General features: G+C 35.7%; 4 protein-coding genes and 2 long non-coding RNA genes across 12 annotated transcripts; 5 read left to right on the top strand and 1 right to left on the bottom strand.

The window, feature by feature from the left end:
- Positions 1-1,735: 1,735 nt before the first annotated feature.
- LOC140834548 (putative glucose-6-phosphate 1-epimerase) lies at positions 1,736-4,144 on the top strand. The gene is made up of 8 exons (XM_073199511.1): positions 1,736-2,261; positions 2,385-2,459; positions 2,627-2,683; positions 2,814-2,977; positions 3,132-3,266; positions 3,366-3,468; positions 3,578-3,677; positions 3,754-4,144. Exons 1-8 carry the CDS (start codon positions 2,151-2,153, stop codon positions 3,921-3,923), a joined length of 915 nt encoding a protein of 304 aa, XP_073055612.1. The 5' UTR covers positions 1,736-2,150; the 3' UTR covers positions 3,924-4,144.
- A 13,609-nt stretch (positions 4,145-17,753) lies between these two features.
- LOC140834547 (ethylene-responsive transcription factor CRF2-like) lies at positions 17,754-19,592 on the top strand. Its single transcript, XM_073199510.1, is given in 2 exon segments — positions 17,754-19,169; positions 19,171-19,592. Coding segments are annotated over 2 exon segments (1,017 nt in total). The 5' UTR covers positions 17,754-18,353; the 3' UTR covers positions 19,372-19,592.
- Positions 19,593-26,614: 7,022 nt separating this feature from the next.
- On the top strand, positions 26,615-27,726 carry LOC140833520 (uncharacterized). Its single transcript, XR_012118496.1, has 3 exons — positions 26,615-26,827; positions 27,325-27,674; positions 27,712-27,726. It is a non-coding gene; the product is annotated as an uncharacterized lncRNA (long non-coding RNA).
- Positions 27,727-29,124: 1,398 nt separating this feature from the next.
- LOC140834546 (uncharacterized) lies at positions 29,125-33,303 on the top strand. Of its 6 annotated transcripts, none has more exons than XM_073199505.1 (7): positions 29,125-29,189; positions 31,080-31,208; positions 31,819-32,157; positions 32,236-32,282; positions 32,522-32,581; positions 32,849-32,981; positions 33,090-33,303. In XM_073199505.1, the coding sequence occupies exons 2-7, from the start codon at positions 31,094-31,096 to the stop codon at positions 33,104-33,106; spliced, it is 711 nt and encodes a 236-aa protein (XP_073055606.1). In that variant the 5' UTR covers positions 29,125-29,189; positions 31,080-31,093; the 3' UTR covers positions 33,107-33,303. The 6 variants fall into 6 exon arrangements, with proteins under 6 accessions (XP_073055606.1, XP_073055604.1, XP_073055607.1 ...); XM_073199503.1 differs by lacking the exon at positions 29,125-29,189 and adding an exon at positions 29,217-29,386; XM_073199506.1 differs by lacking the exon at positions 29,125-29,189 and adding an exon at positions 29,217-29,399.
- Positions 33,304-34,590: 1,287 nt separating this feature from the next.
- Positions 34,591-38,297, top strand: LOC140834544 (uncharacterized). Of its 2 annotated transcripts, none has more exons than XM_073199502.1 (3): positions 34,591-35,014; positions 35,408-37,962; positions 38,065-38,297. In XM_073199502.1, exons 2-3 carry the CDS (start codon positions 35,451-35,453, stop codon positions 38,205-38,207), a joined length of 2,655 nt encoding a protein of 884 aa, XP_073055603.1. In that variant the 5' UTR covers positions 34,591-35,014; positions 35,408-35,450; the 3' UTR covers positions 38,208-38,297. The 2 variants fall into 2 exon arrangements, with proteins under 2 accessions (XP_073055603.1, XP_073055602.1); XM_073199501.1 differs by having other exon boundaries at positions 35,267-37,962.
- LOC140834545 (uncharacterized) lies at positions 36,939-39,418 on the bottom strand. Its single transcript, XR_012118733.1, has 7 exons — positions 39,147-39,418; positions 38,146-38,881; positions 37,693-37,790; positions 37,597-37,614; positions 37,339-37,446; positions 37,191-37,238; positions 36,939-37,071 (listed from the first exon to the last, which is right to left on the bottom strand). It is a non-coding gene; the product is annotated as an uncharacterized lncRNA (long non-coding RNA).
- Between the last annotated feature and the right edge of the window lie 14,129 nt (positions 39,419-53,547).

Below are 53,547 nucleotides of genomic sequence, written 5' to 3'. Positions count from 1 at the left end.
TTAATTTCAAAAATTCATATGCTGGAGAAATGGACAAGTACTACTGATGGACACAAAAAAAAAAAAGGATGAGTAGAAGTTGAGTACAGGTAATTCTGGTGGTCGTTTTGGGCTAGAAACTGAGGCGTTGCTGAGTCAAGACAATTTAATTTGTTTGAACAAGTATCTAATTTTAGTCAGTCTTCAGCAAAATTAAGGGATTCACTTAAAGATACGACTTTCACATTTTGAATATGAATGTTAAATAAATAAATACATTTTACACTCTTGCCTACTTAACTTTCTTTAATTTTTCCTTCTTCAGTTATATTTAATGCACTTCTTTCCATATTACACTACATTTTCAATATTTTACAAATTTTTCATTGTTTTAAATTTATTTATTTATTATTATTATTAATGTAATTTACGTAATAATAATGTGATTATATGTGGTGTTCTAATGGAGGCGGCCGTGTAGATAGCTTCTATACGATGTTCTTTCCTCAATTATTTATTTTTATTTATCTCCATATTTCTTCAATAATTAATCTATATTAGATTCAAACTCAAAATCAATAGTATATTTATCCTCTTTATCTAATATAAATTGATTGAAAAATATGTCGAAAATCTTTTTTAAAATTTAAACTCTTTTAAAAAATTAAAAATTTATATATTAAATTAAGATGCGGATTGATTTTTTAAACAACATCAAGAGAAATTTTCTTTCTAAAAATCAAGATGGTGAGCGCCACCCAACGCTAGCTGGTCCTAAAAGGCACATAACATTGATTAACATTGTGTCAGCTTGACAACTAAATTTATGCGTTTAAAATTATAAATTTTTTAAATCGATTTATATCATTTTTTTAAAAAAAAAACTGAATAATTGTTGAAATTATAAATTGAAGTAAGTAAATTGGCATAATTGACGGTAAAAAGAAAGGATTAACTGTATACAAAACATATAGTTTGAGAAGTTAATATTGTTAGATTAAAAGTATGATGGATTAAGGTAATATTTATATAAAAAAAGATAAAAATTTGTGTGAGACGGTCTCACGGGTCGTATTTGTGAGACGGATCTCTTATTTGGGTTACCCATGAAAAAGTATTACTTTTTATGCTAAGAATATTACTTTTTATTCTGAATATAGGTAGAGTTGACCCGTCTCACGGATTATGACCCGTGAGACTGACTCATAAAAAAAATTGATTGTGGATTTTTATCTGTACAAAGTTGCAAAATTTTATAAAAAGGAAATCAATAATCACCGATTTTTACGTTTGCAAAAACTTCCAAAATAAATCTAGAAAAAATGTCAAAAGTTGATGAAAAAGTCTTTATCCAAACATGGACCATCACACCCTGAAAAAGATTTCTTCACAAACTTTTATAAAACTTTTGCTTTATTTCTTTGATGAGGTCAAACAACTCACTTTCGTTTCGTGTCTTATTTTACTTTTCTTTTCCCAAACAGACCAAAAAGATGTTAAATTACATTTCGAACCCTTAATTCAAAAAATCGAGAACTAATGGTTATAATTTTTTTTTAAAAAAAGTATATATATATTGAAAATTTATAATTCACAGCAATTCCATGTTATATTTTAGTGAAATTCTAGTAAGAAAATATGACTTTATAATTTCACCATTTTCTTCTAGTGTTTTTTATTATAATTTAATTTGTCAAAAGTGTGGATGCAGATGCAATTTGCGCTGCCAAATGCTACGTGATTTGAACCTTTTTCTCGTTGGCTGTCATTCCTTTGTATTTGTCTGCTCTGCATAAACTTTCATCAATCTCTGTCTATTTATATACTCGTTAGATTATATTTGTGCTTGGGGTTGAGAGCCATATTCTCTTTTTATCGAAAATTAAAGAATATCATATGTAACAAATTCAGAAGTTGATCATTGTTATCCATTCCAATTGAATACCAGCAGTTGTTGAATAACACTTCGGAAGTTTGGTAGTTAGAAATTTTGTTAGGATTCACAAGAAACCAGCTCTTTCTGTCACGAGAAAACATCTCCAGACAAAGAAACCTCTGATACTCAACCCCTTCCATGACTTTCCCTTCTAGAATTTGAACCATTCGTATAAATTATCGTTGAAAGAGGATTTGAGCTGTTAATCAGTTCATGCTCAATTTGTGCTCTTGAGATGGATCATTCTGCAGCAGATGGTAATCAAAGAAGAGGAGTTGAAGTAATCAAAGATAAAAATGGAGTCTCTCAGGTTTTGCTTCGGAGCCCTCGTGGAGCATCGGCACGGGTTAGATCTTGTTGAAATTTCTAGCGTTTCTTGTGTAAATTTGATTTCAGTATTTTAAATGATAAGGGCTCTGCTTAGATTGGTTATCGAGCTGATGTCTCGTCAATATTTCATCATTCTTAGGTTAGCCTGCATGGTGGACAGATTCTTTCATGGAAAAATGAAGGGGGTGAGGAGCTGCTGTTTACAAGTAGTAAGGTAAGATCATAATATCTATGACTTCACTCAGTATCAATCGATAAATTTCTTTCTGATCATCAAATGAAATTGACCAGAACAAAACTTGCGAAAACCACTCGAATTATTTCGTTTTGTGATGCAAAACTTACGGTGTTTTGGGATTGTGCTTCGTTATTCCTCAACAGGCCATTTTGAAGCCACCTGCAGTTGTTAGGGGAGGGATTCCTGTGTGTTTTCCACAGGTATTCTGATCTTATCATCTGCAACTATTATATTTTTACGATCTAGGAAAGTTCAACTTTTTTATTATTATTCTTTGGTTGTTTTTGTTGACTTGAATAAATAATGCGTTCTGTAAATTAATGGACCAAGTTTGGGAGCCGTGGTTCTCTGGAGCAACATGGCTTCGCCAGGAACAAAATGTGGACCATAGATGACAATCCTCCACCTCTACAGTCCATTGATTCGAATGGCAAAACGTTTATCGACTTGCTTCTTAAACCATCAGATGATGATCTCAAGATTTGGCCTCACAGGTATACATCGGATCCACTTCTTGGAAGTCAGCCTATCATAATTTTAAATATCTATTCTTAGAGTGGAGAAAAAAAATGTCTTTGAAAATTTCACTTTGTTCTCGGGCATTTGAGTTGAAACTTGAAACAGTGTTCTGTTACCATTTTTTTTCAGTTTTGAACTCCGTCTGAGGGTGCTCCTCTCTGCTGAAGGATATCTGACCTTGGTATCGCGGATTAGGAACGTTAATTGCAAGCCCTTTAGCTTCTCCTTCGCCTACCACACATATTTCTCTGTCTCAGATATCAGGTGAAGATTTGAAATTTATGCAGGATCTTATAAAATTTTGTATCTTTTATACTGCAAAACTCGTGGAATGTTATACCTAAAAGTGCATTAAAATATCAGTGAAGTAAGAGTAGAGGGACTTGAGACTCTTGACTACCTCGACAATCTGTGTAACAGAGAGCGCTTTACAGAACAAGGAGACGCCTTAACTTTCGAATCCGAGGTATAACTTTGAATTCACCAACTTTCTCTAAGAAAAGGCAGATTACCATTCTTTAAAACGTTTATTATATGTTCATGAATAATTAATGTTGATGTTCATTCTGTTAAAGGTGGATCGAATTTATCTTAGCTCTTCAGACGCAGTTGCTGTGTTTGATCACGAAAAGAAGAGGACTTTTGTGATCAGAAAGGATGGTCTCCCTGATATTGGTAAAGCACAATTGAATTGATCAAGTATTATCATGTTTCTTTTGAGAAAACTAAGTTATATGATTGGCAACCACAGTGGTTTGGAATCCATGGGAGAAGAAATCTAAAGCCATTACAGATTTTGGAGACGAAGAGTACAAGGTCATGCTATGTGTGGATGCATCTGTGATGGAGAAGCAGGTTACTTTGAAGCCAGGGGAGGAATGGAGGGGACGACTCGACTTATCTGTAATGGCATCCACATAAGAAAGGGTCGGGACAATCCGACAAGAAGATGATGCATGATACTAATGTAACTTGCTGCATATTTGTTATTTCGTGTGACCTTATTTATGTGTCACAGTAAACAGTTGCAAGGCCATTTTGCCATGTTTGGTGAAAGATAGCGAGGAATCTCGTTGTAATAACTGCAAATGACTTGTGAATTTACTTACAGTCTAATGAAACAAGTAATTGCTTTGCGGTAACGTTTGTGCATTCCTGAATATCTTCAAGATTTACTTCCAACTTTTTAAACTTAAATGGCCTGATTTAAAATTTCAGATAATAATTTTTTGAGTCAGAATTGTTATAATTGAGTTTTAAACTTAGATCATCTCGTCTCAAAATTAGGACTTTAATAACGGATGAATTATAAGTTGTTTGACTGGTTTAAGATGATAATAGATATGGATGTATAGCATAAGTCGTTAAACTCCCATATGATTCTAAAATCGGTTATTTATTATTTATACTATAAAAGCTTCATCCAATTTGTAAATATGGTGTCGGCCTATGACATTAATGTAATATTTGTAAAGTACGGATTTGATGTTTTTATTAGTTATACCAGTTTTTGCTTTCTTTTTTATTTTTTGTCATAATTTTACACCGCTGAAGTATTTTATAACACTTTTTTTAGGTTAAAAATACGATAAAACCGAGATGTTCTATATATAAATATAAATAAAATGAAAATATTACTAAAAGTATCATTAAAAAATTGAAAAGTACAAACCTAAAATTAAAATTAAACAACATAGAAAATTAAGGACCAAAAGCACAAATTGAAGAAACTAAAATCGAAGTTTTTACATCTAGAAAGTATGCGAGCTTATAAGAAACATTAATTTTCTTCAAAAAGTTAGGTGGTTTGTATATTTGTATGAAGAACATTTCTTGAATTATCATTTCTTCTAATCACTTGAAGGTGAAAATTTATTATTGATCATTTTTTTAAAATCCTTTAACATGTCACAACCGCGAGATGAAAGTATTATCCTAACGTAAAATGTTTTGAGAGACAGTCTCACGAGTCAATTTTGTAAAAAAAAAAATATATCCTATTTAGATCATTCATGAAAAAATATTATTTTCTATGTCAAAAATATTACTTATTTATGTAAATATGAGTAGAGTTAACATGACTCGCGGATAAAGATCTTTGAGACCGTCTTATAATAGACCTGCTATTATTTTAAATGATTATTTCGATTTTTTGATTGTATTATCTGATTATATTATAAATATTATATACTAAATTTGACTTTACACTTCACATAGTTTCAAAAAACTTTCATTAATATATATATATATATATATATATATATATATATATATTTTAAATGTGACCGTTCGTTTGGGGGACCCAAGTTATTAAGTTCGACCCAAGCTGATCTTCTCCATTTGGGAATGAAATTTACAACTCTCTCTCTTTTTTGAGCAAATAAAAATGTATTCTTATTGATCCCACCAATAGCTAGCCTACGTTGCAAGCGTTTAAAGACGACTTTCTTCCCAAAAAGACCGATGGACCGATGTCAGGCCTAAGGATCTTGTTAAAGGCCTAATTACTCCATTTGGGTTTTTCTCGAGTCCAACTGCAAGAGTTTCCAGCTTCTGCCACAACTAGGCCCATATGCATTTAACTTGCTTCCAAGAATCCTCTCCGTTACTGTAAATGAAATTCTATTTCTCTTACATAATGAAATTAAGGTTGGATTGAATACGTGAAGAAATTAATCTACATGTCTTTTTGTTATCAAGACGGCAGTATCGTTATATTGTATTCATTTATGTATATGGATAATATTTTCGATGGAATAAAGAAATATTGTCATTTTTTTAATATCACATTCAATATAATGAAATGTGTCTTATTAATCTGATTTATTGATTATTTCCTACATTTAAATGAATAATATTATGTCTCATGTGCAACGATCTCACGAATCTATATCTATGTCTACATTATTCATACATGTGATGAAAATAATACTTTTAATAACATTCTTTCAATCAAATCAACATATATAACATAATATAATTTTGATTAAAATTGATTTTTTTACTCAAATTAGCATATGTTACACAATATTTCTTCATAATATTACTAATAAAAATTATTATGTTTGGAGTGAAATATAATATTTTGGAAATAAAAAATTATATTTTTTTTGTGAGACTAATATTTTTCATGCAAATTAACATCTATTACAAAATATTTATTCATAACATAACTAACAAATTAAAATATGATGGTGGCAATGAAAAATAATCATTTATGGGAATGAATAATGATAGATAGATTTTGGAACACATGCAGAAATGGAGAATAGGCTAGGCAAACCCTTATAAACAAAGAAATGAAACAAGTGTAGAGTTACATATAAACCCAAATTAATGGATTACTAATTATAAAACAGAGACTACTAAATGCAGACTAGCGTAGGTCAGCTGATAATATCCGATTTCAATGCATAATCTAAGAGCACGAGTTTCCCAAATATATATGACTTAACCCTAACTTCAGTATAATACTAGGTATGGAACGAGATCGCGAAATCCGACTAAATAATCGTATCGATCTCGAACTTGTGATTTGTTCTATAATACACAAACTGTCGTTAAAATTTAAATTAACTGAATTTCGGATAGAAATGACGATGCTGACTTCTTTTTAATATGGAAACTGATAATTTTCTGAAATACTTCTTAATTCCATAGATCATTTTAATTGTTATAAAGCGTCGATAAATGCAAGAAAACTTTGAATGTTAAATGCAATACAATGAACTTGTACCGTATAAAAATTCAGACACAACACATTCCATGCATTTATGTGTTGTCGTTCCCCGTGAAATATAAAATAAAGGAGCGACAAGTGAATAAAGATTAGTTGTATCTTCTTTTAATTGCTGCTTTTTCATAGGACTCTGTGACCCATGTCTTGTGATGTCCCTGCACTCTTCTATTTGGAATACTTGTTCCACTCCATTAATTTTGAATTTAAAAATCATTTAATGGACATATATATTGACTTTAGAACAGTTGATTTCTTGATCTGAAAATGGCACGTGCAAACCCCATTGCCAATTGTTTATAGTTAGATAGATAATCCACTTAGCCAACAATTAATCGTGTGCACGAGTGGCGTAGAAACCTGGCTCGATCGTGTGTATAATTAGGGAATTTGAAGTATATCAGAGGCTAACAGTAATGATAAAAATAAATAAAAAAAATTATTATCCAATTTGACTTCGTTAAAATAAATGCGCAATCACAGACGACTAAAATAAATTAACTAAGAACAACTAAGACTAATTCGTTATTTTCATAAAATATTTTAATCAAGAGACTGTGTGACTTGCAAAACTCTTACTATTGAACAGTGTAATGAAGCACTAGTTTAATTTAAACCAGTTTGGCCTTCGATGATGGCGAGAGTCGTGTCCCAAAACAAAATATTTTTATTAATCACGATCAATTTTCTTTTGAATTTCTTTAAGTACGGTGGTGTTTGGTTAATTTTGTTAAAATCGTGACTTTGCAAAACACAGAATGTTAAATAAATCACTTATTACTTTTTTAAATGACGTTGGAGCCCGTAACAACTATTCTTCTGCGTGCAGACTAATTAAGTAATTTCAAACTGATGCAGTAGTCAACAAATCATGTTAGTAAAATAAATTACATTAGGTAAAATAAATCGAATTCTTGACTATTGGTCAAACACTCACGCACTCCACCAACTACGCCACCCTTTTTCATTGCTTTCTTAATGACGTGGGAACAAAAATCATTACCATCTAGTTCGTACTGATTAACCTCCAAAGTAACCTATAAATTATGATAATCAATTAAATCACAGTGGTAATTCATGGGTCATAAGGTAGCATAATTACCGTGTATTTATGTATACATTTATTTACTTTTGCGTAGGAGCCACGTTGACATCACGTGGTGGCACACGTGTAACGTCAATGACCGTGAATGCACGTAGGGGGTGACGGAGTATTCAAAAGGAGTAATGGGCCCGAAAGGCCCAAATACGGATCCAATTTAATTTGTCCTCAACTTTCCAGACATGGCCCGTACTCTCCGCTTGTTCTTTGCGTGAGCCGCACCTGCAAAATTAAATAGTGCCCTAATATGTTTTTTTTACTGAGTTTGTCTGTAGTTTGTTCATTGAGACTCCAGGATTACATTTTTAAATAATACTGTAAAATTCATGATATTATTTATGTGAAAAACCTTTCACGCTGACTTTTTTCTTTTTAAAAAAATTCCCATAAAAAAATTTGCCTACATATACTTGCATGAAACAGTGAATTTTTTTTTTTAGATAGTGCCCAAGATGTTGCCTGCACGTAGGGAAAGGGAATAAAATCAACTGCTGAATTTAAATTTAAATCAATTTAAAGAAGCGAATTATTCATAGATATTATAGTAATCAGCAAGGGCTGATGCAGAGAAATGAATTGAATTCCGCAAGCCCGAGGGGGCACCATGTGATTTCACCGTCACAGTCCACATTTCCCAAGTTCCGTGTGCTGCAGAAATACTCAGAATATTTAATTCGATTTCCCCTAACTAAATTTTAAATTAAAGGGCGTGGTTAACAGTTAACTACACATTAATCAATATATATCCGTTAATTAATTATCTTCGACAAGCGTCCTTTTAATTGCTATCTGTATATCGTAGTGGCAAAATATTTGGAGGATTATAGATTTATAATATGAGGGTCACTCGTTTAAATCGTAGTGTCAATGTATTTGGATGAACAATGTAATGAAAACTGAATAAGAATCAATCCAAAAATATAGATATTGTAATTGTATCCAGTTTTATCTTTGAGATCGACAAACCATGAAAAATACTGTCTCTGTCGTAATTAAGAAAACAAGCATTCTTTCATGTTCATAAAAATGTCATTCATGCAATACTATCAAAACATATATAGTTTATAACTGATTTAGGTTTCTCTATTATTAGTTGGTCGAATATTCTAGGGTGATGCAGCTACGTAAGGTCCTTTAGTCCAAGTAATCTGTAATACAGATATTTTTCGAGTATATCTACTTCTTGTGACAACTAATTCAAATTTTAACTTGGAATAATAATTAAAAGCAAAAACTTGTGTGAGACGATCTCACGGGTCGTATTTGTGAGACGAATCTCTTATTTGGGTCATCCATGAAAAATTATTATTTATTATACTAAGAGTATTACTTTTAATTGTGAATATGAGTAGGGTTGACTCGTCTCACATATATAATTAAATTAAATATAATTAATTACTAGTGCCATTATTTACATATTTCCTCCCTTGTAAATATTTTCTTACAACCTATATAAAAAGGCAAAAACTTAAATGAGACGGTCTAACGAGTCGTATTTTGTGAGACAAATATCTTATTTGGATCATCCATTAAAAAAGTATTACTTTTATGGTAAGAGTATTATTTTTGTTGTGAATATTGGTATGGTTGACCCGTCTCACAGATAAAGATTTGAGAGACAATCTCACAAAAGACCTACTCATATAAAAAAACCTCGTGCGTGGAATCATAATATTTCTGCCAAAACTAAATGAAAAAGGACCTTTAATTAATTTGAACCACAAACTAATAAATCAGTAAGTTTTTATGAAACAATCTCACGGGTTGAGACGAATTGATACGATCTATAATTATCATGAATATTAATTATTTTGACATAAAAATGATATTTTTTTATAAGACGGGTATAATCGAAAATTATTCTTACAAAAATGATTTATGTGATAATAAATATAGAGAACGAGATTAATTTTATTGTTAATTTCGTGGCTCAAAGTAGTAGTCAATCATTAGTTAGTCAATACAACCTAGCCATCTCGGGGTTGATGCTCATTGACTTGTAGTAACATCACCACTTGGAGGTTTAAATTATAAAAGTATTATACAATTCGTCAACTAGTAAGTGCAGAAAATTAAACAATTAAACTGAATTTGGCTTTTTTTCCTTAGTCCAAACAAAGCCCAATGCATACGATAGGAGAATTTGTCGATTCTATTGTACTTAGGTTTCTTGTCTTTAAGTCTATGAAGCGTTTATCTTGTCCACAATTATGATCCCCCATTCCTTGCTTCTTTCACTCCTTGATTGATATGCTTTATTTAAGATTTAATCGGTGTATTATAATTCCTTCTACCAAGTAATAATGACTGAATATTTTTGTAATCTTCCACATGAGTTTATTTCATCCTACCAATATGTGCATTGCCCTCACGATAGGATGTATGGTCAAGATTTGCCCATGAATATATATGACCCACTTTTTTTTTTGAAATTGTATCTGTGTCAAGATCTTATCTGTTGAAATGAAGTGAGGGTAGTGCCCACATAGATAGGACATGATATTTTTATTTTGAATTAAACGACAGGTACTATGTTATAACTTGATCTCAAACTTGAGAAATCGTCCCAAATTTGTGACATTTTTTATGTTACATGACAAAAAATATCGATATATTGAATGTTCTGAATGTGTAAATCTATAGGTTAAATAAAGGGTTTTTGTTTGTGGATGCTTGACAAGTTGTGAAGCGAATGTACACAAAATCACTGCAGTCTTTCTGGGCTAAATGCCAATTTAGAGTTCATTGCCACTGTTATGAACGGCTTAGCAAGTTAATAAAGCATTCACTAAGATTGTCTTAAATGACAACAGAATAGGCAATTTTAAGTTTAAAAATCAAAGTAATTTATAACTACATGCATCGGTCTCGAATTACATTATTATATCTTAGATAATCCATCAGTTTGGAAAAATTAAATATAATTATAATAAAATTTGCTATACATTCCAAGATGCCCAATGGTCAAGAAATCATAGTGGCGAAAAAAACTGCCTAATTAGCCGTATTATGGACACAACAAGAAAGCATTTCCAAACACAAACGGGTGAAGTTGTACTCCAAACCAGTTAAAAAAAACAAATAGGCACAAATGATTGAGAAATTTCACTATTTTATGGAACATTTTTTTAAGATCGCATAAATTCATATGATGATGAGAGGCCAACAACTAATCATTCATCGACACCTAATAAGGCTTTAGCATTACGACGTGCCAGGTAGACCAGCCACTTGTTACATAATATATGCAACGATAAAGTACATAAAATTTTCGTAAAAAACCAGTGAACAATATGAGAAGAAAATAAAATAGACCAAAGCTAAAATAAACTAAACCGTGACCTGTACGAAGTACAATGTTTTCAAAATAGATTCATCCCCTGCAATATGTGCTTCAAGAATGAACTTGAACGTCTGTTTCACATGATACAATGTGCAGACTCACAGTAGCACAAATCACTACTCTGACGAACGAAAAAGTACCTGAACTTTTATCGGCGAAAATGCGCAAGAGAAGAATCAATTTTCGCAGGAGAGAAACAGGAGACAGAAATGCAAGAGAAGTGGATCTCTGCAGGTGTGTATTCTGACCTTGATACATCCTCTTTTTATACATGCTGATAGCATCCATACGAAAAAGTCAACAGTTACACCACTTGCGTCGACGTGCACGAGAAAAAGCCTTTTGACCAATATTTCTTACCATTCTACAAAGTGTAACACAATATAAATTCACTTATACCACTTTATTTTTTTGACGTATGGCAAACTCATCTTCTCAAATTTCCATTAACTAAGTACATGCTAAATTCATTAACACACGCAACTCAATATATATTATATATACATTGCTCCAAAGGTGAAATCGCTAACCGTAGGCGTCCCTCACCCCCTGCCTGACAGGAATGTGAGAGGAGGTAAATTATGGTGACTCAGCCAACCAGCAGCAGCTAGACCTTATGTTACGCCGCGCACAAGGAGCTCCCCTCATTTGAAGGAATTTAACTCTCATACTGCTTGCGAGACTCGATCTCTGGTCATTGCTCCAAAATTTACTGTGGACCAACACTACCAACATAACACGCAACGTTGCTTGATCGTACCAGGTCAATGTGGTTTAGAAAATGTTCCAACAAATTTTATGTTACACCAATAATTGATTATCATATATATCAAATTTCATCTGATTTTTTTTACTGTACCATTACTTGTATCAAGAAAAATTCTATGAGTGACAATCTGATAAGAAATGTTATTCGAAAAGTTGTAGATAATTATATTTTTTCCACGAATTTTATCAAATTTAAGAAGCTTTTATGTTAATTAAGTTTGGTTTGATGGATATGATCTGGAAGGAATAATTTGATAAGGGAAAGGCTTTGAGAATTAAGAATGTTTTTGAAATTTTTCATTAAAATTCATCATAATTATTAATTATTATTGAAAAACGTCATTAAAATCCACCTTAATTATAAAGTAGTTTTGAAATTCATTTGAATTTTTTTAAGAGATGCAAAATTAACTGTTCCAAGAAAAACCTTTATTTTATGAAAATTTAAAAATAGGTCATCCTTGAATCACTGTACATGTTATCCGGATATACCATATATACACTCCGATAGTTAGTATTTAATTAAGAGTGGGTCTCATGTGAGACCGTCTCACGGATCATAATCTGTGAGACGGGTCAACCTATCCATATTCACAATAAAAAGTAATACTCTTAGCATATAACGTAATGACCCAAATAAAAGATCTGTCTCACAAATACGACCCATGAGACCGTCTCACAAAATTTTTTGCCTTTAATTAATTATATATGTAAGTATTTTGCATAATTCTTTAATATACTTATGTTTTAGCGAAACTAAATTTGAATATGCGGTGCAATATATGTCCGAAAATTAAGGCCTAAATAAATTCTATGTAGGATGATGGAGGGTGAAGAGATTATTAAACATAGAATTTTCTTATTTTTTTTCCTCAATCATTAAATTGATTATTCTCAGTCTGCCAACTGTTGGATGCACACCTTTATGCTTGATTCTTGCTAATTTGCTGCAACATAAACTTTTTTTTTTTTTTTCAGTGGAGAATATGTAATCGTTATTCGTATGTCTGCCTCGGATAAATCTTCGTACTGAACACAATATGTAAACCACATTATACTTAAGTTATATAGTTTAAAATATTTGGATTACATACGTACTGTTACTACTAATTATAGTTTTTGGTAAAACAGTAAGAACCCGATATTACGCACCTCTCCTAATTTTTATCAACCATTATATAGCAATATAATCATCAAGACTTGTGTAGATCAACCACCATAATTTTGAAAAAAACAGATTAACTAAAATTTTGCTGGTGAATCAATTAATTATAATTAATGAAAAAAATTAACGCCCAATTTTTAATGTATTCCAATAATTATTTTAACGTCACCTTTCTAATTTTAGAAATATATTATGTATATAGTAGTTGCCAACTATTACTACAATTAATTATATTTAATGCAATCAATGATAAATTTATTAATAACCGGAACTTATCAAGTCGGCTTCTTTTGTTTGATTCGTTGGTGGGAGATACTTGGACCTCTTTGGAATTCAGGTGGCCCAATAATCTCAGGCCGGCCCAGTCTCATTCCAGTTGGAGTAGTTACTGTTTTACCCCTCGTGTTTTCTTTCTGTTTCTTTTGCCGTGCTCCTTGTTTTGGAAACATGTTTGGCCTTGGAATTAAGGTTTAAATATTGCCAACTCGTGCATTTGGATGGGAGGAATTCAAAGCCGATGTATAAGGTTATCTCACTTGTGTTGAGTATGCTTGAAATCCACACATTTTAAAATCTAATAGAGTGGATTTCAAATTCGGAAAAAAATATGTTGCACTTGGATTCAAGGATTCAAGTTTCAAAAAATTTGAGCGATTATTATTATAATTAATATACATGTTAAAAATTGATCGAAGGTATTTGAAATACCTAATAATTAATATTATGCATGTGTATACAAATATTTTACGCACAAATTGGATAGTTCGCTTATTTCAATTTTAATGCATTTTACTTTAATGTGATGTCTTTAATATTTAATGGATATAATTAATCATACTACAATCATACTGTATGATGTAGCTAGAAGGCTGGAAAACCTTTTAAGATATTGTATTTTATTTTATTCTGACTATATATTTTGTCATTCATACTCTAATTATTATAAATAAATAAAATTTAGTCCATCATTTGGGGAGTACGAATAATAGCACTTTAATGATAATATTTTAGTTTTTCGAAAAATTATAAAAAAACTACTTTTTAAAGAAGAGAAATATATATTTTGTATATGATCAGAATTAGCTGATAAGAGTTTGGAGCTACGTTTATATACAGACTCATGTATCGTTGAACTTCGTTCTATAATCATAAAATAGGAAAAATTTACTTTTAGTTTGGTAATTTTAATTTTTTTTAATCTTGTTAACAATGAATTTATATTTTTTAATCATATAATTTTTATATTTTTTAGATTTTTGGTTTTGTCATGATAACTTTTCATTTTTATTATTCTTATAAAATGCATGTAATTTGACTCAAATCCTCGCTATTACGGGAAGATACCGGCACAGTTTAATTGAAGAATCACTATAACCATTAATTGCGAATCCCCCCTAATCGCTAAGTGGCATGGTAATAATTCCGTAGATATATTTAATAAATTCACCAAATTTTTTTGACTTATGAAATATTGATTATGTAAAAATTTAATAAAGTTGTTGCTACAATATAAGTTGAAAGCGAGAGGCTGGCTCATAATCAAACGACACAAGTATGGCACACATTGATTTGTCAAAGAGAGAACAAATATCACACTATTGGGTGGTTAAAAAATGAGCCTGACCACCACGGTTAAACGTTGTGTTTCTTATATTAATGGCATCAAATCCTAGGTTCCCTGCCACGTTTTCCCTGATGTCCACCTGTAAAAAATTAAATTTCATAAAAATAATTAGATCCATGAGTAGATTTGTTGTGAGATAATCTCATGTATATTTATTTTGAAACGAGTCAATCATAAATATATTTATAATAAAAAATTATAATTTTAACAAGTAACTCAAATAGAGAATATGTCTATGAAATTATAATCACGCTTATATTATATTTAGAATTACATGATATTTTCTCTGATTAGTACAAATGGAACATCTTTTTAGTCAAAGGTCGACTGAAAAATTAGCATTCGTTGGTTTCGAATTTAACGGAAGAGTCCCCTCCGATAGTCACGTGACCTGAATCGCAGTTCGCAAATTCCCAGGAAAAATTAATTTAATTTAGTTTAATAACACCTCTGTGCAGATGAATTCTCTAATCTACCCCTACCTAAGAATACTGGCGTGTTGTTACACGTGTCAATATCCTAGGTCCCCATCGGATGTGGCGGTTCGTCGAAAATATCTCGCCGCAGGGATTATAATCAACAACACTGTGAATGCATATTTTGAGAATAATTAATTATATATTTTAATAGTCTTATAAATTACACTGATATTTATGTAGTATTAATTTTTATATTAGAATTGTGAAATAGTCAGTGCATTAAATTAGTTAAATTTATATGATATCATAGTTTAATTGTGTGTGAAAATTATATAACATTCGAAAACTTTTCGATGTGTACCAATTTTTTATCACGTGCTCATTTATATCTTTTTCTCACGTATTTATGTCTCCGCTCTCACGGATCTTATGAAACTTCTCAAAGACGTATATTATAATTGCTTAAAAGTCAGGCATGCTTTATTTTATAGTTTTTATGTGATGAACTATTAAGAAAATACAAATTGATTATATGATTAGTATCTATAAAATCTTTTATTCTATGTTATCAAGTCATTGATGAAGTTTCCATCCTTCAAGTATCAATAAATCATATTATATACCACGTATATATCGTCTCAAGTATCAAACGAATGTTGAAAAATAGGTTTATATATACGTCTGTTACTTGGCGCACACGATATACATTTGAACTGACATACAACAAATGTGTAACTTTTATTATGTTATCGATAGATTATTTAACAATTGATAATACAATTACGTTTAAATATATTAATGAGATAGCATGTGAAATGACTTTTAAATATATTATGAATAATATATAAACAAATCAAATTAAGAGATAATTTTAGAATAGACAGTGATATATTTTTTAGATGAATAAAAAATGTAGTTTGCCTAAAATAATAACCTTTTTATATTTTAAAATAAAAATTCAATCTCTTATAAAATTATTGTTTTATTTTAATATATATTTAATTTTTTTCAAACTTCGTTAACTGTTTATACAATTTAAATACGTAATTTTTTTAATAAAATGAAGCATTTCATAATATATATTGATTTAAAATTCAGTTTTTATGATATTAAAAAATTTGCATAAAAATATAATATTATTGCCTGCATAATGTGTCCTAATACTAATATTCAAATTATGATCAGTTTGCATTTAAAAGTCATGACTTTAAAAAATTATATAAAGCTAGGCTTTAGATACGAATTTATTGACGACATGTTTTCTTACAAAAAATTTTTTCCCTCAAAAACATTTCTTTTGAAATCTTTTGATTTTTTATCTATATTTTTAAATTCCATCATTCTATTCTTTTATATATATATATTTTAAAAAATTTAGATGATTATATCACTTTTAATAAAAAAAATATGAAAACAATTTTTAATTTGAAAATAACAAAAATCATATTTAGATAATTATTCTAACTATTGAGTGCAAAAAAATACTAGTATAAATTATGTTTGGATCGATAAATTTTAGATAATTATAGACAAATTTCATTTAATATCAAATTATATAATTTCAATAATAATTATAATATATTTCAAATTATAATAAAAATAATTTTGAATCATATCTCAAAAATTTATCAAGTCAAATGTCCCTTAAAACCAAATCATCAGCTCAAGCTCAAAAGCTTTTTTTGTTGTACTTCTCAATAAGTACTCTCATTTGGTGTTAGCTAATATACAAATTCTCTTATGTTTTAATTTCCTCCCTACTTTTTAAAAAACATAATTTCCTCCCTACCGCAGATTCACAAATTTTTCCACCACTTATTGCTTTTAAATCTTCACTTATAATGCAAGTTCTTGCTAGTTACTAGAGCAGTATAAATGTTTCACCCCATTGAATTAGAATAATACGCGTATTATTAGGCCATCCACAATAACAAGGATATTTCCTACAAATATTTGTGGACCCCCTACTCCACGTCATCAATCAAATATTTCTCTACTCAAATATTTCATATTTCACAATCAAATATCTCACACCAACCAAATATTTATGGGTCCCACTATCAATTTAATTAATATTTTATTTTGATTTAAATAAAATCATTTCACCACTTTAATTATTTTTATCTATTATTTAATATTATATTTTTTTATTGAAATGTAAAATTAAAAGTTTAATAATTATATATAATTAAATAAATATTAAATAAAAGTGAAAAAAAATAAAAAATAAAAAACTACCCTACTCGACCCAAGCTCTTCACAGTGAAGAGCTTGGGTCGAGCAAACTCTTCACTAAGTTTGGGTCTCGCTTTTGTGCTTGGGTCGTGATTGGGTCGTGCTAGGCAAAAAAAAAAACACGACACTCGACCCATCTCGACCCACCACGACCCAAAAAATAAAATTTAAAAAAAATAGCAATACCCGGTTACAAATTTGTAACCGGATATTGTCGTGGCACACCATTCAATGCTGTGCAGTGGTGAATATTTAGATGGAACGACTATTTGGATGACGTGGATTGGATTATATCCACCATTGTGGATGCTCTTAAGAGAAAAAGAGTAATATATATATATATATATATATATATATATATATATTCGGAATAATTAAAGCTACAGTAGTACTACTACTGCCAATTCCAGCTATGAGATCCTATAAATGACTGGCTTCGGCTCACATTTTTCGGTCTACACCGTAACTGACGAAGAAGAAGCACATTCAAACATACACTCTTTTATCTCTCTTTCTCAAGCTCCTCATAAAGCACTCCCTCTACTCCGCAAGGGAAGAAGACTTGGTTTCCTATACTTTCTTGAAGAAATCCTCAATAAGAAAAGCGAGGAATCCAAGTTCCCATCTACGTTTTACTCTAAATAACCACCCAAAAGTCACTGCCTTCGTGAAAGGAATTAATCAGCAGTCTCCATTTGATTCCCTTCATCATATATTCCTTCTTCCCTTTCCCTCCTAAAACTTTCCTTGATTATTTCACCACTTTTTCGGTCTGTAGTGTGTGGTGGTTGTCTAAAGCTGTCCTTTCTTCTGGTCGGGCTACGCTTTAGCGTTGCTCTTTCTCTTTTTTCCCCAAGAATCTCTCGGTGCAGACTGCTTTTTCAACCCATCGCGCTCCCAACCCCTTTCGCTTTCGATACGAATCTGCTAAAACTTTCGAGCAAAACAATCTCAGCATAATGATGCCTCAGGAAGGAAAAACTATGCTGGCTAGTAGAGCTAAATACAGTGAACACATAAACCAGACGACAGTTGTCATCAGTCTGGATTATTCCATTCCCGGAAGAAGTAAGCCGGAGACGACCACCGCCACCATTTGCCCCAGAACCATAAGAGTTTCAGTCACAGACCCCGATGCAACTGACTCCTCCAGTGATGAAGAGGAGGGATTTTTTTCCAAACGCAGAAGAGTCAGAAAATTCATCAACGAGGTGAGAATCCAGCCTTGTCCCAGAGACAACGAAAGTGAAAATGTCAAGGTTACACGCCCGTCGGTTGCCGTGATGAAGCGAAAGAAGAACAGTGGCCGGAAAATCGAGAGCCGAGCGCAGGAGGTAGGAAATGTACGGAAGTTTCGCGGTGTCCGGCAGAGGCCATGGGGTAAATGGGCGGCGGAGATCAGAGACCCCTCGAGGCGAGTACGACTTTGGCTGGGCACCTACGACACTGCAGAAGAGGCTGCCATGGTGTACGACCACGCGGCTATCCAGCTGCGTGGACCAGACGCGCTCACAAACTTCTCGACGCCACCTGCCGTTGACGAAAAAACCGGCTCAGGGTACAACTCCGGCGAGGATTCAAACAACAACGCCAAGTCCCCGAAATCCGTCCTCCGGTACGCCTCCGCAGCTGACTCCCAAGCCGAGGCTGAAGCCGAGTCGTGCTCCGGAAACAATGCGTTGTCAACGAAAGAGGTGGAGGATGAGAATTTCTCGGATTTTCTGATATTTCCGCCGAGAGACGACAACATATTTCGCGAGTTTGAAAAGCCCACTACCTCCACCCGACTTGTTTGAGAAAACTGGTATCACTGATAATATATTCGGATCGGACTTTGATCGCTGCAGTGATATGCTTATCGGGTCAACTCTCGATCTGGGTTTTGATTTCGGATTTGGGTCATCGAGTTGGCCAGTGGACGACTACTTTCAGGACTTCGGGGACATATTCGGGTCGGATCCTCTGATAGCACTCTGAGCATTATTCTATATATAAATAAAATTGTAGCTTCAAAATCAGCAAATTTGTTTTGTTGATTTTTCGGCAGTTTTGAGAATGATCGAGTTTTTTTGTTTAATCTTCAGTTTTGTTAATTTGTATTTTACTAGTTAATTATTGTCATTAAAATAAATTCTACAGGAATTGAGTTCATGTTATTGTTGTGTTTGGTGCTGTATTTACGTATTATGACACTTTATCTTCCTCCGCCCCGCCCCGCCAGGCACGTGTGAGATCACGTGACTCTTGATGTTTTGAATTAGGTGGAACAATGAAATGGAATGAATTCCCCATTAAAATCCCTACACACACTTCGGTGAAAACAATTTGTTAGCCCTCAAATTTGTCAGCTTTGAATCTACATGATTGCTTACTGAACTTTCAGTTTCATTCGTTTGGATTATAATTAAATGTACTCAAGGTTTAGTACTTTGTTTTATATTTGTTTTTCGTGAGAATTACAAACGATATACTTCGATGTGCATTGAATAAATATTCAAAATAACGCAATAGTCGCAAATTGTGTTAGTCAAATAAATTATACTGGACGAGTTTGTCATACATAACTTATGACAAACTCGTCCAATAAAATGTTGATAGAGAAAATTAAATTTTTGATCATTAGACGTCTCAGATACTCTATCAATTCGAACATCGGGACTTTGTTAACCGTGTGTATTTACAGGTGTTGTTTGGTTTCGCCTTGTGTTTGTGTAAGTATTCAAAATGATACGACATATTCATAAAGAAATTTAGCAACCATACTTGTTGTTTTTTACTACATTTTTTCATTGGGACACACAAAATCATAAATCATCAATGTATGGGGAGTGCTCAGTGTTTTCCCTGGTGGGATGATGCTTATTGGGACCCCTGTTCTTTCTTTTGTCACTTGCCCAAATTTAGAAATTACAGCCCCAAACACTCCAAATTTATCTTCAATCCTCCGTTATTTGGCCGGTAATGTCAGATGAAAAAGTGAAACTTTCTTCGCAGACTCAAGGGAGAAGGCTGGGGGTTTAATAGCCCAACCGGGTGGTCCAAACAAGTTTAATTTCCATAATCATTTACTATATTTTGATTAAAACTTTGAACAAATTATTGCTGCTAAAAATTTCAAATATGTGCGTAAGTTGAATCAATCTTATGTCACGAATTCAAGAGAAATACCCAAATCTTATAATCCATAAGCATCGACCTGAATCCAACCTTAACTTTTCCTCAAAATATCAAGCTTAGCACGAATCAGTATTCTCAAAACACACATACAAAAAGAGCCGTATGTCTATGTGTCTCCGATCACTGCATGCAGACACAATTGACAAGACAGACAGCAGAAGTACTGATTGTGGTCCTAGGATGAGCTAGCTGGGAGTTGGACATGACATAGATTTGGACAAACAACTGGGGTTTATTGAACAATTGCAGCACCAGAAAATCTTGAACCTTTTATGTACTTACGCCAATGTATTTGACCTTTTTACTTCTTATATAAGTCAAGAATCATTTAATTGTGCTTGTCTTTGCGCAATATCTCCCTGCATCCCCCATAGTCACAAAATTAATTGTCATTGGACTGGAATGCTACATCATTTGCATTATTAACTTCACATGTATCTTTTAAGGGTAAATTTATTTGGGAGCAGTAGCACCCCTGCAGAAAAGTTGAGCCGATTGGTCCCTGATTTTGAACCAACTTAAACAAAATAAATTTATTATTTACGCTATAAATAATAAAATAATAATTTTTATTTTGTTATTTATGAAAGAGAAACAGAATATATAATCATAAAATCCACGTTTTATAACTTATCATATTTTTTAGTGTTTCTTCAAGTATATGTAGTTTGTAGTCTAAGTTTACATACGAAACCCTGGATTAGTTCGTGCATCTTATGTACCCAATTTCTAAGCGAGCAGCTCAAGGAACATTTAAATTTTAAAGCCAACTTGGAAGCCACGCTTCGTAATTGGACCTAATAAACCAAAACCAGCCCTTTCACGTTTGCTGTGTCTGTCTCGGCTACCAATATTTCATGTTGTTTTAGGCTGATCAGGACAATTTAGAGATTTTAAAAGACACGTTCTCAGATTTCGGGGCAGCCTTTTTGTGGCAATGGAGATTTACTTTTGACCATTTGAGAGATGATTTTGTTGCATCTGAACTGATCGTATCTGCTAGGAATCCTCTCACAAACAAAGTTGCCACATAAGTCACCCTAGCTAGGTATTTTTGTCTTTAGAATTCTAGTGTATGTATGGGGTGGGTCCTTCAAATTAATACCTCTAGGCAACGTGGTGTAACTGTTTCTTGTTTTAATGGAGATACTCTCCGGTCCGGTTGTTTTCGATTCAATTTGGATTTCTTAGGGCTGGTTTTGGATTCTTTATGTAATGGGGTGCATCGAATCTGGGACAATACATCGATACGAGTCATATTACTATTTGTTTTTCAATAATAATCGTCGTGGATTATAACAAATAATTACACAAAGCTAAAAAATAAATGGTAAGAATTGTTTTTTTTAATGTCGATTTTATCAACTCAAAGAAATTTCACAACGTTGCTTTAATATCAGTTATTATATTATGGGATATAACATTTACGCTTGCTGAATATAGTTACTATCGCAAAATATAAGGTGACAGTAGTTTGTGGATATTACACCGCCACATAGAGGCATACGTCATTCAATAGGCCATGAAATTTAATCTGTCTTTATGATAAATTATAATTGTAGTAAATTTAGTTGGGGGAGTAATAAAGGTCATTTATTTTTACTGTTTGTCTAATTAAAAAGGTGGATGGATTGTAATTACATATTGTTAATTTGGGAGTTGATATTTATATTTTATTTTATGTTATTTATATTTAATATATCAACTTTATTCATAAATAGAGTATAAATAATAAAATATAGAATGTAAATATCAACTTTCCGCTTATTTTTTCAACTCAACATCGCTTTGATTTTAACTTTTATAAAAATTATGATCCTACGAAAATGATATATTTTGAGATCGGGTGCATTTAGCTCTAAATATTAACCAGAACGGAAAATATTGTCTGTATTAAGTTTTTTAGAATTGTATACGTGGATTTGTATAATTATCAAGTTAAATTTTGAGGTAGATTAGATTCAAATTAACGATCTTAACAAAATATCAGAATTTAGCTTTATTGTTTTGCGTTAAACCGTCTAATGAGCCACCCGCTAAATTTCACCCTTTAGCGAAGTATGTTAGATGTCTCACAGTGTCTATATTAAAATTTGAAAAATTGTATATATAAACTTGAACAATCACCTTTCTTCGATAACTGTGGAGATGAAACTAAACTAAAATCCATGTTCTTAACAAGCTTTCTTCTTAATCATGGCCGTATTTTTGGCCTGTATATTTACGGCCTGGAAAAGAATAAGGCTATGGTCCCCAGGGGCCCACGATCCCACTTGGGCTGGTCCACCTGCACACACTGTGTAGGGCGGGACTGCGCATGCCAACGTACACAGGTGGCGAGTACAGAGGGCAGACGGTGCCACTTTGCTGATACGGACAGCCCTCCATTTATGTGTCATCCCATTTTCTGAATCAAATTTTATATATGGTTGATATGTTATGGATACGTTCGTCGAAATCAGATTCAAACAAAATTTTGGACTCTTGGTCCATTTCTAACATAGGTGAGCGGTCCACTACGTGAGTTGTGTCTAGTAGAAAAGAAGAGTTCGAAAGAATAAAAATTAAATTTTACATACTTAGAATCTGTCTAGTAGAGGAGAGGAGTTGAAGAGAAAGGAAAATTAAATTTTACTTACTTGAGCTGCGCCTAGTAGAGGAGAAGATTTGGAGATAATAAAAACTAAATTTTACCAACATGGGCTCCGCCTAATAGAGGAGGAGAGTTGATGAGATTGAAAATTAAATTTTACTTACGTGTGCTTTGTTTAGTAGAAGAGAAGAGTTGATGAGAAAGAAAATTAAATTTTTACCTATTTGGGCTGCACCTAGTGGATGAGAAGAGTTGGGGAAAATAAAAATTAAATTTTACCTACTTGAGCTGCGCTTAATAGAGGAGAAGTAAAATTTAGTTTTACCTACCTAAATTGAGCCTAGTAGGGGAGAAGAGGTGGAAAGATTAAATATTACATTTTCCCTAATTAGGCTATGCTTAGTAGAGGAGAAAAGCAGGTAGAAGCAAAAGTTACATCCTATTTACTAGGTCGAGCACTGCAGAAGAGAAGACATGAAGAGAGGGAAAGAGCTTTGGTAAGCTCAAACTTTAGCTTATGACCATTGGTAAGCTCGTACCCCAGTAGTTCCAAAAAATCAGAGATAAACTCAGAAGAAACAATATATTAAAACGCAAGATACTTGACGTAAGAGACTAGGGAGACTAGCGAGTGAACCATTGAAATCGAACAAAATATTGGCTCGGGAAGAAGTAGACGCGTATCGTTAGCGAGGTGGAGTGACACAGACGAGTGGAAGATATGCAAGAGATGTGGATGGGGAGAGCATGTGAGAGGGCGAGGCGACTGTGTGAGGGGCGAGGGCGAGACTGGGCTCGTGATAAGCACAAGCGAGGCTGCAACTGGCGAGGGTGAGGCTGGATGATGGCGAGGAGGCAAGGGCTAGAGGGTGGTGAGAGGAGGCTGCAGGCGAGGGGATTTGGCGAAGGGCGAGGTTGAGAAATGGCGAAGATGAGTAGGCGAAGAGGCGAGAACGTCAGGCGCAGCGAGGGTGCGGGCGTGAGCGTGGGTGTGGCGCGAACGTGCGAGAAGGTAGAAGGGGCTGTGAGGGAGGAGGCGAGGCGCGAGCGTGGGGCGTGGCTGGGCGAGACTGCAAGGCTTTGGGCGAGAGCAGAGAAGGGATGGCAGGCGAGGCTGGGACAGAGGAGCTGGGCGACGCTACGCAAGGTGAGGCTAGGGCAAGGCTGTTGTGGTGCAGGGGCGAGGGCTGGCTAGATCGGGCAAGAGGAGAGGAGGAGAAGGTCTAGGGTGAGCGACGAGGTTGGTGCAGTGGCTGCGAGCAGTGATGGACGGGGGCGAGAGGCGAGAAGGGTGACAGGCAGTGATGCGTGGGCTGGGCGACGGGTAAGGCGTGGGTTGGCGATGGGCGACGAGTGATGCGTGATCTGGCATAAGCGAGGTGCTGATTGAAATAAAGTGATCTGACGAACATGCAGGGGAAGAATGCACAAGTGACATATTGTAATCCAAGGGCAACACAATTAATCGATATTCGAACCTGTAATTCAGTTCGACTTGGGAGAGTGAGACTGGTGATACCCTATAGATAGGCTCATCAAGATCAGGCCAAACAATACTTTGGACCCTGGGCTCATTCCTAACCTAGGTGAGGTGCTCATGATGAATTTCATGTACGCTCCTATAAATGTCAGGTTTGAGTGTCCAATTCATTTATTCAATATATTGGTTTTCAGCAGCACCTTTAGCTGCTCTCTCATTCTATTATCACTATCTGATTTGAACGTCGGAGGGACTATGACGGGACACCCTCTCGGCCTCCTTCTAACAGTATATTTTGTGATTTCAGGCCTAAAGTAAATTCGAAATCTGCATTCGAACTAGTACATATGTTGGAACCGAACCTTAAATTTCTATTGAATATCAATAACTAATTAAAAATAATCAAACCAGTCTAATGTCTCTTTCAAATGGATAATATTAAATACATTTGGGACATAATTTTAAATTGTACGATGCACCACCTTTAAATCGTTAAAGGAGATTGAGTTTCCTAGTTTTTCTCACGAGTCATTATATTATCATAGGAACTAGATTGAAAGAAAATCAAGGTTCTGCGTTAATATCTTACAAACAAATATAGATATTGATGTCTCGAAAAGCTTTAGGATCATCTTTGGACTCGGTCGAGTGAAGAAAGACCAAAAGATCAGAGCTGATACCGAAATGCCGAGACAAAGCTAGAATCACCTCGAGTAAAGTGAGCGTGTAACTACCTCGACCACCATCTTCACTAGTGGCATGCAGCTAGCTGCTCGGGAAACAAGATATATCACTAAATGTTCATATAAGTTCGGACTTATAGAACATAGGACCCAAATAGTAATTGACATCTGCTGCGTATAAAATTTAATACGTTTTTTTTTTAAAACTAATATTTTTTGTTACAAGTGATTGGTTGCACAACTACATCAATACTTTTGCAAATTGCATTCGTTGAATCAGGATTGAAAAATAAGAAATTAAATGTAGAGATATTATTGCAATTACGTAGAAATAAGTTTTTTGAATTATGTGTAGGCATTATATGTTTCATGGAAAAAGAGTGGCGTAGGGACAACATTCAATGCATTCACGCCTCACTTGCTCGACTTGGAGTTATTCACACACACACACACACACACACACACACTACTATATATATATATATTTACTTTACTATATAGTATATATTAATGTAGTAGGAAGCTCCAAATGAATCTTAGTCGTTTAATCTTAATTTCGACTTGCATAAATAATATTCACCGACTTGTTTCCACTTATTTTGGAATAAGGCTTAAATTTAGAACTTCAAATATACAATTTTTAATATAACTTCAAATTTAGTATTTTGAAAGAATAGAAAAATTTATTGCCAGAAAAAAAGTTAATTAACCAAAAAACATCATCCCATTATGGTGAAATAAATTTTCCTTTACACTGAATTATACGCAAATTAATCTTTTTAAAATAATATAAATAACGATTTTAAATTTATTATATTAGCAAACTTTTACCTTCATATTTCTTGCAGTGTGTTTTATAGGACAACTGCAATGAGATCTGGGGCCCTTTTCTGATAATGCTTCTTAATGGGCCTTCCTTTTTTAACAGGCCTGTCCATGTCTGAGCATTTAATTGGGCTTCTCATTATGGTAAACTATTTCTCCATTTATGGTCTTATTCTTTACCTATTTAGGATTGTTATGTACCCGGGCTTAAGCCCTCGAAATTGTATTTCTTGCTGGGCTTAAAATGGCTCGATCCAAATGGAATAAATAATTTAAACTGAATTATGTTTTTTTAAAAAAGAAGATTAGATTTAAAATGCTTCTTAATGGGCCTTTATTTTCTAAGAAGGCTGTCAATGAATGAGCATTTAATTTGGCTTGTATTTGTATGCAAACGTGGTTGTGTGTGTGTGTATATATATATATCTGTCATGCGTGGAGTTTGTCTTATTTTTTTCCCCCTTTTCGGGCGGAGAAAATTCTGGAAGAGCCCCAACTAAAAAATAAAAACCCTAAGAACAGAGCAGAAAAATCATGGACACGTCTCAAGATCAACAACAAGCGGTGTGCGGGAAAGAAGCTCTTGATCTCCTCAATTGCGTTGCTCAATCTTCTTATGATCAAGAAAAATGTCTTGCTCTCCTCCAGTCCTTGCGTCAATGCGTTCTCAACAAGGTTTGCTAAACGGTTGTGCTGCAAATCGTGCTTCCCGTTCTGTTTATTTGATAATCAACTTTCTTCATTTCTTCGCTAGAGCTTCGGTTTTGTCGTTGATTAAAGTTTTCCACGATAGTCCCAAGACTTAATTTTTAGCATAAAGATGCGCCGTCTCAAAATTTATTTATTTATTATTTTTGGAAAAAATTGCATACTTGTACCAATTGGTTCTGAGCACCATAGAATTGATCAGTTGACACCTTTTTGTTACCATTAAGATTCTATCAGCAATATGTTCTATACGGTGAAACACTTGGATCAACGTAAATATCTTGACATGAAGAATTAGGATGGCACACATTCACAAAAAGAACTGGAGTTACATATCTGCCAGTGTGATTTGTATTTATTTTAGCCCATTGATTACTTCATGTGCAGTTAGTCATGTATATGTTGATAGTTTCAGCTTTACGTTTATGTTAATCGAGTTGTTTATGATATTCTCTTGGTTTCAGAAGGTGAAGAAGTTCTCGCTGGCTGAACAGACCAAACAACAAGCAGATCCAGTGGGCAAGAAGCTAACTTAATTTTCTGCTGTGCATGGGAGGATTAACTTAAACAAACCATCACTGCTTCTATTTTCGGAGATATGAGCTAGCACGGATTGGAATTAGCCAGTTGAAATCTTGACTTTGATTTTGATTTTGATTTTGATTTTACAGGAAAGCGACCTTATCGAGCAGAGTGAGTACTGCTTGTTACTTAAATCACATAACAGATACGACACAATACTTTGATTATTGGCTAGTCGATTTACCTCATTGTTCTTATTTGAGTCGATTTTAAAATCATTCTTCTGACATTTGTATCTTTCTTTCTTTATATATATAAAATCAGGAGAGTAGAGTAACTGATGCTAGTATGCTACTCTTTTCTCATCAAAGTTACGTTGTTAGTGGACTTGACCAGCAGTTTGGATTTTAGGAGCTTAGTACTCCATCTAAGAATAGCTCTTCAAACCCTCAACTGTTAATGATCCCATTCTTCGGTTTCCCCTTAATCTAGTCTAGTTTATGATGTATAATGACGTAGTACTCCTGGAGTAAGTCCAACCAGTTTCCATAGCTATCCAAGATGATATCAAAACAGCTATAATGGCAACAAAAACTAGACACGTAACACAACTTAAATATTATTATCCCTTCAGAAAACCATTCCATAAGTACGTGTGATTCGCAGTTCATGTTTGCTCGACCCAAAAGCCTTAAAAACTTATGAAACATACATGTTTAAATTTGAGAACCGAGAAATGTGCATTAACAAGTTCAAATATTCAGCTAGCTGGGCATCGAAGGTGTGGATGAGATGGATGAGCACCCAAGCTGATAACATCAATCCACAAGCAAGGCCGAGATCAGATCCCATGCGTTGAAACTTAAATTGGTCTCGACAAAATAACATCTAAATATGTTCACAGGATTGTATTTCTTGCAAAGTTAAGAATTTATTTCTCTCTGAGCTGTTGACTGCTATCGCTCTCTCAGTTTTATCATCTCATTCAACCCAGAGAAAGAGAATACAAATTCACAAGCTTTCCGGATTTCGTCATAAAAAGTATTTACGGAATCCTTAGAGTAGTTGAATTCATTATTCACGTGTTAAAATCATATATTATTAAAAATGGTACTAATTGCAAAAAAAAATTGTTCTATGATCTTTAAGGTCATGAATCATGATGTCGATGGATAATTTTTTACCTAATACAATAAATGTTAGGAATTACTCATCTAATTAACTATATAGAGGTCAAGTCAAGTGATTATGCTGGAGTTGTCTTGTTTTTTGAACCATCCTATCTTTATTTTATTCAATGAATTGAAACCCAGAGTCATTATTTTTCGATGTGTATGGATAAATTCATGGGTTAACGTAATATATTGTAAACAACGCTAGTTAGATAAATCGTATTAAGTAAGGTTTGTGTTACAGACTCGCCCGTGTTTTTATTGGTAGAAAAAATCGAACTCATTATCATTTATTAAACGCTCACAATTATAATCAACTCTTACATCTTTGTGGACATCTATCTTTTATTATTATTATTAATTGGACTTATCCTGGAAAAAATTGACTTTTATCATTCTTCCACAACTCTGTTCTTCTAAATTGATGAACTACACTGTACATTAAATCCTAATTTGGTTTTGAATTAACAATAATGTAACAATTATCTAATTTGAAATAATTCATTTTATTTGTCGTATTAAATAAACTTAATTTATTTTATACAAAACAATTAGAAAATAGGACAAAAGAGCACCGCGCAACGGGGTCGGTTGTTTATGGAAATGACATTTGATTGAGATCTAGTTTGAATTTTGTAAGGAAATTTGATTTCAATTTTCAAATAGAAATTGTGTGCTTGTGTTTAATGTGCGTAAATCTAAAAAATAAATTAATGGTATGTGGTGAGAAATGAATAGAATGGTAAATATTGCGGCAGAACAACATTCTCTGTTTCAAAGTGAAGTTTGAGTTCACATTCAAGAAACTCTGTTGATTTTGGCAAGAAAAAATGTAATTTTTAAAAGTAGGAACTTTTTGAGCGGTTTTTGGATATCTTGATTATCTTCCCGCTACCCTTTTCTCACGCTTCCAATTTTTTCTTAAATTGAAAATTTTAATAGTTATAGTGCCTCTCACATTTTCCATCGCTCTAACCCATTTCTACTCTCCTTGCTAGCGCATCTGTTTACCATTCTCACGATTTTTTTTTGTATGCTATACCTCTGTTTTACACAGATGATTTGTTTGTATGTTATGGCTACACATGTTTTTTTACAGATTATTCGTTGAGAATATGTTTATGGGTTTTAATGTGGAGTAATTTGTTTACATTTTCGGTATACTTCTTATGCCGTATGCTTCAAATGGTTACCCCTCTTCCAACCGTTTGATGTTTTGCCTCTGAGGATCATTTCATAATTCACTTATTTTAATATCTCCTTGGATTCTACACATTTAACAGGTGAAATTCATAATGTTTTAATGATTGTATGCGTTAAACTGTTTATTTCTTTTATATCTCTGGAATATTGAATACTTTTTTTTTTATACAAAATATTTGGCAAACTTGGGAATTAAAGATGATTGGGAAATGCATTGTAGATTTTAGTTCATGTGATAACAGTAAACCTTCACTAGTTCAATTCTTTAGTGGATTTTGTTTGAGAGGAACGAATAAGTATTTATGAATAAGTTCTCGGATATGTTTATACTGTCTCCAATGTTTCAAAACTTTAGATAAAAATAGAGTCGACACTTTTTACTTTTTTTTTCTCGAACAAAAAAAATGTTGGTGTTTTTCCCCATTTAGTGTCAAACTTATTATTGTATTGACTTCTTTCAAAAAACAAAGAGAGCTCGTGTTTTACGATTATTTGTGGTCCTTTCATTTTGTGATTTGGTACTAAGATAGGAAAATAAATTGAGAGACGTTAAGTTTATGGATATTTCTAACACCATGGTATCACATGTGAGTAAGATCCATTGGATTTTTAATGTTTCTTGCTGATTTTTTCGATCTACAAGTTGATTCATATTCCTCATTTTGTTACTTGGAGTGATGCCTTGGTTCAAGATCTATTGGATTTGTTATTTTTTTAACTTTTTTTTTTGGAATCGTTGGATTTGCTATATTAGTTGCTGATTTTGCTCCCACATTGTGGCGGCCTCTTTGCCATAGTGGAATGGATGTGAAGGTGCTAGATGAATCATTATACCTTTTCTGGCATGAATTTTTATTGGCATATTACAAAAATACGATATGTTATTTGTCATGCTTTTTCATTGTGTGTGTGATTATAGGTTTCTTCGTGTTTAACTAAATTATTTGGATCGAGTAGTGTTTATATAATCGAGTCGCAAAAGAGTGCCTATAATTTTGAGTAGTTATTTACTTGGTGTAAAAGTTATATAAGGGTAAAATAGTTATCGAATCGAACCGGATTAGATCGAATAGGCTCCAGATTGACTACATATCAACCTGATTTATTAATTATCACGATCCATATGTGTTGTAGTTATTATTTTACATCATCATGATCCATATATGTTGTAGTTATTATTCACTATCTTCTATGTTCTGGCAACAACTTGCATTGCACCTTTTATGGTGGAATTTCATGTTTTAGATTGCTTAGTGGGATGCTATATTTTGACTCTGATTATAATTAATGAATAATCTATTCTGTTATTTTAACTTTAATAGAGTGAATAATTTCCATGGCAAAGCGAAGAGTGCGAAACAGTACTAAACAGTCTGCCAGCATTGGGAACAATGATGATCAAGACGGTGTAACATTAGAGAAGAAAGAACCAGCATACCAAGATTATGAAGGTATTGGGTCTCACCTCTACCCTTCATTGATCCTGTCATCTGATACCGAATATCAATGATTTCTCATAAAGCGCTTTTTTAGCATTGGGAAGATGAAGATCTTAATTTTTTTTTAACAATTTCTTCAAGTTTTGGCGTTGGCTCGCAATGCCAATGCCAAACGAATCTTTTCTGGAGTTCGCTTTTACCTTTAGGATTTATATATTCTTTACTTTCTATGCGGTGATCGTGGAAGATATGTTAACATGCATATGTATATAAATATTTGTACGACGTAGTTTAACCAGGAGAGGTGCGATACAAGTTATCAATTTTTTTCTTTGTTATTCGGTGCTTAATTATGGTACAATGGCAAATTTTTATCATATTCTCTTATTGCTGTTAGTTCCATTTGACCTCATGGATCTGAAATAATATATTAAAAAAATGTAATTTAGATGTGAAACTTTGATGTTTAAGATGACTGGAGTTTAGTAGCGGAACTTTGGTCCTTATATTATTCCGTTAGTAACCAAACATCAGAAATTAAGATCCTGCTATTCTTTTTTTTATTTGTTTTACTGGCTCTTGTGATGTTCTTACATGGATAAAACTTAATTTTATTTTTCAGTTGAACGTCAAAGTGCTGCAATCAGGGCTCTTAGGGATGTGGAAATTGATCAGCTGCAGACTATGCTACGGTTACTTCGTTCCTATTTCAGCCAGGAACAGTTGCAAGTCCCTGTACTGCAGTTTTTTAAGGAAAACCTTCCGAATCTAACCATTGCAGGGACCAGGAAGGATGGCCAGTATGATGTGCAATGGAAAGATGCGGACGGCAACTTAACTCTCAACCAGGCTGATGAGATAATAACACACGCTTCTCTTTTACATCGTTTGTCAGTTGCTTATCCTGATCTCTCCACTGGAATTCCACCTTTCGGTGGCTTTGAATTTTCAAATAAATCTGGTATTTAGAGCTTTTTGATACATAGATGTTTCCATTTCTTTCTATTTTGTCTGACGCCTTTTATTGATTATATTGCAGTGAAAACAATCCCTTTTGGTGCTGATAAGCTGCAGATTAGGAGCCTTGTACGTCCGTGTTCAACTGATACTAGTTGGATACTCTTTATTGTGTCCGATGTCTACTAGTCTTAGTTTGCATAAAAAAATGTCACTGTCTCGTTAAGTTGAAAAATGAAACCATCAGATGTCTTCTTGAAAATTCTTCCTAATTTCCTCCGGTGGAAATAGCCCAAGGCTTCTTGGTTCCTTTGTTGGTATTCTTAGTTTCGTCTTTCAATTCTGATTCTCTGAATATAAAATTTCAGGTCTTGGAAGGTCCTGATTCTCAAGTACATGAGCTGAAGAATGGCCTGCAAACTCCGGATGTATATATCTTTACATAACTTCTAATGATAGCACACAAGTGTGTTTTTTCTGTCTGTTTAAATTTGCAATAATTTAAAGGTTAAAGCTAAGTTCAAGTTGCTGAAGTGTATTATACTGGAAAAGAAGAGCTTTCATCTGTTGATGTGATCTTTTAAAACTAAATATGATTGTGATTAGCTTCTTACAAAGTCAATCTTTTCATTTGGTGGCTTTATGATATGTTCTATAGTATCTTGAGTTATTTGCATGTTGATTTACTATTGCAGGTCAGGTACAACAGGTTGTCTGTTGGAATGACGCCCAAAACTCTCCGGCTTCCAAAAGATGGGGAGATGCTTTTATCTGTACATGGATCACCCCTTGGTGTTTACAAGGAAGACAACATGGAAACAATACAAGGCATGCTTGCAGATATTTTCACTATTTCGTACTATAGGACCATCCAGAAATTTAAGCACAGCATATCTAAGATAACTTCTGTATATAATCCTTTATTTCGTATTGCAGAGACCGAAGATGGTTGAATACTACTTGAAGCAGAATGATATTAGCAGATGTTTTTTTTTTTGTGTGCATTTTTCCAAGTACATTCGAGTGTAGTTACTGTATCCAGACATTTTACTGGTTCGTTAGGTAGCTGGTGAGTTTTATGGCAGTGTTATGAGCCATGAAAATACGATATGGGCAGCGCATTGATAATTCAAACAAAATATGAATTAAACTAGGGATCGTTATTTTATTTATTTAATGATTTGGTTTTCTTTATTTTAGGATTTTAAGCTCTCTTTTCTTTTGAATTAAAAGATTTGGAATCATCTTAACTAATAGAATTTTTAGGGATCTTGTAAGTTCTATTATTTGTAAGGCAGAATTAATATGGTAAAATTATCATAAATTATTCACGATATTATGTTAGACCAACGAGTTTCAAACCAAAGAAATCGAGAAGTTCCCTCAACACGAGCCTCAAATTCACAACAGAGACAGCTTCTAGCAAGATCCATATCAGTGCTAAAATATGAATCTCATTTTATCCTTTTCCAAATAGAAAAAAGCCAGTTTATGCTTCTTACTAAATTGATGTTTTGATGGAACAGATTGGTGCCTTCGAGTAGTTTTCATGAATCCATATAACATAGTCCACTTTCATATGAGAAAATCCATTTTTCTGTTCCTCTTCCACGTCATGCAACTCAGAAGCTGTCTCTGAAACATAAGCTAACAGTTTCTTCATCTTGACACGAATTCAATTGGGTTCCCTGTGGTTGTCGCATCAACATCCTCTTCCAAATATAGTACTGGTTTTCAGTAGATTGTAATATGTACAAAGAAATATGTCTAGGCTTGCATAAATCTCGACAAACTTATGTTGTCTTTCCAAGTTTTCACACAAGAAATCAGAGGGGAAATATAGCAAAATTGTTGCTTTCTCATTGTTCTCTTGTTGCGTGCGGAACAATGTCTAATTCGTCCCCCAAAAATCAAATCCTGGATTCTCTAAATCCGATGATTTCTGTAAATATGGATCTTCTATTAACTTTTGGTTCTGATGTTGTGCACAGTATCGTGTTGTGCTATACACCACCCTCCACAATGCAGAGGATCCTTAATCTATTGTTGATACTTGTAAACAGTTTATTCTTTCATTATCGTTGGATATTTGTTCCAGAGTCGTCGTATTTTCCGCAACCAAATTTCGTGATAAATTGGATAGATGGGCATAGGACTTGTTAGTATTGTCGGCAAAAGTTTAATGGAATAGAAAAGCATAGAAAAATATTATGAAATAATGAAATATTTATTTCTACGCACTTATAATCTAAAAATAATTTATCAATATAAATTATAGCATGATTAACACATACAACATCGATTAAAATGTCCCAAAAAAAGACATTTGTACTATGAAAATTGTACAAAAAAGAAAACAAACGAAAGTCGCGGGAATATTATTATATTATATTATATTCATTTATATGTGTGTTATAACTTGAAAAGAAGAGCCCAAAAGACACGGAGATTTCAACGGCCGATACTTTGAAATTCCAGAAGAACCACCAGAATCAGCCAAAGCTATTCAGGTGGTCAACAAACTACAGACAAGAAAATTAAATAATTTCGACTGCTAAATTTTGACTCCCCGTTTCAAATTGGTTTACGAGGTTGATTCTCGATTTTAATAGAGAAGCCAACCACTGGATTTTGTTTACATTGTACTAAACAAACTTTGTCGGGCTTGGGGATATTCCTTGTTTCAGCCATTTTGGTAATTCTCGTGTTGATATAGAACCAATTTAAGGAATCAGAGGAGAATTATTATTATACGTGGTGGTTTTAAATGAGGTGGTTCTGCTGAATTTCCATAGGGTTCATGTAACCCTTCAAAATTCAGCAGTTTCCCTGTGAGTAGGTTCAAGAAAGAATTTGAACAGGTACGATTTCATATTCCCCATTTGTGTTGTGATTACACGGGCAATATTTGTATATCGATAACCTTCCATCTCGCGTGATTTTGTATTTCATCTAAGCTTGTCATAAAATTTCCAAGAATTCAATCTTTTCTTGTCGTAAATACCCAGCGGCTCTTCTTCAGAGAAATTTTGTCATGGCTTTCTTTCTTGGAATTTATGATTTTGTTATTCGAAAAACCATGCATAGAATTTGAAGAGGTTTTCATTCCACAGAAAGGGGAGGCAACCGTCTGTTTCCTGATCATGCTTTCTGTAGTTGGTGATTAAAGTTTGGGGTGAAAATCTAAAACCTTTCAATCTTGACAAAAACGCTTTTTAATCGATCCTGAATTTTGTGAAGTTTCGATTGGACAGCAGACGAGGCTTTCCTGGATTGAACAACGTTGAGAAAGCTGGGATGGATCAATTTAGGCAGGTTGGGGAGGTTTTAGGGGGTTTGAATGCCTTCATGGTATTAAAACATGAAATCCCAATAAACCAACGACAGTGCTGTTTACTTTACGATATGCTATGTTTGGCCTTCGAAACAATTTCAGATGAAATCAGGCAGAATTTAAGGCTTGAAGATAGGCCTATCAAGTGGAAAACACTTGAGCTTCCAATGAAAGAGCTTCACAGAATATTTAAAGAAGCTGATCTCTATTTAAGACATTGTTTAGAGATCAAAGATTGGTGGGGTAAAGTTATTAGTCTTCATATGAATAGGGATTGTGTAGAGTTGCACATTCACAACTTGCTGTCTTGTTTTCCTGTGGTTATTGAGGCTATCGAGACGGCTGCTGAGATTTCTGGGGTGGATGAAGAAGATATGCAAAAAAGGAGACTTAACCTTTTGAAAAAGTATGATCAAGAGTATGATGACCTGAAGATTTTCCAGTGGATGTTTGGGAAACAATATTTAGTGCCTCGAGAAATATGTGATCGGTTAGATATGGCATGGAAGGAAGATAGATGGTTGCTTCTCGAAAGGATTGGAGAGAAGAAAGTTGCAGTAGAGGCGAATTCGGTAAAACTTGCAGAATTTTTGCTTCAGAAGATGAATTCAACAGAAACCACAAGTGTGAGGCTGTTGCCGAGTCAAGTTTTGGTAGGATCAAATGACTATTTTGTGAAACGTCGTTTGGAATTGGGAGGAGGCAATTATAAAGAGATACATTGGTTGGGTGAGAATTTTGCTCTGCGAAAATTTTATGGAGACCTTGAGCCATTAATTGCTGAGATTTCTTCTGCTCTTTCGGTATCTCATCCCCATGTGTTGCAGTACCTTTGTGGTTTTTATGATGAAGAAAGAAAAGAGGGGTTTCTTGTTATGGAGCTTATGAGCAAGAATCTCAGTTCCTACATAAAGGAGAATTCTAGTCAAAAGAAGCAAAATCCATTCTCTATACCCGTTGCAGTAGATATCATGCTACAGATTTCAAGAGGAATGGAATACCTGCACTCAAAGAAGATCTATCATGGGGAATTGAATCCATCAAATGTCTTCCTCAAATCGAAAAATGCTTCCATAGATGGTTTTTTCAAAGCAAAAGTGACAGGGTTTGGCTTGATGTCCATCAAGAACTATGCTTCCCGAAGTCCAAAACCGGCTGTAGTTGATCTTGATATTTGGTCGGCCCCGGAGGTGTTAGCAGAACAAGAACAACACTTGGGTGGCAAATGTACTGCAAAATATTCTGAGAAAGCTGATGTATACAGTTTTGGGATGCTCTGTTTTGAGCTTTTAACTGGGAAAGTCCCGTTTTCAGATGGCCATCTTCAAGGGGAAACAATGGCTCGAAATATACGAGCAGGGGAGAGGCCACTTTTCTCGAACACTTCACCGAAATACCTGACAAATCTAACCAAAAAATGCTGGCAAACGAACCCAAATCTTCGGCCTACTTTCTCATCCATAACTAGGATATTACGCTACATCAAGAAAATCCTTGTTATAAATCCAGACCACGGTCATCCAGATTCCCCGCCGCCACTCGTAGACTATTGTGACATGGAGATTGGATTCTTGAAAAAGTTCCCTGATGCAGCAGAACCCATCTCACAAATCCCTTTTCAGCTGTTTGCTTATAAATTGATTGAGAAGGAAAAAATTTGTGTTAAGCACTGGGACTTAGCTATCGATGGGTTAGCAGTTCACCGTGCAGCATCACTGGGTGACCATGAGCATTTAGCAGCCATTGATGATCTGTTCCCGGCACCAAGTGATAGAAGGTCAGTTTGTTCAGAAATCATTGACAGGAAAAATTCAACCATGGTGGATATGAGATCAGTTATATCTGAGATACCCCATCGTAAACTTATTTCGATAGACCAAAGGTCGTTTGGCTCTGAAAGTCCAGGAAAGAAATTTTCTTTTGCAGTAGATGTTCAAAGACAGCTGGCAGTGGCAACTCCTGATTTAAGGGTCGATCAAAGGGAGGATAATATCAGGGCCATGGAGAACAAAACTGATAAAATTTTAACCTGTCACAAACTAAACGTGGAGATTCCAGACAAGGTAATTGTATCAAAATCAGGAGAGAGTAAGTCGGCCAGTCCCATACCTCAAGAAAATAGCAAATCTGCAACCACCAAAGTGACAGATCAGAATCTAGAAACTACTGAAGACATGGAGAAAATATCGGTTTCAAAAAATGTACTTGATCACAAACCGAATTCCTGCGAGACTTCAGAGCCAAAAATGTCTTCACGGGCCACAGGATACCACAAATTAGTTGAAATTCCTGAGAAGAAAACACTGCAAAACACAGAATTTAATCAGAATATGGTTTCAGTTTCTGCTAAAACTTCTGGTGCGAAAGGTGAATCAAAAGCTAAAAGCATTCAGAACGATGAAGTTTCTAAAAACTCAGAGAAGAAAGCTCTGCATATCAGGGAACTGAGAGAGGCAGAGACCAAACAGCTTCCAGGTTAGTTTTTCTCTCCCTTTTCACTAACCTGTTTAGCATAGGGGTATGATGGAATTTTTCTCTATCTTAACCTCAATAGCATGCAATACATTTGTCTAACAGGAACACCAAAAAGTGACTCACCAAGATCTTCACTAGCAACAATTAAGAAAACAAATGCAAGTTACTTTGCATCTTCCTCACCAGCAAGACTCTCAAAAATGCTTCCGGTAACTCTCCATCGTCCTCACCGGCAAGACAGTTAAAAATAAATATGGGTCGCTCTCCATCTTCCTCACCAGTAAGAAAGTTCAAAACAAATCCAAGTCACTCTCAATCTTCCTCTCCAACAAGGGACTTCAAAGTGTGTTCTTCACCAAAGCGTTCAACAGTTAATGCATCAAAAGAATATCCATCACCATTAAATCCATGCTCACGATGTTCACGGCTTGAAAGAAAGATCTCAGGACCACCAACTGTTATGAGCCCAAGAAGCCCTACAACAGGTCAGGTTAAGGACTCGTGTAGCATTGTTGCGTTATCCAACAATCATGGACATTCGCATTCATAAATATGTTCTTGAAAGGAAAACGAGAGCAGCTTTTGTTTCAATTGCTCATTTTACATTGTTTTTTTTTTTTGTAGCCAAAGAGCTAGATATTTAAGACTTTATTCCATATTTTGTGAATATGATAAATGTTTATTTCTTCCTTAAAAGCTTCAATATCCTCTAACAAGAAATAGATTGATATTCAGTGTTTAGGATCAAGAATCAGCATCTGCAGATCATATTCAATATCTGACACAGTAGTGCATATACCAAAATGAACTGGCATGTCCCTACTCACTCCCAAAAGTGAGTAAATGTCCTTGAAACATATCCAATCCTTATCAACCTTTTCACGAGAAGCAAAGAACACATATCCAGGTAGGTTTGAAACTGAGAGAATTCAAGATAAGCATCATAAGATACAACAGGATAAAAAAAACGCTAAGTTCAAACCTGAAACAAATCAAATCTACAAGTGAGAAATAAAGATAACGAATTGGATACAACGAAATAAATAAACTGATAAGTGCAACCCTGAAACAAATCAAATTTACATCAAGTATGAAATCAACCCACTATAAAGCTTGTTGTAACAGATTTGAATGTACAAATAATAATGCCGCTGAGCAGGCTATCTAAACCATCCAATGGTTACCTTACTAAAATATGGACAATCGAATAAATTTGCGACAGTGTACACTCATTTGCATAGGCAGGTCGGTTGAATTTTTTCTGAAACTTCTGCAAAAACAGATGAAGACCAACATGCCTCAGCAGTTTATCTTCATCTTTACAAAATTGTGGTCCACGGTATAGCAAGAAACCTCGCACTTTTTGACATACTTAGAAAAACAATGTCTAGTGTCCAGCGACATGCATGTTTTCGCAATCAATGAGTGTTGCAGATCCTAATTATCTAAATAAAGATTCATAAATTTAAATATTGTTTGCACAATATTTGGTGTTGCGGGCGTGCCAGGTGCGAAAGTGCACCGATTTGTGTAAAAACGATAAAAATCTAACTTCTAAAATCAAACGACAGTGAATTCTAAATTTGATCGTTGGTTCTAATCTCCTAAAACATATGCGATGCCAAAATTAAGAAAACTATTGGAAAGTGACGGAAATAAACCCCTGACATGATTTTGCATTTACAAAACTGTAGGAATTCATCAAAGACATGAAAAATATAATAATTTGTTGCTGAAATCTAAAATGAGAAGACGTAAATTGCTAGAAAACGTAAAAGAAAGTGCTTGAAGCAGAGAGATTTTTTTTTTTGTAGAATTTTGTCAGTAGTTGAGTTGTGTTGTCTGTGTAGCCTTTCTTCTGCCGATCTCTTTTCTCCCCCTGGCTGTGCGTTCCACTCCACTCCCCCATGATCCATGTTCACGCTTTCTACGCCACGATCTTAACCTCCCACGTTCTTCTCTCCTTTAGCGCTCTTGACCAGATTTTGAATCGATTAAATCCATCCGTCACACTTAACGGGCCTATACAATTTAATTGGGCTTGTGATTAATGTGGGCTTCATGATTAATTATTTTTAGCCCAAACAATTGCCCCCCGCAAGCATTGGCCCGTGGGCCAAAATGCTTGTAAGGATCCAAGTTTAATTTGTCTATGCGGCCCGCGAGCACTTCTTAAAATGATTTTGTAGTGTCTGGGGCCTAGCCCAATTCTTGGTAGGCTTCTCACTATCGACTTTCCCCTCCCAGCTTCAAATCCAATTCAGATTCAAATCCAAAGCAGAAATTTTCGGCCCTCTTTCCTCTTCACGCGTTCCCGCTCTTCGCTCCCCTCTGCCATCGGGAGATCACCGCCCTTAAGCACTTCGATTTTTCTGTGCCGGCGTTCTGTCCGATTGCTCCGCTGCGGCGTTTCTCAGTCGCGTTCTTGCGCTCTGAAGCCCTCCCCGCTCGTTCTCCACTGCTCCCCGCTTGAATCGCGCCCACTCCCCGTTCTTCTCTTCCTCGCTCGATTTCTTTTCACGGGTAGTGAGGAAGCGCTTTGTTACTCGAAATCTGTTCGTCTCGCTTCCGCCGTCATCTCCCTTCTCACTGCGGCTTCTGAAGATTTCCCGATGGCTCAGGAACCATCTCAGGCGCGCCCAACTGAATCGAACACCGCGGAATCTCTGCTTCGTCGTTCGTTGCATTCGCCGGCTCCGCTTCTGGCCCCAATCTGTTCCTTGTTGTCTCTGAATCGTCGATGGGCTCTCAAATAGGCACCGGCAGGTTTCCCTTGGCGAAGGCGAGCGCCCCTCTCGGCTCGGGTGATCACTCGGCGGCTGCTATATCCACTTTAGCTCCTCCTCTGGACGCCTCTGCCCGTCCTTCGCAACCCATGCCCACGTCGTCCTTGCCAGTTGCCGCACTGGCTTCCGTGGATTTCTCGGGGCAGCCGATGTCACTAGCTACGGCCGTGGGTATCTTTTTATTCCCTCTTCTTGAATTGTTATTTAGTGTTTTTCGGCTCCTAGAAATTTGTTGATTCGCCTTGCTTGAACTGAAATTTCTTTTTCCGCTTTGTATGGCTTCGTCGTGTGAATTCCAGTGCCAGGGCCTTGTTTTGTTTGTTGGGCACATTTGTAGGAACTTTACTGTCATTTCCCCCATTTTCGATTTAGTTCTCTGCCTTACTGCATCCACCTTTATTGGTTTTCTCTTGTACATCTCGATATGTCTATTTCCAGCAGGTAGCATGGATTGGCCATGAGTTGGCCTCGGTTTTCCGGTGTATTTGACACCTACGCCTTAGTGTCATTTGAGGATTTTTGCAACACAGGTACTTCTCAACTCTAATGTGCCCTTACGTGCTCTTACGTGTTGCATCCACTCAAGACAACTCCCTTGACCTTTACATTATGCATTGCACTTCAGTCGGATCCCTTTCCCGCATACACGTATATTCATTTGCACTTCAGTCGGACCCCTTTCCCGCATACACGTATTTGCACTTCAGTTGGACCCCTTTCCCACATACACGTATTTGCACTTCACTTGGACCCCTTTCCCGCATACACGTTTACTTTTTGTTCTTGCATGCGGTGATTCCGCTTCATATTTGTTGACTGCTGGTTTGGTGACGGTGGATTTGTACGGGGTGTTATGTATTGGAAGGAGTTCACATTCGTTCTTAATCAACTTAACACAACTCACTTCAATAGCTTCAAATCAAAACCATAGGTTGACTTAAAACTCCCCACTCAAGATTATTCTCTCCCTTGATCCATTATCCATACACAATGAATCCAATATGATGAAAGTGGCCTACTGGCCGACTTTTATTAATCATTCGTTTTTTGAATCATAACAAATATTTACATCAGTGGCCATACAGCCTACTTCAAATAAAATTCTTACAACATGAAGCTAAAAACAGTATAAAAATGGCTGAGTAGCCTATTTCTATACTAAAATTAACTTCTGGGTCTCTTGTGGCTTGCATAGCGTCCTTGTTCTTTTCTGTTCTTCCTTTATTCCCCGTTATTCCGCTTGGCAAGCTCAACTCCCCGCTCGGTGTGTTTCTTGCCTGCCATATTCCAAGTGGCCTGAAAGCCTACTTCATGGTCTGTCACTGCACATGCAAGCGACCGATTTATATAATGACAGAATGGAACATTAGAAATATGGGCCGAATGAATAATAAGTGGCCGCAAGGCCAACTCCCTAGTGAAACAAAGTGCCTCCAAAATAATGAAGTCTCATTTTCTCTAAACAATCTTATTGTTTGAAACATAAACAACGGATACCTCAGTGGCCCTAAGGCCTACGTCATATTACGTACTGAAATAAGAAACTAAAAATATACGAAAGTGGCCCCGAAGGCCAACTCCCCACTGAATATCAGTCTTTTAGTTTTCTTTATTCGCTCACTTTTCTACTTCTTCCCTCATACTTGGAAAATACGGCTTGAGATACTTGCCGTTTATGCATCTTTTGTGTGGATGGCCATCTATGCTTGATAGCCAATATGCATTTCCGTCTAACACCTTATGTACCTTGAATGGTCCCTCCCAGTTGGGAGACCATTTACCCAGCTCTCTATCCTTTGTTCCTAGTGGTAGTATGGTCTTCCACACTATCTCTCCTTCATGGAAACTTTTCTTGTTAACTCTTTTGTTGTAGATTCTTGCCACTTTCTGTTTCTGTAACAGCAAAGCATTGTACGCTTGGATTCTCAACTCATCTAGTTCTTCTAGCTCCATGATCATTGCTTCATTATAATGCTCGAGGGAAAGTTCATTTTGCTTTGCCACTCGCATTGATGGCACCATAATCTCCAATGGGAGCACTGCATCATGGCCAAAGGTAAGGGAAAAAGGGCTCACTCCAGTGGCAGTCCTCTTGGATGTCCTGTATGCCCACAAAGTTTCTGATAATAGCCTTGGCCAATCCCTAGGATTCTCTTCCATCATCTTTTGTAGAATCTTTATCAACACTTTATTTGACGCTTCGGCTTGCCCGTTAGACTGTGGGTAATGAGGGGATGAGTTTATCAATTTAATTCCATAGTCTTCTGCAAACTCCCTCATATCTGAGCCTGTGAACATAGTTCCCTGATCTGTGGTCAATGACTCTGGAATTCCAAATCTATGAATAATATTCTCTTTCACAAAGTTAATAACATCCCCTTGCTCCGCTTTCTTCAAGGGCACTGCTTCTACCCATTTGGTGAAAAAATCTGTAGCCACAAGGATGAACGAGTGGCCTTTAGATGATGAAGGGTAGATTTTCCCTATTAAGTCCATGGCCCAGCCTTTGAATGGCCATGGTTTGACAACGCTGTGAAGTTCATCCGCTGGAATTCTTTGGATGTTCCCATGTTTCTGACATGGCTGGCATCCCCTAGCATACTTGATGCAATCTTTCAGGATGGATGGCCAATAGTAGCCATACCTCCTTATCAACCATCTCATCTTTATTCCAGATTGATGCGCTCCACACACTCCCTCATGAACTTGCTTCATGATCTCCAAAGCCTCTGGGAAGCCTATGCATCTGAGAAGCAGACCATCTAACCCTTTCCTGTACAAATCACCCTCCACTAAAACGTAATTAAGAGCTCTCATCTTTAAACCATGTGGAATATCTTTCCCGGTTGATTCTAATACCATTTTCATGTCATCCCTCCAATCCCCAGCTAAATTTACATCCAAGTTGAGCGTGTCTACCTGAATCCCTCTTTGCTGAATTGAAGGGTGGTTTTTCTTCTGAATCAACACTAGTCTGTGAGTGAGTTCTGGAGACATCTTCAATCCCGAAGCAACCTGTGCCAACTCGTCTGCCTCCCAATTTTCTTGTCTTGGGACGTGGACTAATGACACTTCCTCGAAATCATCTAGAAGTTGGGATGCGGCGGTATAGTAAGGTGCCAAGGACAAACTTGTGCATTTGAACTCCCCTGACAGCTGTTTGAGTACCAGCTGAGAATCCCCTGATATCAATAATTCTCTTGCCCCTAGATCTTTCAGAATTTCCAATCCAATGACCAGTGCTTCGTATTCTGCTTGATTGTTGGTGCATGGGAAATCCAAATTGAAGGATAGAGCGGTTTTCACACCTCTTGGGGAGGTGATCACAATACCAGCTCCAGCTGCTGTTTCTGTGCTTGATCCATCGAACTTCAACTCCCAGGGTTGGACTCCAACTCCACAAACTGGAAACCCAACCTGTTCTCCAATAAACTCATCAAGTGAAGGGTGATCAGCTAAAAAATCGGCGATAGCTTGGCCTTTTACTGATTTTTGGGGATAATATGTCAATGTAAACTCGGCCAACGCTAAAGACCATTTGCCAATTCTCCCAGAGAGGATGGGTCTATTAAGCATGTATTTAATCAAATCGGTTTTAGCCACCACAAACACTCTTGATTGAATCAAATAATGTCTTAACTTAGTACATGCATAATACAGCGTTAAGCATAGCTTTTCAATCACAGAGTATTTTACCTCTACTGGAGTAAGGAATCTACTCAAATAATAGATGGCTTGTTCATTTCCTTCATGATTATTTTGAACTAGTAGACACCCAATTGATTCATGAGCAGCAGAGATGTATAATTTAAGGGGCATTCCATACCTGGGGGGCATAAGCACAGGTGGATTAGATAAATATCTCTTGATCACATCAAAAGCCCTCTGATGCGACTCTTCCCATTTGAACTCCCCGCTGTCTTTGAGCTTCAACAGCTGTGAAAACTCCTTTGTCTTCCCTGCAAGGTTAGAAATAAAACGCCTCAAGTAATTCACTTGCCCAAGGAAGCGTTGCAACTCTTTCTTGTTCCTAGGTGGATTTGCTTCCATAATAGCTTTGGCTTTGTTCTTATCCACTTCAACTCCCCTCTGGTGCACAAGAAATCCCAGAAAGTTTCCTGCCTTCACGCCAAATGCACATTTCAATGGATTTAACTTTAATTCATGTTGCCTCATTCTTTGGAAACTTTTCCTCAAGTGCTCAATGTGATCAGTAGCTTGTTTGGACTTTACAACGATATCATCTATATATACTTCAATATGATGTCCTATCATGTCATGAAAGATGGAGTTCATGGCTCTTTGATACGTGGCTCCCGCGTTCTTTAGCCCGAATGGCATAACAAGCCATTCAAACGTACCAACAGCTCCCGGGCATCTGAATGCTGTTTTGTGAGTGTCAGTCTCGGCTATTTTGATTTGGTTGTAGCCCGAGAATCCGTCCATGAAAGACAACAACTCATGTTTAGCCACTGAATCAATTAACATATCAGGTATCGGCATCACATATACATCTTTGGGAGTTGCACAGTTCAAGTCTCGGAAGTCGATGCATATTCTGACCTTGCCATTCTTCTTCATTACTGGCACAATGTTTGAAAGCCACTCGGTATATCGGATTGGCTTTATAAACTTGGCCTTCAACAATTTCTCAACTTCCTCTTTCACTTTCAATTCAACTTCTTTTGACATGCGACGAGATGACTGTTGAAATGGTTTGAAACCTTCTTTGAGTGGAAGTCGATGTTCGACCAATTTTCGGTCCAACCCTGGCATGTCATCATAACCCCATGCAAAACAATCTTTGTATTCCTTCAACATGCTGATCAAGTCTTGCTTCAACTGCTCTTCCAGTAACTTACTCACATATACAACTTTTGGATTCTCAAGCTCCCCCAAGTTAATCTCTTCCAATGGGTCTTGAACTTCATGTTGGCCATCTTCCAGTTGAGATGGCGCCATCAACAACTCATCGACTTGGAGCTCATCATTTTCGTATTCTTCTTCTTGGACCACTTCAGTTCCATAAGTGTCCCATGCTTCCTCTTCCTTTAGTTTTTCCAGTACTTGCTGCACATGTGCCTTCCATATAGAGGTTGCAGCTACCTCCTTTCCTCGTTGGTTCGAATCAATCATCAATCTCCTCAATCAGTGGCTGAATTATCGGCCTCGATGGCACGATAACGGTAGGTTTGAGGATTCTTTCCAACACCGAGCTTGGAGTTGGTGTTTGCATGTACAGTGGATTTTCTTTCTTGCTATTGCTACGGATTTTGATGGGCCCAAAATCCCCATTATAATATCTGGCTTCTACTGCACTTGCACTTGTTTGGAACGGTTGTCCATCCGCTTCTACGACCTCCACGTCATCCCCCTTCCAAAATAACAACAGTTGGTGCATTGAGGATGGTATGCACTGGTTTGCATGGATCCAATCTCTGCCTAACAACGCTTGGAAGTTGGCGGAGGAGTTTACCACGAAGAATGCACATAAAGATGACATACTCCCCACAGTAACATCGGCGGGGAGTACCCCAATGGTCTTGGTAGTTTCCCCTGTAAATGCAGCAACCGAAACTTCTGAAGGGATCAAGTCTTCTTCATTTTTGCCTAGATTTTTCAACATTCTTACTGGGAGAACGTTCACTGCTGAGCCATTGTCAATCAACACTCTAGACACTGGCTTCCCATTCAAGTGGGCTTTGATGTACAACGGCCTTATGTGCTTGGTCATGGCCGGTGTAGGCTTTTCAAGTATCACCTGCTGAGGCTTGTTTCGGTGATCCTCCTTGATAATCACTTTTGAACTCCCTTCGGGGAGTTTAATTGCCTGATCTTCTTTTTGCGACGATTCATGGGGTATCAACTCCCCGTTCCCTTCTTCTACCATTTTAAATATCTCGGGTAGTATCACCACTCCAGTGGCACAATCCACAGTGATGTGAAATTCCCCAACGCGAAAATTAATTGATTTCCTTGCTTGATCATCCTCTTCGCTTAATAAATCATCATCGTCTTCAACAAACTTGTCCTCAGTAGCCGATCTTCCAAACTTAGATTTACTCCCCACTGGCTCATTGGAGACTGGAACATCAGTTTTGGATTCATTCTTCAGCTTAGCGAACTCCTCTCTTCTTGCAATAGCTCTTTCTCTCAACAGTCGTCTCTTTTGTGTCCTAGTCGGTGGCCTAGGGAACTTTTTGTGTTGGGCCACTCTCCAAGACTCACTGAACTCCCCTCTGGCTGGAAGAACGTATCTTGGCTTTACTCCACTGTTCTCAATCATTTTTCCTTTTGTGATTTCGTATGAACGCCGTTCTCTGCCGTGATCAGCTGATACTTTTCTGGTTTCCACCCTCCTTGACTCAAATTCACATGCATTTCTCCTGTTTGAATACCTTTGGTGATGACTGTGAGATGACTCCCCTCTGAACCATTGCTTCTCCATCACTGGTCTTTCAAGAAAATGTTGATCCCTCGGCCTAAAGGCCGCGGATTTACCAACACTTCTAGGGAAACGCTGCTGGGCTATTGGCATTCCATCGACACTGTGCCTTCCATGAGCTTCAAACAATTGACCCTTTGGAATCCAGTATTTCTTGATCACTCGGTCTTTCACTGCAAAAGATCGCCTTCTCTTCTCATTGAGAAGATCTCTCAAATCTGTCATATTCACATTAACCAAAGCAACGGGGGGAAAAGGATCGTCATCCACCGCCATAGACTCTTGTTTGTTAGGGAACTTCACAACTCCCTTGTTAATTCTGTCCTGCAAGATATTCTTGAACGCCCAACAAGACTTCGTAGCATGATTGTAAGAGTTGTGGTACTTACAATACTCTCTTCCCTTCAGCTCTTCTGTAGGTGGCATCTTATGATCAGGCGGGAATGTGATGAATTTTTCCTTTACCAAGAAATCGAAGATTTCCTCGGTCTTTGACGTGTCAAAAGTATAGTGCATGTCTTTGGGGAGTTGGGAGCTATTATTCTTTTCAGGTTCTGCTGGCTTCTTTTTTAGCAGGGGAACGGTGCAAGAACCAGCTGACCGAATCTCCGCCAATGCCACATCTTCCACCTCTTGATAATACGACCCCATAGCAGTTTTCTTCTTGTACGACTCTTCCCTCAAAAGCTCTTCGTATTCAGCCACTTTGGCGGCTAGCTCAAAGAAATCCCTGAACTCCATTCCCTGGAATTTCTTCCTTAATTCAAAATCTAGCCCCTTTTGTGCCATCTTCACGAACTCAGTCTCGGGTAGGAACACCTTGCACCTATTCTTCATCTTCTTGAACCTGTCTATGAAATATTCCACAGACTCTCCTTTCTTTTGAGTGACTCTGGATAAGTCGGCAATGCACACTTCAGGCTCTGTTCTATAGAATTGAATGTGAAATTGTCTTTCCATTTCTTGCCAACTCATCACTGAATTTCTGGGGAGCGAGGCATACCAAGCGAATGCAGTTCCAGTGAGGGAATTTGGGAATAGCCGCAACTTTAGATTGTTGAAGTTCTCCAAGTTGGCTAATTCCCCGCACTGGATGGTGAATCTGGCTATGTGTTCCATGCTGGACTGGCCATCCTCCCCGGAGAATAAACTGAACTCATGCACTCTATAACCCCTTGGGTACGGGTTATTCACGTCAATGTAGTCTGGATATGGTTTGTGGAACTCTGGGCGGCCAATCTGTTTCAAGGCCGGCCCATATAACTCTTGAACAGCTTCTCTCACCATTTCTGGATCAATCCCGTGCAAATTCCGAGCGGGGAGTTGGTGATGGTAATTTGCCCCCCGAGCTTGAAACCCTGCATTTAAACCAAAATTACCCCCTGGGAAGCCTCCATCTCCTCCTGGATAATCCATGTGCGATATGTCATCATAAGCTCCCGGTTGGTACAGAGGATTGGTCACGCTGAACACTTGAGCAACTGGTTGCTTCGAGCTCCCCACTCCATGAGTACGTGGATATGGCTGAGCTCTCCCTCCTAAGGTTTCTTCTCTCTTGTGAGGTGGTGTGTACCTTCTTTCGGGCTGATTTGGGAGAGTACACTCTGGGCGGCGGGGATCGCCAGCCCTTGAGTCTCCAACTCCCTGATCGGATTCATGAACTTGGTTGCTTCCCTGGTCAGCCTCTTTGCCAGTAGTATTTTGCTCTCCTCGAAGGGACTTACTCGGCTTACACAAAATGGATTTCAAACAGTCAGCCATCGCCTTAGATAATGCCAGTGAGATTTCCTCAATCTTTGTATCAGTCAGTTCTCCAATCACCCTGTTTGAGACTTGGTCATTAGTAGTAGAAATCTGTAGATCCATTTCTTCAACCTGTGGTTCAACAACGTGTTGTTCTGGCTGAGGCGCTTGAGTTCCCTCTTGATTCGCCAGAGACTCCCCACCCTCCTGATTCACGTTTTCCTTTCTTCTTGGCGGCATAGTGATGGTCCCACCGGGCGTGCCAAAAATATGTTTGCACAATATTTGGTGTTGCGGGCGTGCCAGGTGCGAAAGTGCACCGATTTGTGTAAAAACGATAAAAATCTAACTTCTAAAATCAAACGACAGTGAATTCTAAATTTGATCGTTGGTTCTAATCTCCTAAAACATATGCGATGCCAAAATTAAGAAAACTATTGGAAAGTGACGGAAATAAACCCCTGACATGATTTTGCATTTACAAAACTGTAGGAATTCATCAAAGACATGAAAAATATAATAATTTGTTGCTGAAATCTAAAATGAGAAGACGTAAATTGCTAGAAAACGTAAAAGAAAGTGCTTGAAGCAGAGAGATTTTTTTTTTGTAGAATTTTGTCAGTAGTTGAGTTGTGTTGTCTGTGTAGCCTTTCTTCTGCCGATCTCTTTTCTCCCCCTGGCTGTGCGTTCCACTCCACTCCCCCATGATCCATGTTCACGCTTTCTACGCCACGATCTTAACCTCCCACGTTCTTCTCTCCTTTAGCGCTCTTGACCAGATTTTGAATCGATTAAATCCATCCGTCACACTTAACGGGCCTATACAATTTAATTGGGCTTGTGATTAATGTGGGCTTCATGATTAATTATTTTTAGCCCAAACAAATATATAATTATAAATTGAACTAAAATTTTATATTTTTATTATTTTTAATATCGTACGTAAATTTAACTATACTGTACGATGACAAGAAAAAGATTTTTATATTCAACTTGTTATCACACCCAGTATAACTTTTATATCATGTAACAGTAAACGTAGACATGTTTCATGTGTTTCGGCCACTAATTTATGGATCAAGTTTAGGGGGAATTAGTTGAGGTTTCCATTTAATTAGAGTCAAAATCGAATAATAGTTACAATTATATAATAATTAATAATTAGTTAAATAATAATCGGTGAAGTATGTAGGTTGGTGATTTGAAAGAATTAGAAAAAAATTGTAATTTTAGTCTCCTAAGTTGATTTGTTTTAGTCTTATAATTTATTAAATTTATGTTTGCATATAATAAATTGATTTTTTTGTATTGGTGTTTTTTTGCTCGAAACCATTAAATTCATCGAATATGATTTATTTTATATCAATTATATCTTACGTCGTTACATATGTAGAGAGAATAAAATTCATATCACTCAAATTAAAATTTATATGATAAAAAAGACAAGGAAAAATAAAGCAATATGAACTCAATACTTTAAAATGGGGAAGAAAAAGTTAGTCGTTTTTTTTATTTTTGTTTATATATATTTTAATGTATGTAATATAAATTTTGTTTCTGTCACATATGTCACGTAGGATATAATAAGTGATAAATTAAGCATATCCGATGGAGTTGGTGGTTTCGGGCAAAAAAAAGTCAATTTTTTTTCCGAGTTTACTATATGAAAATCAAATTTCGACAAATCATGTGATTATAACAAAAAGAAATCTAACTTAAAAGAACTAAACTTATAATTTTCTCGAATAACTGTGAAGTTGCACAATATTCTACGTGTTGAAATCAACACGGCAAAAACTTGTGTGTGGCGGTATCACGAATCATATTTTGTTAGAAAGATCTCTTATTTGGGTATCGATGAACAAGTATTAATTTTTATTGTAAATATTGGTAGGATTGACCCGTCCACAGATAAAAATTTGTAAGACTGTCTTACGAGAGACCTACTCAATCAACACGATGATAAACAGGATATATAAATGTAGTGAATAAATTGGGAAATTTCTGAAAATTATCGGCTGGTTCGGAAAAGTTACATGTGCCCATGTCAACTAAATATTTTTTTATTTATTCATATTATTATATAAACAATTTTTTAATGATATAAATTTACAATTTTCATGCTCACTTTTACGTTTTCGTTAACATATCTCTATAGATGACAAGATACATTAGCATTCAGACAACTTTATGCACGCATTTATAACAATGGTTCTTAAATAAATGCGAAAATGGATAGATTAAATACGAAATATGATGAAAAACTTTTATTCGAAAAAAAAAAAGCACGATAATTGTCCATCGAACTATAACGGTGACCACATTGCATATAAAAGTGCAATGAAGTATGAACTTTATAAATAAACTTTTAAGCTAATTTTATTTTGTTTTAAAATTTTGACTTGAATTTTCATCTCTATAAAATAATCTAAGATTTAAACATTTATTCTTAAATTTATCTATTTATTAATAGATTTGATATAATTAAAATTATAATTAAAAAGGTTTTTCTTCCACACTTATTCTCATATTGCATTCGATTCACCTGACGTTTGGGCAAGCTCCACTTCTTTAAAAAAACATAGTTTATATATAATGTCCCTCATTTTACAGCAAACGAGGAGTACAAGATTAAATGACAATTTTTCGAACAAAATAAACCCATTGCCAAAATACTCATGTAAAAGAGAACATAATAGACTCCAAGCTGGTGGTACATTATTTGCTTTTAAATTCTAAATCCGAAAGTAACACAAATTAAAGACCCTCATGACAGCAAATCGAGCATGCAATTCACAATCTGTGTCCATCTCCTCCAGAGCCCCTAGCACCCGAAAGCTCCTTCGAGTTTCCAATGTCAGCTTGATTCAAAAACATCCCAAGGTCTGCTCCCACATTCTTGATTATCGGGGACAAATTCTGGAACCACTTTTTGTGCACTTGAATAATCTTGTCGGCCTCCAATTTTTCTCTCTTCAACTTCTTTATAGCAAGATTAGTTTCAAGATTTTGACGACTTAGTTTCTCCACGATCTGAAGAGCCAGGATATTTTGTCTCTTTAGTTCCTCCACGCTCTGATCAGTTTCTGGTAATTTGCGCTTCATCCTCTCCATAGCCAGTTTCGTCTCAAGATTTTCCCGCGACATCTCCTTTATAGCATGGCCGGACTCGATTAGTTTACGCCTCAGCCTCTCCTCGTTCTGATGAGTTTCAGATAGTTTACTTCTCATTTCTTCATTGATTTTTGTGGCTTCCGATCTATTCTTCCATAACCTGAAAAGCTCCATGTTCAACTGTCTCACCTTCAAATCGAAAAACTTGATCTTTTCTTGATACACATCAAGAGTCTTATCGTTCTCCGATACTTTACTTTTCAGCTCACAAACAATCTTACCGTTTTCGTTTATTATACCAACTAACCCTTTCATCTCCTCTACCAACTTTGTGTTTTTCACCTTCAAATCCTCCCTTTCCTTTTCGCTCTTATGTAACTTCTCTTCAAGATAGGTATCCTCTGGCTCCCTTTTAACGATTCCGATCCCGAGTCTCATTTTCTTTTCGATGTTCATGAAAATTTTCTGGACATCATCAAGCTTACCTTCACGAACCAAGCGTTCGATGAGTATCACCAGCTGCGGGATTGGTGGTCTTGAAGGGGTAATGAGCATCAACTGTCCAGGATTCGATGTACTCATTTTTATGTTTTCTTGCAGAACAAACTGAGATGGATTATGAAAAAAAACGAAGATTTAGGGCTGCGAAATTAAGGATGAATCCTTTGTGCTGTATGCAGAAAAGCAGTGTTTCACATCAGAATATTCTGTGCATGCATCCTTGTGTGTGACAGATAGAGAAATGAGTGTACTCTAGAGCCTGCCTCTGAGGGTGATTTTATACTGCAGCCAAAGCGCCACGTGTTTTACGTGGAACCGACGTAAATGCGAAGGGTGAAACAACTGTAATAATAGTTGTTGGATTATGCGAATCCTTACGCATAGATTTGTATGATTTAATGTATTAAAAATATCTAAATTGTGGTTATAAGAAAATCAGGACACTAGATTATGCAATCATACCTAATAAAATTTAGTTTTCAAGAAAACTTTGGCCACAAATTGCATGAGATTTGCATATATGTATACAATTGGATTTAAAAAAGCAATAATATCTGTGCATTGGATTGCTATTTACAGTGAATAAATGCCAGAAATTTTGTATCTTGCCAAATTACAAATATGCAGATTAGGGATTTTAAAAATGGGAATTGGCCAATGGATAAGGATGGTTCTATTACTTGGTTTAAGAACTAATAAACAATGTTATTTTTTTTAGAAAAACTAAATTACAATTTTGATATATTACATACTCATTTTGTACATCACTGAAAAAACATATCAAAATTGTACATTTAATAGATGAGTGTTACATCAATGATATTCGAATAAGTGTGCACAGTGTGTTCCATGATAAACTCAATCAAAGCGACGTTCTAATTTAAAATTATAGTATTATATAACTGCAGATATTTGACAACATTGTAGTAGAAAAAATTTTTGTATTAAATTTATGTTCAAATTTAAAGTTTGTGATATTAATTCTAATCAAAATTA

Source organism: Primulina eburnea, chromosome 6 (assembly GCF_022965805.1).
Source record: "Primulina eburnea isolate SZY01 chromosome 6, ASM2296580v1, whole genome shotgun sequence".
NCBI classification, from domain to species: Eukaryota; Viridiplantae; Streptophyta; class Magnoliopsida; order Lamiales; family Gesneriaceae; genus Primulina; species Primulina eburnea.
This window is presented reverse-complemented; position numbering and strand designations above follow the sequence as displayed.

Coding starts and splice junctions, on each gene's coding strand:
- LOC140834548 (XM_073199511.1), top strand. CDS start 2,151: ATGGATCATTCTGCAGCAGATGGTAATCAAAGAAGAGGAGTTGAAGTA. Junction 2,262..2,384: donor CTCGTGGAGCATCGGCACGG/GTTAGATCTTGT, acceptor CATCATTCTTAG/GTTAGCCTGCATGGTGGACA. Junction 2,978..3,131: donor CTCAAGATTTGGCCTCACAG/GTATACATCGGA, acceptor ATTTTTTTTCAG/TTTTGAACTCCGTCTGAGGG.
- LOC140834546 (XM_073199505.1), top strand. CDS start 31,094: ATGGCAAAGCGAAGAGTGCGAAACAGTACTAAACAGTCTGCCAGCATT. Junction 31,209..31,818: donor AGCATACCAAGATTATGAAG/GTATTGGGTCTC, acceptor TTTATTTTTCAG/TTGAACGTCAAAGTGCTGCA. Junction 32,283..32,521: donor AGCTGCAGATTAGGAGCCTT/GTACGTCCGTGT, acceptor ATAAAATTTCAG/GTCTTGGAAGGTCCTGATTC.
- LOC140834544 (XM_073199502.1), top strand. CDS start 35,451: ATGGATCAATTTAGGCAGGTTGGGGAGGTTTTAGGGGGTTTGAATGCC. Junction 37,963..38,064: donor AGAGACCAAACAGCTTCCAG/GTTAGTTTTTCT, acceptor TTTGTCTAACAG/GAACACCAAAAAGTGACTCA.